The 72,089-nt window shown below is 42.2% G+C and overlaps 1 long non-coding RNA gene and 1 pseudogene across 1 annotated transcript; both read left to right on the top strand.

Moving 5' to 3' along the window:
- Positions 1-48,022: 48,022 nt before the first annotated feature.
- LOC123150316 (uncharacterized) lies at positions 48,023-49,533 on the top strand. The gene is made up of 3 exons (XR_006475050.1): positions 48,023-48,139; positions 48,940-49,100; positions 49,432-49,533. It is a non-coding gene; the product is annotated as an uncharacterized lncRNA (long non-coding RNA).
- Positions 49,534-70,214: 20,681 nt separating this feature from the next.
- LOC123152866 (probable protein phosphatase 2C 37) overlaps positions 70,215-72,089 on the top strand; it is a 5,064-nt pseudogene continuing 3,189 nt past the window's right edge.

Here is a 72,089-nt window from a genome sequence, read left to right as displayed (position 1 = left end):
AGGGTTACGTCGATGCTAGCTTCGACACAGATCTGGATGACTCTAAGTCACAAACCGGATACGTGTATATTTTGAATGGTGGGGAAGTAAGCTGCTGCAGTTGCAAGCAGAGCATCGTGGCGGGATCTACATGTGAAGCGGAATACATGGCAGCCTCGGAGGCAACGCATGAAGCAATTTGGGTGAAGGAGTTCATCACCGACCTAGTAGTCATACCCAATGCGTCGGGGCCGATCAAACTCTTCTGTGACAACACTGGAGCTATTGCACTTGCCAAGGAGCCCAGGTTTCACAAGAAGACCAGGCACATCAAGCGTCGCTTCAACTCCATTCGTGAAAATGTTCAAGATGGAGACATAGATATTTGTAAAGTACATACGGATCTGGATGTCGCAGATCTGTTGACTAAACCTCTCCCTAGGGCAAAACATGATCAACACCATAACTCTATGGGTGTTCGATTCATCACAATGTAACTAGATTATTGACTCTAGTGCAAGTGGGAGACTGTTGGAAATATGCCCTAGAGGCAATAATAAAAGGATTATTATTATATTTCCTTGTTCATGATGATTGTCTTTTATTGATGCTATAATTGTGTTATCCGGAAATCGTAATACATGTGTGAATACATAGACACCAACATGTCCCTAGTAAGCCTCTAGTTGGCTAGCTCGTTGATCAACAGATAGTCATGGTTTCTTGACTATGGACATTGGATGTCATTGATAATGAGATCACATCATTAGGAGAATGATGTGATGGACAAGACCCAATCCTAAACATAGCACAAGATCGTATAGTTTGTTTGCTAGAGTTTTTCCAATGTCAAGTATCTTTTCCTTAGACCATAAGATCGTGTAACTCCCGGATACCGTAGGAGTGCTTTGGGTGTACCAAACGTCACAACGTAACTGGGTGACTATAAAGGTACATTACAGGTGTCTCCGAAAGTGTCTGTTGGGTTGGCACGAATCGAGACTGGGATTTGTCACTCCGTATGACGGAGAGGTATCTCTGGGCCCACTCAGTAATGCATCATCATAATGAGCTCAAAGTGACCAAGTGTCTGGTCACGGGATCATGAATTACGGTACGAGTAAAGTGACTTGCCGGTAATGAGATTGAATGAGGTATTGGGATACCGACGATCGAATCTTGGGCAAGTAACGTACCGATTGACAAAGGGAATTGTATACGGGGTTGCTTGAATCCTCGACATCGTGGTTCATCCGATGAGATCATCGAGTAGCATGTGGGATCCAACATGGGTATCCAGATCCCGCTGTTGGTTACTGACCGGAGAGCCATCTCGGTCATGTCTACATGTCTCCCGAACCCGTAGGGTCTACACACTTAAGGTTCGGTGACGCTAGGGTTGTAGAGATATGAATATGCAGTAACCCGAAAGTTGTTCGGAGTCCAGGATGAGATCCCGAACGTCACGAGGAGTTCCGGAATGGTCCGGAGGTGAAGAATTATATATAGGAAGTGCAGTTTCGGCCATCGAGAGAGTTTCGGGGGTCACCGGCATTGTACCGGGACCACCGGAAGGGTCCCGGGGGTCCACCGGGTGGGGCCACCCATCCCGGAGGGCCCCATGGGCTGAAGTGGGGAGGGGAACCAGCCCATAGTGGGCTGGTGTGCCCCCCTTGGCCCACCCCCTGCGCCTAGGGTTGGAAACCCTAGGGTGGGGGGGCGCCCCACTTGCCTTGGGGGGTACTCCACCCCCCTGGCCACCGCCCCCCTTGGGAGATTCAATCTCCAAGGGCCGGCGCCCCCCCAGGGGGCTATATAAGGGGGGGAGGGGCAGCCGCACCCTTAAGCCTTGGCGCCTCCCTCTCCCCTGCTACACCTCTCCCTCTTGCAGTAGAACGGCGAAGCCCTGCTGCGGTGACTCCTGCATCCATCACCACGCCGTCGTGCTGCTGGATCTTCATCAACCTCTCCTTGCCGCTTGCTGGATCAAGAAGGAGGAGACGTCACGCTGACCGTACGTGTGTTGAACGCGGAGGTGCCGTCCATTCGGCGTTAGGATCTCCGGTGATTTGGATCATGTCGAGTACGACTCCCTCATCCCCGTTCTCTTAAATGCTCCCGCTCGCGATCTACAAAGGTATGTAGATGCAATCCGATCACTCGTTGCTAGATGAACACATAGATGGATCTAGGTGAAACCGTAGGAAAATTTTTGTTTTCTGCAACGTTCCCCAACATTCTCAAACATATTTATTAAGTAATTTATATTTTTTATTTCAAAATAGTTGACAGCTTATTTCCATTGATAGCTTATTTTCATTCTTCAAAAAATGTATGGAAGATGGTAGGCAGAACCTACTATTACAATGATGAAGCACAATTAACTTATAAGGAGAAAGATGGTCTTATCGTATTTTTTACTGATCTTGAGAATTACAATAGCTATTATCAAACTCCTCCACATTATGGTCAATACATGCCACTAGTGCACGTGTTGAACTACGGTACCATCAATGAAGATAGCATGGTAAGATTTTCTACTATTACGACATCCGTGCATCTTTTACATAAATTCTTCTAAAACTAAACTACATTGCTAACTACAAAGTTATTACTATGTTTTTTAACAGAAAATCTTGATGGATTGTGTGCCTCATCTGATGTTGCCGAGAGGTCGCGTTGATGTTATGAGCTTACGGCCACCACGACCAGGTGTCCATACCGGATTTCTAAAAGCGAGGAAGCCATGATAATAAATGATTTGAAAAAATGTTTCGACCATCGTAGAGAGCTACTTGGAAGCAACATTGTGCGTAGGCCAAGACTTGAAGACAAGATAATCTCCGTTCTTTATTATGGAGAGTCCATTTACCTTAATGGAGAGTCAATGCCTATGTTGTTTTATAATAGTTTACCTAAGAGAGGGTAGAGTAGGTCCTATAAGAGGAGTAGGTCCTAGGTAGAATATGTTATTATGTGTACAATGTGTTAGAGTTGATGATGATGAGGAGGAGTTGTGATTATGACTAGTGACCAACTTGTTATATGATGTCTCATTGACAAACATTGTTTGGTGGTGATAACTAGTGATAATGAATATGTTATTTAAACAGACTAGTTCATGATGAGTTGTTATTGTATAAAAGATATATCTATTTAAACATGTACAACGTCAAAATGAGAAAAAAAACATAAATTTTAGCAGTGGCACGGGCCAAAATATTACCAGCAACGCTCATTTACTAGTAGCACTTTCTAGTGGCGCGCTATTAGTATCTCAACATACCAGTAGCGCTGGCCTAAACAAGCGCTACTGCTACAAAATAGCTGTAGCGTCGTAGCAGTAGCGCGGGCGCCTGCGCTACTGGTAGCTCAAAAACCAGCGCTACTGGTAAGATTTTCCCTAGTAGTGGATGATGGTGGTTGTGTGGTGGGTAGCTGTCACGTGGCAGCAGTACGGATCTAGCGGGCCATCACCAACCAGCCGCACGGACCTTCTCGGGGTGCTGATCTGGGCAGTGATTGGGCGGCATGATTTTTCTGGTTTGGCGGCATTGCGACCTGTGTTGCCGGTGTGCGGGAGTGCCTCGTCAAGGCCCTGTTTGGTTCAAATAAGTCACCTGACTTATAAGTCAGGTGACTTAAAACCAGTGACTTATAAGTCACGTCTGTTTGGTTTTCACCTGACTTATAAGTCACCTGGTCACACCTTCCCACCTTGTTTTTTTATGTAAAGATGACGAGACCCATGCAAAAAGGGGTGACTTATAAATTTTAAGTTAGGGTGGAGCAACTTATGACTTATAAGTTAGGGTGACTTATAAGTTGGGTCTGTTTGGCAAAATAAGTCATTTTTTTCACTTTTCGACTTATAAGTTGGTGACTTATTTAGAACCAAACAGGCCCTTAGTTGGCTTCGGCGGGCGACAAGTATCTGTTTTGTGGTGGTGGATGGCATTTCACGATATTCAGGAATAGAGTGGGCCTACTTGGTGCACGATGGTGCAAGTTGCCACGTTGTGATCCCCTTGATTTTTGGCGTCAGCCTGAGTCGAGCTCTCTTGTCGCTTCTGCGTCACTGAACAGATTGGCACATAGGCCATGGAAAACTGGGTTAGAATGTTTACAAGTTACAAATGCAACACATATGACTAAGTTGACGTCTTATATAAAAGTACTTTCAAGAACAATAACTGATTATCCAGAAGTGTAGTGGATCACTACAGTCTTCAAGGGAAATATCACACAAGGGACCAAAAAATATTTGTAACCTTAGCAATTGAGTTATCAATTTAAGCACACTTGGAAACAAATATTTGGTCGAGAGAACGTATATAAAATAGATATAGTGGTTCTGACTGGATTGCAGTGATGTAATAGAATTCAACAGTTGCCATGTACTGCCTCCGTTCCATACTTCATGTCGTGGTTTTTGTTCAAGTTTATTTGAAAGAAAACACAACATGAATTGTGGCACGAAGGAAGTGAAAAGTAAGTAAAGAGAGCGACAATGAGCATAGGCATAGGGATCAAACATGGATGTTGCATGGTAGAATCAATTATGTAATAGCAGCAAAAAGGCCACAATAAGGTAGTTCCAGTTCAGTAATTATAAGTAGACTTGTATTCTGTATGTAGTTGTACATGCCTCAAATAAGAACATACACAACATCTCCTGTTCTACCCTCCCGTTTTAGCGGTGTTCTAATAGAGATAATGAAGGAAATATGCCCTAGAGGCAATAATATTGTTATTATTTTATTTCCTTATATCATGATAAATGTTTATTATTCATGCTAGAATTGTATTATCCAGAAACATAATACTTGTGTGAATACATAGACAAACCAAACGTCACTAGTATGCCTCTACTTGACTAGCTCGTTAATCGAAGATGGTTATGTTTCCTAACCATAGACATGTGTTGTCATTTGATTAATGAGATCACATCATTAGGAGAATGATGTGTTTGACATGACCCATTCCATTAGCTTAGCACCCGATCGTTTAGTATGTTGCTATTGCTTTCTTCATGACTTATACATGTTCCTATGACTATGAGATTATGCAACTCCCGTTTAGCGGAGGAACACTTTGTGTGCTACCAAACGTCACAACATAACTGGGTGATTATAAAGGAGCTCTATAGGTGTCTCCAAAGGTGAATGTTGGGTTGGCGTATTTCAAGATTAGGATTTGTCACTCCGATTGTCGGAGAGGTATCTCTGGGCCCTCTCGGTAATGCACATCACATTAGCCTTGCAAGCATTGCAACTAATGAGTTAGTTGTGAGATGATGTATTACGAAACGAGTAAAGAGACTTGCCAGTAATGAGATTGAACTAGGTATTGAGATACCGACGATCGAATCTCTGGCAAGTAACATACCGATGACAAAGGGAACAACGTATGTTGTTATGCGGTCTGACCGATAAAGATCTTCGTAGAATATGTAGGAGCCAATATGAGCATCCAGGTTCCGCTATTGGTTATTGTCCGGAGACGTGTCTCGGTCATGTCTACATTGTTCTCGAACCCGTAGGGTCCGCACGCTTAAGGTTTCGATGACAGTTATATTATGAGTTTATGCATTTTGATGTACCGAAGTTTGTTCGGAGTCCCGGATATGATCACGGACATGACGAGGAGTCTCGAAATGGTCGAGACATAAAGATTGATATATTGGAAGCCTATATTTGGATATCAGAAGTGTTCCGGATGAAATCGGGATTTTACCGGAGTACCGGGAGGTTACCGAAACCCCCTGGGAGGTATATGGGCCTTAGTGGGCTTTAGTGGAAGAGAGGAGAGGTGGCCAGGGCTGGGCCGCACGCCCCTCCCCCCCTAGTCCGAATAGGACAAGGATAGGGGGCGGCGCCCCCCTTCCTTCTCTCTCTCCTCTTTCCCCCCCTCCCGAATCCTATTCCAACTAGGAAAGGGGGGAATCCTACTCCCGATGGGAGTAGGACTCCTCCTGGCACGCCCTCCTCCTGGCCGGCCGCACCCCCCCCTTGATCCTTTGTATATGGGGGCAGGGGGCACCTCTAGACACACAAGTTGATCCACGTGATCATATTCTTAGCCGTGTGCGGTGCCCCCTTCCACCATAATCCTCGATAATATTGTAGCGGTGCTTAGGCGAAGCCCTGCGACGGTAGTACATCAGGATCGTCACCACGCCGTCGTGCTGACGGAACTCTTCCCCGACACTTTGCTGGATCGCAGTCCGGGGATCGTCATCGAGCTGAACGTGTGCTAGAACTCGGAGGTGCCGTAGTTTCGGTGCTTGATCGGTCGGGCCGTGAAGACGTACGACTACATCAACCGCGTTGTGCTAACGCATCCGCTGTCGGTCTACAAGGGTACGTAGATCACACTCTCCCCTCTCGTTGCTATGCATCACCATGATCTTGCGTGTGCGTAGGAAATTTTTTCAAATTACTACGTTCCCCAACAGTGGTATCAGAGCCTAGGTTTTATGTGTTGATGTTATATGCACGAGTAGAACACAAGTGAGTTGTGGGCGATATAAGTCATACTGCTTACCAACATGTCATACTTTGGTTCGGCGGTATTGTTGGACGAAGCGGCCCGGACCGACATCACGCGTACGCTTACGCGAGACTGGTTCTCCCGACGTGCTTTGCACAAAGGTGGCTAGCTGGTGACAGTTTCTCCAACTTTAGTTGAACCGAGTGTGGCTACACCCGGTCCTTGCGAAGGTTAAAAGAGCACCAACTTGACAAACTATCATTGTGGTTTTGATGCGTAGGTAAGATTGGTTCTTGCTTAAGCCCGTAGCAGCCACGTAAAATTTGCAACAACAAAGTAGAGGACGTCTAACTTGTTTTTGCAGGGCATGTTGTGATGTGATATGGTCAAGACATGATGCTAAATTTTATTGTATGAGATCATCATGTTTTGTAACCAAGTTATCGGCAACTGGCAGGAGCCATATGGTTGTCGCTTTATTGTATGTAATGCAATCGCGCTGTAATGCTTTACTTTATCACTAAGCGGTAGCGATAGTCGTGGAAGCATAAGATTGGCGAGACGACAACGATGCTACGATGGAGATCAAGGTGTCATGCCGGTGACGATGGTGATCACGACGGTGCTTCGAAGATGGAGATCATAAGCACAAGATGATGATGGCCATATCATATCACTTATATTGATTGCATGTGATGTTTATCTTTTATGCATCTTATCTTGCTTTGATTGACGGTAGCATTATAAGATGATCTCTCACTAATTATCAAGAAGTGTTCTCCCTGAGTATGCACCGTTGCGAAAGTTCTTCGTGCTGAGACACCACGTGATGATCGGGTGTGATAGGCTCTACGTTCAAATACAACGGGTGCAAAACAGTTGCACACGCGGAATACTCAGGTTATACTTGACGAGCCAAGCATATACAGATATGGCCTCGGAACACGGAGACCAAAAGGTCGAGCGTGAATCATATGGTAGATATGATCAACATAGTGATGTTCACCAATGAAACTACTCCATCTCACGTGATGATCGGACATGGTTTAGTTGATTTAGATCACGTAATCACTTAGAGGATTAGAGGGATGTCTATCTAAGTGGGAGTTCTTAAGTAATATGATTAATTGAACCTAAATTTATCATGAACTTAGTACCTGATAGAATCTTGCTTGTTTATATTTGATTGTAGATAGATGGCCCGTGCTGTTGTTCCGTTGAATTTTAATGCGTTCCTTGAGAAAGCAAAGTTGAAAGATGATGGTAGCAATTACACGGATTGGGTCCGTAACTTGAGGATTATCCTCATTGCTGCATAAAAGAATTACGTCCTGGAAGCACCGCTGGGTGCCAGGCCTGCTGCTGGAGCAACACCAGATGTTATGAACGTCTGGCAGAGCAAAGCTGATGACTACTCGATAGTTCAGTGTGCCATGCTTTACGGCTTAGAATCGGGACTTCAATGATGTTTTGAATGTCATGGAGCATATGAGATGTTCCATGAGTTGAAGTTGATATTTCAAGCAAATGCCCGGATTGAAAGATATGAAGTCTCCAATAAGTTCTATAGCTGCACGATGGAGGAGAACAGTTCTGTCAGTGAGCATATACTCAAAATGTTTGGGTATAATAATCACTTGATTCAATTGGGAGTTAATCTTCCAGATGATTGCGTCATTGACAGAATTCTCCAATCACTACCACCAAGCTATAAGAGCTTCGTGATGAACTATAATATGCAAGGGATGAATAAGACTATTCCCGAGCTCTTCGCAATGCTGAAAGCTGCGAAGGTAGAAATCAAGAAGGAGCATCAAGTGTTGATGGTCAACAAGACCACTAGTTTCAAGAAAAAGGGCAAAGGGAAGAAGAAGGGGAACTTCAAAAAGAATAGCAAGCAAGTTGCTACTCAAGAGAAGAAACCCAAACCTGGACCTAAGCCTGAAACTAAGTGCTTCTACTGCAAGCAGACTGGTCACTGGAAGCGGAACTGCCCCAAGTATTTGGCGGATAAGAAGGATGGCAAGGTGAAAAAAGGTATATGTGATATACATGTTATTGATGTGTACCTTACTAATGCTCGCAGTAGCACCTGGGTATTTGATACTGGTTCTGTTGCTAATATTTGCAACTCGAAACAGGGACTACGGATTAAGCGAAGATTGGCTAAGGACGAGGTGACGATGCGCGTGGGAAATGGTTCCAAAGTCGATGTGATCGCAGTCGGCACGCTACCTCTACATTTACCTTCAGGATTAGTATTAGACCTAAATAATTGTTATTTGGTGCGAGCGTTAAGCATGAACATTATATCTGGATCTTGTTTGATGCGAGACGGTTATTCATTTAAATCAGAGAATAATGGTTGTTCTATTTATATGAGTAATATCTTTTATGGTCATGCACCCTTAAAGAGTGGTCTATTCTTATTAAATCTCGATAGTAGTGACACACATATTCATAGTGTTGAAGCCAAAAGATGCAGAGTTGATAATGATAGTGCAACTTATTTGTGGCACTACCATTTGGGTCATATCGGTATAAAGCGCATGAAGAAACTCCATACTGATGGGCTTTTGGAACCACTTGATTATGAATCACTTGGTACGTGCGAACCGTGCCTTATGGGTAAGATGACAAAAACACCGTTCTCCGGTACTATGGAGAGAGCAACAGATTTATTGGAAATCATACATATAGATGTATGTGGTCCGATGAATGTTGAGGCTCGTGGCGGATATTGTTATTTTCTCACCTTCACAGATGACTTAAGCAGATATGGGTATATCTACTTAATGAAACATAAGTCTGAAACGTTTGAAAAGTTCAAAGAATTTCAGAGTGAAGTTTTGAAAATCATCGTAACAAGAAAATAAAATTCCTATGATCTGATCGTGGAGGAGAATATTTGAGTTACGAGTTTGGTGTACATTTGAAACAATGTGGAATAGTTTCGCAACTCACGCCACCCGGAACACCATAGCGTAATGGTGTGTCCGAATGTCGTAATCATACTTTACTAGATATGGTACGATCTATGATATCTCTTACTGATTTACCGCTATCGTTTTGGGGTTATGCTCTAGAGACGGCCGCATTCATGTTAAATAGGGCACCATCAAAATCCGTCGAAACGACGCCTTATGAACTATGGTTTGGCAAGAAACCAAAGTTGTCGTTTCTGAAAGTTTGGGGCTGCGATGCTTATGTGAAAAAAGTTCAACCTGATAAGCTCGAACCCAAATCGGAGAAATGTGTCTTCATAGGATATCCAAAGGAAACTATTGGATACACCTTCTATCACAAATCCGAAGGCAAGACTTTTGTTGCTAAATTCGGAAACTTTCTAGAGAAGGAGTTTCTCTCGAAAGAAGTGAGTGGGAGGAAAGTAGAACTTGACGAGGCAACTGTACCTGATCCCTTATTGGAAAGTAGTACATCACAGAAACCTGTTTCTGTGACACCTACACCAATTAGTGAGGAAGCTAATGATAATGATCATGAAACTTCAGAACAAGATACTACTGAACCTCGTAGATCAACCAGAGTAAGATCCGCGCCAGAGTGGTACAGTAATCCTGTTCTAGAAGTCATGCTACTAGATCATGACAAACCTATGAACTATGAAGAAGCGATGGTGAGCCCTGATTCCGCAAAATGGCTTGAAGCCATGAAATCTGAGATGGGATCCATGTATGAGAACAAAGTATGGACTTTGGTTGACTTGCCCAATGATCGGCAAGCAATTGAGAATAAATGGATTTTCAAGAAGAAGACTGACGCTGACGGTAATGTTACTGTCTACAAAGCTTGACTTGTCGCAAAAGGTTTTAGGCAAGTTCAAGGGATTGACTACGATGAGACCTTCTCACCCGTAGCGATGCTTAAGTCTGTCCGAATCATGTTAGCAATTGCCGCATTTTATGATTATGAAATTTGGCAAATGGATGTCAAAACTGCATTCCTAAATGGATTTCTGCAAGAAGACTTGTATATGATGCAGCCAGAAGGTTTTGTCGATCTAAAGGGAGCTAACAAAGTGTGCTAGCTCCAGCGATCCATTTATGGACTGGTGCAAGCCTCTCGGAGTTGGAATAAACGCTTTGATAGTGTGATCAAAGCATTTGGTTTTGTACAGACTTTTGGAGAAGCATGTATTTACAAGAAAGTGAGTGGGAGCTCTGTAGCATTTCTGATATTATATGTAGATGACATATTTCTAATCGGAAATGATATAGAATTTCTGGATAGCATAAAAGGATACTTGAATAAGAGTTTTTCAATGAAAGACCTCGGTGAAGCTGCTTACATATTAGGCATTAAGATCTATAGAGATAGATCAAGACGCTTAATTGGACTTTCACAAAGCACATACCTTGACAAAGTTTTGAAGAAGTTCAAAATGGATCAAGCAAAGAAAGGATTCTTGCCTGTGTTACAAGGTGTGAAATTGAGTAAGACTCAATCCCCGACCAATGCATAAGATAGAGAGAAAATGAAAGATGTTCCCTATGCCTCAGCCATAGGCTCTATCATGTATGCAATGCTGTGTACCAGACCTGATGTGTGTCTTGCTATAAGTCTAGCAGGGAGGTACCAAAGTAATCCAGGACTGGATCACTGGACAGCGGTCAAGAACATCCTGAAATACCTGAAAAGGACTAAGGATATGTTTCTCATATATGGAGGTGACAAAGAGTTCATCGTAAATAGTTACGTTGATGCAAGCTTTGACACTGATCCGGACGATTCTAAATCGCAAACCGGATACGTGTTTACATTAAACGGTGGAGCTGTCAGTTGGTGCAGTTCTAAACAAAGCGTTGTGGCGGGATCTACATGTGAAGCGGAGTACATAGCTGCTTCGGAAGCAACAAACGAAGGAGTCTGGATGAAGGAGTTCATATCCGATTTAGGTATCATACCTAGTGCATCGGGTCCAATGAAAATCTTTTGTGACAATACTGGTGCAATTGCCTTGGCAAAGGAATCCAGATTTCACAAGAGAACCAAGCACATCAAGAGACGCTTCAATTCCATCCGGGGTCTAGTCCAGGTGGGAGACATAGAGATTTGCAAGATACATACGGATCTGAATATAGCAGACCCGTTGACGAAGCCTCTTCCACGAGCAAAACATGATTAGCACCAAAGCTCCATGGGTGTTAGAATCATTATTGTGTAATCTAGATTATTGACTCTAGTGCAAGTGGGAGACTGAAGGAAATATGCCCTAGAGGCAATAATATTGTTATTATTTTATTTCCTTATATCATGATAAATGTTTATTATTCATGCTAGAATTGTATTATCCGGAAACATAATACTTGTGTGAATACATAGACAAACCAAATGTCACTAGTATGCCTCTACTTGACTAGCTCGTTAATCGAAGATGGTTAAGTTTCCCCCCTTTGATCCTTTATATACGGGGGAAGGGGGCACCTCTAGACACACAAGTTGATCCACGTGATCATATTCTTAGCCGTGTGCGGTTCCCCCTTCCACCATAATCCTCGATAATATTGTAGCGGTGCTTAGGCGAAGCCCTGCGACAGTAGTACATCAAGATCGTCACCACGTCGTCGTGCTGACGGAACTCTTCCCCGACACTTTGCTGCATCAGAGTCCGGGGATCGTCATCGAGCTGAACGTGTGCTAGAACTCGGAGGTGCCGTAGTTTCGGTGCTTGATCGGTCGGGCCGTGAAGACGTACGACTACATCAACCGCGTTGTGCTAATGCTTCCGCTGTCGGTCTACAAGGGTACGTAGATCACACTCTCCCCTCTCGTTGCTATGCATCACCATGATCTTGCGTGTGCGTAGGAAATTTTTTGAAATTACTACGTTCCCCAACAAATAAAGGGTATTTAAAGTACTCCTTTCACAAAGTAACAAAACGAAGCATTAATAATTAATTAATACATGTAATTCTCGTGTTACAAGCATTCCCTTGGATACCCTGATTACTATCACTCAACGTCTCCGGTTCAGTACAACAATAGGTGCATGCACCTTGCTAGAGATGATCGAAAACACGAGCATATTCATGAAAACATGGACAATTGATGTGTCAAAACATGGCACTCGGGTCCTAGTGTCAAGCATTATGTATTCTTAGGACATAATGGATATTAGGTATCAAACCCTAATAAATTTGACATTTATTACATAAGAGATCTCATCCACTTCCATCCCATGTGCCTACGGAGAAATTACTCACACAACAGAGGTGAGATCATGAAGCTGATGATGGGGAAGTGATCGGTGATGATAACGTTGAAACATCCCACTAGTAGATAAAGGGCCTTTAGTCGTTCTGGAACCGGGACTAAAGGGTTGTTACTAAGCGTCCCCCTTTAGTCCCGGTTCTTATACGAACCGGGACTAAAGGCCCTCCACGTTGCCGCTGCCTGGAGGTCCACATTTAGTCCTGGTTCGTAACACCAACCGGTACTAAAGGAAATTTTATGATTTTTTTGATTTTTTTATTTTCAAATTTCTAAATTATTTTAACCTCTAATCTCTAATCACCCCTCATCACTGCTCAATTTAACCTCTAATCTCTAATCACCCCTCATCATTCCAAATCATCTAACTTCCCGGACGGTCACCCATCCTCTCACTACTCCAGCCTGAGCACGCTCAACATCCGGGTTCTATTCTCCCTCGTTTCCAAGTCTGCATTTGTTGTTTTCCTCACAATAGTAAGATGTCAATCCTATTAACCCTCAGGAATTTAGCTTGAGCATGAAGTCACACATTTCAATGTTTGAGTTTGAAATTATTTAGTAACACTAATATTTCTTGAATAAGTAGTTTGACCACGGTTTGACCATAGTTTGACCACAGCTTGACCATAGTTTGACCAATGTTTGACCAGATTTGACCAAAATTCAAAAAAACTGAAATAATTATTTAGTAACACTAATATTTCTTGAATAAGTAGTTTGACCATTGTTTGACCACAGTTTGACCACAGTTTGACCAGATTTGACCAAAATTCAAAAAAACTGAATAACTATTTAGTAACACTAATATTCTTGAATAATTATTTAGTAACACTAATACTTCTTGAATAAGTAGTTTGACCAGATTTAACGAAAATACAAAAAAACTGAAATTTGAGCATAACTTTTTTTCCTTTTAGAATTTGAGGATTATAAAAATTTGCAAACACGCCGTAGATATATTATACATTTTTTCCGACATCGTATGCAAAAGTTATAGCCGTTTTATGTTTTCCCTGCACTTTTTGCAAAACATGTCCAAATTTAAGTTTTTTAATTTTCCTAACTAGTAGATGTAGTAATATAACTACCTCTCGAAGGATTTTATTTTGAAGTTTTTATCATTTTCTTTTGATTTTTTCAAAACAAAAAAGGCGATCCCGGGGGGGTAGAGTTTGAGAATTGGACCTTTAGTCCCGGTTTGAGACACAAACCGGGACTAAAGGGCATCGCACCCTTTTGTCCCCTTCTCAGGACTAATGTGAATATTGCCCTGTGACCAAAGCCCTGTTTTCTACTAGTGTCCCCTTCTCAGGACGCCAAATCAACTTCTAGTTAGACCTCCGGGATAAGATGAGTGATGGCGGCGGCTCTGTCCTGAACATGCTGAAAAATATGTGAAGGGTATTCGAGCGTAAGCCATATTATGCTAAACAGCATCACGAGGTGTACCCCGGGGTCCCCACGCGCCCCTAGCTCTCCGCCAAGGGGTCACGAGCTTGGGCCGCATGGTGGCCCTGGGCATCCCTAGACCCCATCTTTTGGGTCAGTGGCTCATTTTTCGTGTGAACTTCGGGCATTTTTTTTCATTTTTCTGCATAACTTTTATTCGGCACAAAAATAACACCATTACAATCTTGATGAAAACAACACTGGTCTAGTTAGTATCCATTCAAATTATGCAAGTTAGAGGGCAAAGACATTGCAAAATTGTTAGAAATGTACATACGGTGGAGATGTAAACAATAACATGCCTCACGCTACTATTCTGTGTCTAAGTGAAGGTTGCCGGGACAAGGATTTTCATCCTTTATGTCAAGATCAACCATTCAAGGCCATCACACAGCCAATACATGACGCCTTAAAAAAGGTAACAGCACAAATTCTTCATTGTTGAGCCCGACTAATAAAGGCTAGAACAAGAGTTTTGACCCCCGATACACTGGTGGAAAAAGGGCCTTTGGTCGCAGTTCGCAACTGCCATTAGTCGCGGTTGCGCAACCGCGACCAAATAGGCGCGACTAAAGGCCCCCCCCCTTTAGTCGCGGTTGCTTAAGAACCGCGACTAAAGGCCCGTCCACGTGGGCGCCAGGCGGCCGTTGGGGCGGAGGACCTTTAGTCGCGGTTCTTCTGGCCAACCGCGACTAAAGGCCGCCGCAGGTTTAGGGTTTGAGCCCCCCCCTAAACCTGTTTTCTGTTTAATTTGTATTGTTTTATTTCTTTTGTGCTTTATTTTAATTTTGAAGGAGTTTCACATATTCTACGGTACTACATACATGCATATGAATGTACAATTTCAAACAAATTTGAAATTAGAACCAAAAAGAATTCAAGAGGAATATACAATATATATTCAATATCATCGGATGACCATATACAATTTTGAACAAGTTTCCATACATAATTTAATGCATATAAAGTTCTACGTCCTCGTAATGGTGTTCTCCTTTAGGATGGAGGACTTCCCTCCTGAACCATCCAGCTAGTTCCTCTTGAAGTGGTCGGAAGAGAGCTTCTGGACTAAGCATCATCCGGAGGTTATTCCTCTGAGCATTGGTATCACTCGGAACCCGCTCAGAGGTGTATCTCCGGATCATCTCACAGACATAGTATGCACATAGATTGGTCCCCGCTGGCTGAATATCCTCACCATTCTTAGCCTTTGACCTTTTGAATTCTAGCTCTTTTTTGAATTCACCGACCTTTGTATCTACGAACCGTCTCCAAACCCTACGAGGCAAAGAAAATTAAATGAACAAGAGAGTTATTAGTTACTTGATATTAGGAAATGAACGAAATAGGCCGATCGATATAGAGCGCAAATGAATGAAAATAATTACTTCTGCAGCATTCTTCTCATGCCGCCCCAAAGCTTTGGATCCTTATTCAGAGAGTCGTGGACGAGACATTCTGCGGTGTCAACTTTAATTACTAGCAGAATCCAGTGGAACCTGCGGACACGATACATGCACAGTACGTCATGCATAACTCATCGACTAGCCGGCCACATACCATGCATGGAGTAAACAAAAGAGAATGTGCTCAAGACAGAAACACTCACCCAAAATGGTAAGGAAATAGAATATCACTTTTGAATTCCTGCTTTGTAAGAAACTGCCACAGGTCTGCCTCCATGTCGGCGGGGTGATGCTCCAACACATATCCATTAACGATGTGTGGGTCAATGAACCCAACATCATGGATGTTCCTTACTCTGCATTCCTTAATCTTCATTCTGCATGTATAATAGCGGACACAACAATATAGTTAGGACATATATATAGTGCAGGCAATATGAACGAGATGGGGTAGAAATAAATCACTTACGGAACGTAGCAACTGATGATAGAGTTGTCGAGCTCGCGCAGATTGAAAAGCTGGAACAATTCACTCAGATGAATTTGTACATAGTAATGTTTGAAGTGATGCCCATATCTAACTTCCGCATAAATATATTATTTGGCGTTTTTTATTTTTTATGTAACCCTTGTACCATTTCAGCAGACCTTTCATTTGTGGAGGTAGATCCTCTTCCTGCGCAGGCTCGACGAGAGGCCCATTCTTCACATATGTAATTACTACCTCCTTCACTGGCGCCTCATCAAGGCCTAACAGTTCACGAAGAGTAATACCTAAGTTGGCCGCTTGTTCTCTCGCACTCGTTACAGTCAATCCATGTGCTGCCGCAGCTGCTATGATATCGGGGTCATCCGGACCGGCGGCTTTCACTATAAGCAGGGCAATCGATTGTTTACTTTGTTCCCCGAGCTGGGCAACTCGTTTTTTTAAAGCGGGATCGTTGTACATTGACGCGCGGGGTCGTTGTATATATTGATTATCAAGTTTTACTTTTTTTTGTTGTTAATTATCAAGTTTTATATACATTTTTTTTGTTAATTATCAAATTTTACGGTTTTTTTTGTTAATTATCAAGTTTTAAGTTATTTTACCGTTTTTGTTAAACTAATTAACTAGTTAAAATTAAAAAGAACAAAAAAAAGAAAAAAAAGAAAAAATTCCGGTGGCCCGCGGCGCCCCGCTCTGTCTCCACGATCTCGCTCTCTGTCTGAGACAGGTGGCCCGTGCGCGCGCGGCAGTACCGAGGCCGGCCGGCGGCGTTGAGGGCGGGCGAGCGAGGCGGCGCGCGCGCTGGGCGAGGGAGGCCGGTGACGGCCGGCGGCGCCGTACGTGTGGGCGAGAGGGGGCGACGCGCGTGGGCCAGGGCGGGGCGCGGTGTGCAAACATACGGCGGGCGACGGCGGGCGGCTTCGAGGGCGAGGGCGACGGCGGGCGGCGTCGAGGGCGACGGCGGGCGGCGTCGAGGGCGAGGGCGACGGCGGGCGGCGTCGAGGGCGAGGGCGACGGCGGCAGGCCTTCGGCGCAGTGTTGAATCGGAGAAGACGAGAAAAGGTTCGGGCCCTTGTATTTATAGCCCCCCCCCTTTAGTCGCGGTTGGGGAGGCGACCCGCGACTAAAGGTTACCCTTTAGTCGCGGTTGGGGAGGCGACCCGCGACTAAAGGGTAACCTTTAGTCGCGGTTGGCCAGACCAACCGCGACTAAAGGGTTTTTTAGCGGGTTTTTGCGTTCCCGCGCGCAACGACCTTTAGTCGCGGTTGGCTAGGCCAACCGCGACTAAAGGTATTTTTAAAATACTTTTTCTTTTTCAAAATCTTAAAAATACAAATAATATATCAAAAAATTCAGAAAAAAAAAACTAATTCAATTCAATATGTTAAAAACACAAATATTATATCAAAAAATTCAGAAAAATAAAACTAATTCAATTCAAAATTCTAAAAATACAAATAATATATCAAAAAATTAAGAAAAATAAAACTAATTCAATTCAAAATGTTAAAAATACAAATAATATATCAAAAAATTCAGAAAAATAAAACTAATTCATTTCAATATGTTAAAAACACAAATATTATATCAAAAAATTCAGAAAAATAAAACTAATTCAATTCAAAATTCTAAAAATACAAATAATATATCAAAAAATTAAGAAAAATAAAACGAATTCAATTCAAAATGTTAAAAATACAAATAATATATCAAAAAATTCAGAAAAATAAAATTAATTCAATTCAAAATTTTAGGAGTACGACAGCGACGACAACAGCGACGACGACAGCGGCAACTTAGAAGGCGACGACTACCAGTACAACGGCGGCGGCTATGAAGACTACGAGTATGCATATTATATGCCTAGGCAGGAGTATGACTAAATCACTCCAAATTTCATGTATCATCAGTGGTATCTCGAATCATTCGAAAATGGACACCAAACACATCACGGGTAATATAATTCACATGATCCATTCAACAAAGTTTGGTACAATAAATTATTACACATCATTTCTTCCCTTGTGTCCCTGCTTGCTTACGATTGTGCTGTATCCATGGAGCATCCTCATCATTTAACTTAATGCTTGGGTCGGTGTTCACTTTGAAGGGCGGAATTTCAGCAAACATATTATAATCTTCTGACATGTCTGTCTTGTCCTCCACTCCCACGATGTTTCTTTTCCCTGAAAGAACAATGTGGCGCTTTGGATCATCGCATGATGTACTGATCGTTTTCTTATCTTTCCGTTTCCTCGGTTTGCTACTCATGTCCTTCACATAGAAAACCTGAGCGACATCTTTCGCTAGGACGAATGGTTCGTCAAGGTAACCAAGATTGTTGAAATCCACCATTGTCATTCCGTATTGCTGGTCCACCTTTACCCCACCTCCCGTTAGCTTGAACCATTTGCACCGGAACAAAGGGACCTTAAAGGAGGGTCCATAGTCAAGTTCCCATATCTCCTCTATGTAACCATAATATGTGACCTTTTGCTCATTCTCGGTTGCTGCATCAAAGCGGACACCACTGTTTTGGTTGGTGCTCTTTTTATCTTGGGCGATCGTGTAAAATGTATTCCCATTTATCTCGTACCCTTGGAAAGTCGTTATAGTCGAAGATGGTGTCTTGGCCAACATGTACAGCTGATCTACAACATCATTGTCATTCATTAAATGTTTTCTCAACCAACTGCCGAAAGTCTCCATGTGGGCCTTCCTAATCCAGGATTCAGGCTTCCCCGGGTTGTCCGAGCGTAAAATATTCTTGTGTTTCTCAAAGTACGGAGCCACCAAGCTGGAATTGGTCAATACAGTGTGGTGTGCTTCAGTCAGAGAATGGCCGTCCATACATGTCGTTGATTTCCTTTCGATCGTGCCTTTTCCACTTAGTCTCCCGTCGTGCCGCGATCGAGGAAGACCAATCGGCTTAAGGTCAGGAACAAAGTCAACACAAAACTCAATTACCTCCTCATTTCCATAGCCCTTGGCGATGCTTCCTTCTGGCCTAGCACGGTTACGAACATATTTCTTTAATACTCCCATGAACCTCTCGAAGGGGAACATATTGTGTAGAAATACAGGACCGAGAATGAAAATCTCTTCGACTAGGTGAACCAAGAGGTGCGTCATAATATTGAAGAAGGATGGCGGGAACACCAACTCGAAACTGACAAGACATTGGATCACATCGTTCTGTAACCGTGGTAGATCTTCTGGATTGATTACCTTCTGAGAGATTGCATTGAGGAATGCACATAGCTTCACAATGGCTACTCGAAGATTTTCCGGCAGGAGCCCCCTCAAAGCAATCGGAAGCAATTGCGTCATAATCACGTGGCAGTCGTGAGACTTCAGGTTTTGGAACTTTTTCTCCGCCATGTTTATTATTCCCTTTATATTGGACGAGAATCCAGACGGGACCTTCATACTGCTCAGGCATTCAAAAAAGATGACCTTCTCTTCTTTGGTCAGAGCGTAGCTGGCACGACCTTGAAACCATTCCGGATGCCGGTCATCAGGGTCTTTCAAACGTTGCTGGTCCTGCCGTGCTTCCTTTGTATCATTTGTCTTCCCATACACGCCCAAGAAGCTTAGGAGGTTCACACAAATATTCTTCGTAACGTGCATCACGTTGATTGCAGAGCGGACTTCTAGGACTTTCCAATATTCTAGCTCCCAGAATATAGATTTCTTCTTCCACATGGCTGCATGCCCGTCAGCTCCCTTCGGAACTGATTGTCCGCCAGGACCCTTTCCAAAGATGACTTTCAAATCCTTGACTATATCAAATACCTCAGCACCAGTGCGTTCCGCAGGCTTCGGCCGGTGATCTGCCTTGCCGTTGTAATGCTTGCCTTTCTTTCTTACTGGATGAATTTTCGGAAGAAACCGACGATGCCCAAGGTACACGTTCTTCTTACAATTTGGCAAATGTACACTTTCAGTCTCATGTAAGCAATGCGTGCAGTCATTGTATCTCTTATTTGACAGTCCCGAAAGGTTACTAAGAGCAGGCCAATCGTTGATGGTTACGAAAAGCAACGCCCGTAGGTTAAATTCCTCTTTTTTGTGCTCATCCCACACACGGACACCAGGTCTGCCCCACAGCTGTAAAAGTTCATCAACTAATGGCCTTAGGTACACATCGATGTTGTTGCCGGGTTGCTTCGGACCTTGGATGAGCACTGGCATCATAATGAACTTCCGCTTCATGCACAACCAAGGAGGAAGGTTGTAGATGCATAGAGTCACGGGCCAGGTGCTATGGCTAGAGCTCTGCTCGCCAAAAGGATTCATGCCATCTGTACTTAGACCAAATCTTATGTTCCTTGCGTCAGCTGCAAAATCTTTGAACTCTCTGTCGATCTTTCTCCATTGCGTTCCCTCTGCGGTGTGTCTCAACTCCCCGTCCGGCTTACGGTCCTCTTTGTGCCATCGCAACAACTTGGCATGCTCTTTGTTCCTGAACAGACGTTTCAACCGTGGTATTATAGGAGCATACCACATCACCTTGGCGGGAACCCTCTTCCTGGGTTTCTCGCCCTCAACATCGTCACCAGGGTCATCGCCTCTGATCTTACAACGCAATGCAGTGCATACCGGGCATTCATTCAAATTCTCGTATTCACCGCGGTAGAGGATGCAGTCGTTGATGCATGCATGTATCTTCAGAACCTCTAAACCTAGAGGGCAGACAACCTTCTTTGCTTCGTACGTACTGGCGGGCAACTCGTTATTCTTTGGAAACATATTCTTCAACATTTTCAGCAAGTTTTCAAATGCCGAGTCAGCTACACCTGCCTGTGCCTTCCATTTCAGCAAATCCAGTGTGCAGCCCAGCTTTTTCAGACCATCGTCGCATCCGGGGTACAACGACTTTCTGTGATCCTCTAACATGCGATCCAAATTCTCCCTCTACTTTTCAGTTTCGCAGCGTCTCCGTGCATCAGCAATGGTCCGACCAAGATCATCAACGGTCTCATCACGTGCCTCTTCTTCACCTTCACCTTCCCCTTCACCTTCCCCTTCACCTTCAGCATCCTCCATGAAAGTATCACCGAAATGAGCAAGATAGCTTTCATCGATGAAATCATCCCCTTCTTCATCTTCTTCCATTATAACCGCTCTTTCTCCATGCTTGGTCCAACAATTATAGCTTGGCATGAAACCGTGCCGAAGCAGGTGCAGGTGAACTTCTCTTGAGGAAGAGTAACCCTTCTGATTCTTACAGTCAACACATGGACAGATACCAAAACCCTTCTGCTTATTCGCATTAGCCACTACGAGGAAATCTTTCAAACCCGTAGTGAACTCGCGGGAGAGTCGGTTACCGTACATCCATTGCCGATTCATCTGCATTATTATAATATAAAATATATAATTAACCATCATGCATTTGTTAAACTAACTAGCTATAAACAATAGAAATTAAACAATGAACAATACACATGCATATTTTATCAATGACACACATGCATGAAAGGTTCAAGTTGCTAACCGCGATCGAGGAGGAAAAAATAAATGAGGAACCTCAAGTGTGGCTCCAACACTTCATATCATGTTTGTTTCACCCTCTTGGGGCATTTCATCAAACACCTTGTGTGCATAAGAGGAACCAAAAGCAAACCTACACCCCCTTGTGAAGCTTGTGAAGAGAAGTGGCACCAAATGGCTAAGTGAGCGTGCTGAACTGGTATATATAGGGGAGGAGCTTTAGTCGCGGTTGGCCTGGCCAACCGCGACTAAAGGCCTTTGGGCACCTTTAGTCGCGGTTGGCCTGGCCAACCGCGACTAAAGCCCCTCACGTACACCAGCTGGCCACCGAGCGCCCTGGGCCCAGGCCTTTGGTCGCGGTTCGTCTGCCGAACCGCGACTAAAGACTTCATTAGTCGCGGTTCCTACAGTTTCGCGACTAATGGGGCTGGACGGAAGCCTCTTTTTCTACCAGTGACATGAAGTTGTGTTTAAGTCACATTCTTGATCATTGATTTTCAAAATATCATGCCAACCAGTACGCCCTGCCAGGAAAAGTGGCGCTAGTAGAGGAGTGCGACACAATCCCACCTGAAAATCAATGTTACTTCCTCCCTTATTTGTGCATGGTGCTGGAGAGGAATACGTACATGATAATGACCACATGCTCCAATTTAATTATAGTATTACACATAAATCATATAAGATGAATGCATTGATGTTTTCTCTAAAAATCTATCACATCTCTTAGGAGAGCACACAAAGAGCCAGTGTAATGGGATGGGCCAGGTATGCTGTAGCAAATAAAAGCCAGTAAATAAACTCTGTGTTTTTACCTTTCTCCTACCATAATGATATCGGCAGAGAACTTGCTTTTTATTTAAAAATGATGAACGTGAAGAAAACCAAGGAATTTATGTATACGAAATGAAAAAACATAAATATTTTCTATCAAATTTCTATAAAAAAAGTCACCAATTTTTTATTAGAAATTTCTGCTATGTTGACTTCAAATTTTATGTTTTTTTTCCATGGTATTCATGACATCTGGAATTAGTTTTCCCGTTTTCTGTTTTTGTCTTTCGAAAATTTCTTATTTACTAACTTATCATCATGTATTAATTATGCGTTAATTCCTTGCTTATCTATACTAGGTGTTGGATAGAAAGACATATAGTATAATGAAAATTACAGATTACCATTATCATTTTCTAACTTATCATGATGCACTGATTACAAATTATGTCCTTCCATATTTGTATGAGTTGATGAGAAGGAAGATATATCATATAATCCATATCATTAAATATTCTTTATCTATTTACTTACGATCAAGCATTAACTAAGTATGCAAGGTTGTGGAGAGAAAAACATAGATGATGACGGCCATATCCTTCATCTTAATAGCATGTATTATATTAATCATATAAGTTACAATGCATTGGAGGGTTGTCCCTAAAAATCTACCATATCCTTAAGGAGAGCACACTAAGGGCATGTTCGGTAGTTGCCCACAGCCACAAAATCCTCAACTTCAGCGCCCAACTCCACCAGCCAGCTTCCCACGTGAACTCCTGGAGCTAGCGATCTGTTCGGTGCGGCAGCTCCTAGGAGCCAGCGATCGGCCAGGCCAAAAGGCCAGAAACTGCGTATTCAGCACGTTTTGGTTGGCCAGGCCTGGGCAGTAGTGGGCTGCTGTGTATGATTTTTTTTATTTGCATTGTCTACAGGAATGGTTGGCCTGTTCGTTGGTGATGTGTACTGTCCCTTTTCTTTGTATTGTTCCAATTTCGCTATATACAAAAGCAGTTTCAGCATGCATAGAGAGCAAGGTAACAAAAAGTAGTACTTTTTTTGCTTGTAGCGATTTTCCTAGTAACAGAGGCTAAACCGAGAGCAAGTACAGAGAGAGAAAATCCATATTTTAAACACAAAATGAATGTGCAGATTTTGAAACAATGCATACCATGGCATGAGCATCAGGTTGCACACATGTTTCATAGTACTTAAGCCTCACATTTTGCATACGTTTGCAAATCAAAAGGGGCACATAAATGTCTCTAACATCAACGCTTCACCTCGTAGTTTTGCATAAGTTTGCAAATCAAAAGGGACACGTATCAACAATGCCTCACCAACTTACAGCAATGGTTGTAGCTAGTTCTTGCCTAAACACATCCATGTCTTCACCATTTTCCGCTGTAGTTGATGTATCTGATGCATGAGAAGGAACAGCAAATCTCTTGTATCGTTCTGGAATTGTTGGCACATAGTCCGGGTCCCTGTCACATCGAACAAAGTGAATATCTTCTTCATCATGGAAGCGAACATAGTTGTGGAAAGTCATAGTAGCGGCAACAATCATCTTTGTGTTCCAATGGGGTAGCTTGGCATCTTCAGAAGAATCTGCCATTTCATCTTCCACACTCCAAAGGCTCTCTCTATGCAATTGCGTTTGGATGAGTGGAGCCTATTGAACTTCTCTTTAGGAGTATTGGGTGGAACACCTCTATGAAAGTTAGGCACATGATATCTTTCACCTTTGTACGGTGCGAGATATCCCTTTCTATTAGGATAGCCAACATCCACAAGGTAGTACTTGTCTACGGAAAATAAAGAGAAGAATGAATGTTAGAATTGGCATACATGAAATGAATTCTAGCATTCTGAGTCACGGGGGAAGGGGCCCTAGTCCACATGCTCACCCTTTGGAGGATGGGGGAAGGTGGCCTTGTCCGCATGCTTTGCATGAAATAGCACACTTGTGTCATGCATAGAACCAGGTTGTCCAATTGAAGCATAAGTGAAATGCATATCAAAGTCACATATTGCCATCACATTCTGAGTGACTGCGCCTGTCCTTCCAATATATCGGATTTGCTTGTCTTCTAGAATCGAAGCTCTAATGTGAGTCCCATCTATTGCACCAATGCAGTCTTTCATGTGTGGATATGCTCGTTTATCACCAAGGATCCTTTGATGCACAATGTGAAAATTGGGGTCTTTCGGCTTGAGGTAGTGAGAAGACATCCTGACCACACAATGCAGTACATCATGGAACTTGCGATGGATAGTGTCAGGTGAACGTTTGAAACGATTTTGGGTCCTTCTATTTGATTCACAACCCCCCAAGGTCCACAAGAACATAGCAAGAGACTCGTAGCTGCTAACAAATGGATAATAACCGAGACCATAGTCCTTCACCAACAAGTCATGAAGTTGAAAGAAAACTCTTGTCTTCATTCTGAAAATTGTAAAGGTCTCCCCTGGTGTTCCAATAGTCTCTTGCAACCATCCAAATCCCGTCAAGATAAATTTCCTAGGCTCATTCTTCATGATCCAACTACTGCAATACTTTCCAACTATTTTTGTTGCTCCTTCACAAATGACCGACATATGCTCAGAATGAAGACAAATCAATTTTTTCTTCAATTCATATTGGTTGTCATCATCACTATCATCATCACATGACATCTGCACATCCAGAATCATGCATTTGTTAGATACCAACTAGCATGCAAGTACCAATAATTCATCCTAAAAGTGCAAGTACCCAGAACAAGCAATTACCAATAATTCATCCAAATAGAAAATGGTGGTTCAACATTACATAAATATCATCCAGATAGTGCATACATAAAATGGTTCAATAGTGCATACATAAACAAAAGACATGAGAAACCATCTAGTGGAACCAACTATTTCCCATACATCATCGCAAACTTCCTATGAAGCCAATCTTTACGTGCGCCAGCACCCATGTGTAGAAACATCTCTCTTTGCTCTCTTTTGATGAACAACTCGGTAGCAATGTAGTGTTCATCACTTCCCTCTAAAATATCACAAGCAAGCACTTCATTCATGGTAGTGGCAACAGAAGTGGCATCCTCATTCTTTATGAATGATCGAACGGTTTCTTGGGACTCCTTAGCAATGTTTTTAATCTGTGTAATCTCATCCTGCATCACTGTGCAGTCCTAGGTTTCTTGTGCTTGTCATCAATGGTTTTTCTAAGCCTCTTGTTCGTTGATGACACGAAAGGAGAAGGTGGCATAGTAGGAGAAGGTGGCATAGCAGGAGAAGGTGGCACTTGGGGATCTTCTAACAAATCAACATCTTTGATCGCTTCAATATCAATGGTATCTGGTATTGCTGCACTAGAGGAGGGGAGTATGCCTGTTGAAGGACTCCAATGATCTGTGCCATCACTGGTGATGTCCTCAAACATAATGCTCAAGTTTTCTTCATTGCGTAGTCCACGCTTTTGGAACTTGCCGCAACCTGGAAGGTCCTACAATACATTGCAAACAAATATTAGCAATAACAAAAGCTATACGACTTTATTAAAAATAAATGCAATCCATAAACATGACAACTCACAATTTTTGCTTTCTTCCACCACTCCTTATCTTGTTTGACAGTGTTGATAACAAAGTCCCATCCCCCTCCGGTCTCCTTTAGCTTGAGCTTCTTGAATAAAGTGTATTCTGCTTTCAGCTTGTCCCATTTGTTTTTCATTTGGTGGCTCGTGTAGTCCAATCTGGTTCTCACTTTGAATTGCAATGCCACTTCGTCGAATGCACTAGGGGTCAAGATTTTGTTTGGCCTATTTCCAGCCCGCACTTGCGTGACCATCAAGTTGGTAACGATCCTAGTGTTCTCTTCATCCCACTCGGCAGTCATGCTCGAAGTCATGCTTTGAACTTGACTATAAAAAATATGTGAGTGCTTAACTATAAAAAAACATGTACAAGTGCTGTTGCTATCATTATGTACTAGCAGGAAAATGCAATCAAGATATATAGCAGCAGAACATGCACTCGTCAATCAACTTGTAGCAATACTGCAATAGCAATATTCATGTCTTTTCTGAACATATAGGAACAGAGCATGTACTGAACATATAGCAGCATAGAATATACTGAACATATACATCTCTTTTCTGAACATATGGCACCAGAGCATATAGCAGCAGAGCATGTACTGTAACATCTACATCTCCTTTCTGAATATAGAAGCAGAGCATATAGCAGCAAAGCATGTTCTGCATCTCTTTTCTGAACATATAGCAGTAGAGCATATAGCAACAGAGCATGAACATGTACAGGGAGAGGTGGTCGGACAGCAAAGAGGGCATCACCTTAAAAAATCGGAAGAGGTGGTCGGGGAGGCAGAGAATCGACACAGCGGCCGGGTTCTTCGGCGGAAGACAGCGAGCAGGACGGGGATGACTTGTCGGGGACGGAGAAGCCGGTCGGTGACGGAGGCAGACGAGGGCGGGGATGGGTGGTCGAGGACGGAGGAGACGGTCCGCGACGGCGGACGAGGGCGAGCAGGGCGGGGATGGCTTCAAAGCATGGACGAGCGGCGGCCGCCGGCGCTGAAGGTGCAGCCCGCCATGGCTGCTGCGTGCGGCGGCTAGGGTTGCGGGAAGGGGAAGGAGGAGTTATGCGTCTGGTGGAGTTGCCTCGAGGGAACGGTCAATCGATCACTTGGCGGTGGCACTCTTCCGTAATTCTTTACGAATCCAACTTCTCAATTTCCTTGGAGCCAGGTTTTTCTAGCTCCGCGACTCCGTCAAATTTGTACGCAGGTTCGAGCCAGCTTCTTGGTCCAATAACCATGAGTGGAACCGTTCGGCTGGAATCCGAGTCTGGATTCGAGGATTTCAGAAGCGAGAGAGCTCCCGAACACGCCCTAAGACCCAATGTATTGGGATACATGGTAGCAAATAGAAGCTAGTGAAATAAAGATGGGAAAAACCACCGGTGATCAAATTTCTATTCCCAAAAATAATGTATTTATAATCCTCGTTATCTTCTACTACTTCCAGTAATGAACAACAAACTAAGGCTAATGAATACTCCCTTTGTAACTTAATATAATATGTTTTTTGACACTCTCATGGACTCTAAAAACACCTTATAAAAAGTTAGGCCATTTTCCATGAATTATCAAGAAGAAGTGAAAATGAAGAAGCCTTGGCACCCCACGCTCATTGCATTCAAAAGAGAAGCGAGCAAGGGAAGAAAAAAGAGTAAAAGTAACGTCCTCGCTGTTTGAGTGAGAGGTTTCCGCATTATTTCCCTCCTTCCTCCTCCAGTGCTCCTCCTCTTCTGCACTCCATCGATTGTCCGTTTATATTTTCCTCCTTCAGTTTCTTTTGTTTCTTCTATAGGATTTTACTCACTCATACTAGCCAGGACGGTTGTTAGAGGTGTTGGAGATGAGGACATTCATATCATATAATCCATATCATTAACTACACCTTTTGTACTAGTTATCATGTGTTAATTCTTCCTCCCTTATTTGTGAAAGATGGTACAAAGGAAGGCATAATGATGATGACGACCAAGGGCTCCACTTCAGAAAACTAAAGATTAGTCATATAAGATACTGTGGAATGTATTTGATCTCTAAAAATCTCTCATATCTCTTGAGAGAGAACGCTAAACGCCAATGAATTGAATTGGCTTGATACAGCATATATAGCAAATAAAAGCTCCTCAAATATAGAAAGGAGATACTCTCCCGCAAGAGAGAGAGAGAGAGAGAGAGAGAGAGAAACTGATGTAGAAAATTTATATGTTTTTTATTCAAAGAAAATGTGTGTGTGTGCACTGCCGGAATCAGCAGCTATGCCTACGGCCCAAGGCCACAATGTCGTCGGCATAGGCCTATGCCTACGGCTGCCGTCGGAATACCCCCGTATCGACATAGAATGCTTCAGCGTACTCTTGTCAGACCGTCGACATACTAAAGCCGTCAGCATAGATACCTATGCCGACGGCTTCCGTACAGCCGTCGGCATACTTTCACTGTCGGCATACTTTCACTGTCGGCAAAAAATGGACGAGACGGTAGCTGATGGCGCCGTCGCTATGTCCAACCAACCAGGATCTGCCACGTGGCGAAACTATGCCTACGGCTTTGCCGTCGGCATAGTCCTGCCACATGGCAGCTCATGGTTGCTCCTGGTTGAGTCCTCGGCTAGGAGCTACCACATGACATTTATGCCGACGGCTTTGCTGTAGGCATATATGCAAACCTATATTGATGAATAAATAACACAAGTGATATTGCAAAAAGTGAATAAAAGAAACTATATTCACAATATATGGAACAATATAATTATTTGGTCTGAATAATAAACAATAGACTTTATTAATATAAATGTCAATTACAAGCATTCAGGAATTACACTTGGAGGGAAAAGAAATAAAAGAAGAAAGAAAAAGTCCTAAACTAAACCTATACCAAACTATCTAGTTCTTCAACTTTTGCTTCTTTGTTCCATATCATCAACCTGCAAAACAAGAAACAACAAACAGGAAAAACTTGATCAAGGTTCAAATGTAGCATTCCCCTTAGCAAAATGCCTTTTCTGTAGGACCTAGCACTTAGGAGTTTGGAAACATTAGTCAAACCCAATCATATTAAGTTGATCAAAGAAACAGTAGAAGAGAGCCAACACTGTGTAAATGGAGCCAATAACCCAAGACAGAAGTAGAGCCAGCAATGTATAGATCAAAGCCAAACCCAAAGATCAACTCAAACTAGCACTAACTCCATGATTAGGGGATCCCTCAATTAAGCTTGGGTTAGCTTTCAGATGAAATCCAACTAACCCACTACTTATCAACTAGCCCAGAGGTAGGGTTTGAAGTAGGGATTGTCCTCAGGCAGCCTAGCTAGTAGTGCTAGGACTATTGCATCATTGGATCAAGTAGTGCAGCATCTGTTGTTAAGTAACGATGAGAGCCTCAGGACACCATCATTGGCATGGCAAGATTAAGGAGCGCCTGTTCTTATCAGTGAGAGTAGGAAAGAATGAAAGAAAGTGAAGAGACCAGTGTAGCATATGTTCAAATCAGATTTAAGAGAGGGAATTGGCAAGGAAAGATATAGTCCATAACCTGCAAGAAGAAATAGGCCATTGATAGCACATTTACTAAACATCTGCTGTAAGAAGAACACATACACCGACTTACACATGGTTACTATTTTGTATATAGGTACACAAGCACAACACTAGCGGAGGACTCCGGTGGGCAAGGGGTGGCGGCCGCCACACCTTAATTGGGTGCAAAATATTTTTTATACATATGCCTATACTGCTCTCGACTGCTGGCTACGCTTGCTCTAGTCGAAAATCGCTAACATAGAGAAAGGAGAAAGAATCCCGTTCACTAAACAGAGAAAATGGGCCTGAGAGGCAGTTGGGCCACGAACCAGCGAGCGCTCAACACACACCAGGAGACCACCACGAGGCACACGCACAGGTTTGCCTCGAAAAAAAACGCACACACACAGACACACGACGCACATGCCCCACTCGGTCACACCCAATTCCAAACCTACAGCGCGGCGGCAACAAGCCAACACGACGCAGACCGGTCACCGGAGCACGACGGGGCGGTCGAGGACAGCTGGGGCGCTGGGCGCTGGGAGTGGCGGGTGAGGGAGTGGCCTAAGCGGACGGCAGCACCGAGCCCTCGTTCACAGCCAGCAGGGCGCAGTGTAGAGTTGCGTTGTCCCAAGAAGAAGATGGAGAGGAAAGGCAAGGGGCCAGTAAAGCCAATGGAAACTGGCAGAGGCATAGGTATGTTTCTCTGAATTTTAACAGCTCGTATTGTGGAATTGTAGTTATTTTAGTGAAAATTTTATGTTGATCTGAGAATCACATAAAAATAGGAGTAGCGTGTATATATTGACTCTTCTAGTTTTGCATCAAAAAATTCTTTCCTTAAAACTTTGCCACACCTTAATTTTCTTTCGTCCTCCGCTTCTGAGCACAACACATGCACCTGGTATAGATAGGAGTATAAGCATGCATCTAAATCATCTGAAACATATGAAATAGCTAATGCAAAGAAAGAATTATCACTACATGCAACCATCAGGACTATGTCCTATACAATATACAAAGATGATGTACTAAACCATACAAGAAATACCAATACATGGTATTTAGATAAACACTAGTATATATCAAACACAATACCAGCTTGAAAGAGAAACTATAATTTTATACCACTACGGGAGCAAATCATGAACTACAGAGTAATTGCAGTAAAGAGATGAATCAGTATATGTTGATCAATAAGAGAGTTACAGCTATATACAAATGAAGGACTATATCCTTTATAAGATAATAAAGAAACATTAGCACTTATACATATGAACAAATAGAACCAGCAGCCAACTAATAAAGAAAGTAGCATGTGCTATATGACAAGAACAATAACATCTATAAGACCAAGATCATTGCAATGATAACAGTAGGGTCATGCCATCATTCGATCCAATCATTGCAGAACTAGTTGAGCGACAAATCAAATATAACAGTAGTTCCAATGGTATAGCCAACAAGTTAACAAAAGTTTACTTCCTACTAATTTTGCAATTCGTGACAATAAAGAAAGTAGAGCTCGACATCACAGCAATAAAAGTGGTAGACTGGGAGCCTGGAGCCATGCACGTCAAATCGCAGAGCAGAAAAATATCAGTACTACCTGGAGCAATAAGAAACTCAATGGACTGGCGCAACATTTGGAAGGAGATAAGCAAGTACTACAACAGCTAGCTAGGCTGAATTGAAGATTAAAAAAAATCATATGTTGAGCATGAGTATACACGTGAAGGGGAAGGGGTTCACGGCAGGGACCTTCAGATCATGGCATGGCTTGCATCTGTCCTCCTCATGTGCATTGGTTTGCATCCAATCCTTGCAGTCCAATCCATGGACGTCCCTCCCTCCCTTCATCTATAGAACAACACGACACTTAAATTTCATCAACTTCCATGGCTACTGAATAAAAGAGGAGCAAGATGAATATGCTGCATAAGACATACATGGAGAAGCAAGCTGCTTGAAAACAGAGGAGATCCATGATGGTTGTTTTCATTCACAACAGAAGAACTCAAAAAAATGCGCAAGTGTATACTATCTATGGATACACCAACTCCACCAGTACCTAGCTCCCAAACTGGGAAAAAAATCCATTCATATGCAGCAGCCCAAACTTGACTTTGAGAGAGCGGACTGATTAACATTTTTTTGTTGCGTCGAATTTTTCACAAATAGAAGCACTCTAGCAACTATCAGAATAAATCATAGAGGCTGGCCGAACTAATTGGCACACTCAAACGATGCCTGAGAGCGGCCTGATGAACACATTGTTAGAGGCGCACATCTAGCTAGTTTCCTGTATATCAATTAAGCTACTAGCTTGGTTGCTTCTTTTAGCTAGCTAGGCGGAAGTGAAGATTGACCAAAATCACATTCATATCAAGCAATGTGAAGCATCATTATACAAGGAAAAGGGGGGAACAGAGAGGAGTGCAGAGGGGCTTACCATGGGGGTGCTTTAGCCGATGCAGTGCACCGCCGTCACGCCGTGGACAGGGCCGCCGTCTCGCCGGAGTTTAACCGCCGCGTGCGTCCGCCCTGCAGCCACAGGGTCCAGGAGCACTGACCACGAGGCGGAGCCACCCGTGGGACTTGCGGTGGGCGTCGGAGAGGGCGGAGCGCAGTCGCCAGCGACACGACAGAGTTGGAGGGGACGCCACCCTCGAAACCCTAGCCATGGGAAGGGGTCGTGGGTGAGCTCTCGGGGCCACGAGAGGCGGATCTGGCTGGAGGGAAGGGAAGAGCGGAGGCAGGGGAGCACGGATCTGTGCTGTGCGCCGGCAAGGGCCACCCGAACACGCCGGAATCGAGCGGCGTAAGCAGCAGCGCCGAGGGTTTCGTGGGTGGGGGGAGGGAGCAGGGAGAGACGAGCGAGAGAGGGAGAGGGAGAGGCGTGCGGTGGGTTTTTGTCTTGTTTTTCGTTGTTCTTTTTTGCCTCCTTTTCTTTAGATGGATGGATGTGGCATGTGATGTGGAGCCGAAATTTTATTAATAATAATTAATAATTCAATAATTACGAAAGCAATAAAGGGTAAATAGAAAATTGAAAAATAGTAAGGACGCAGTAGATAACAGCGTCCCAGCCTGGACGCAGATGCAAAGAACGTCCCAATCTGGACGCTGTTGTTGCTAGCATCCACCATTTGGTTGGGCCTGACCCCGACTCCTAGACCCAGATAGCATGCTGGCGGCCGCTGCCTCATCCCTGTCGCCAACCTTCATCTCCCCGCCTCCCCCGCCAGCCTGGCCTCCGGCTCTCTCTGCCGCCCACCTTCCTACGGACTGGCTCGGCCTCCGCCTCGTCGCCCCGACCTCCGGCTCATCTCCGTCGCCGACCTCCCCACGGCTGTCGCGAACCTCCTCACAGCAAAATGGTGGGCAGAGGATGACGCTGCTGCAGAGGTGGTCGTCCATGTCACTCCACTGCTTGTATGTACATCGTCTCAACCATTGGTAGTAGTGTGGAAACGTCGCATGATGCAATACGACACTGTCATTTGTCCTCATAATAGGTACACATTCTGCTAGTCCCCAATTAAACGGTAGATGCTTTCAAATTACATCTGATTAACGATTTACTATTTGTCTCTTATTCCGGTTAATAGATTGGTATTGTGCATTGAACCTAAATAATATAAATTTTAGAACTATTATGAAATAACCTAGTACTGAAGCAGTGAGCATAATTGATTGAGATGCTATCTTGATGTAGCTTTACTGATTTCACTAACTGCGTAGATGAAAACATTGAATTGTTTGAGCTTTATTTATTAGTGTTGTATTGTGAAGAATTCAAATGATTGCTTTGATATTTCATTTCAACATCTTACTCGTTCTGTTTATGCTGTAATAGGGTCTTCCAATGGATACAAAGGGGCATTTCAATGATTTGTTATGGATGCCTCACAGCCAACACAAAATATCCTAGCTTGGAAAAATGTGAGTATCGTTTAAATTTGCATGTTCTCCGTTAGGCTTAGTGGTTAACTAAAGACTAATTGTGGTATCGTGTTGGCATGCCATTTGATCCTCTATGTAGCTTAGCTTTAGAGAACCTTGGTTTGTATCGGATTGCTAAGACGAGGAAAATCAATGTCTATCAATATTTGATATCAGCATTGGTGGAGCGTCGGCGGACTGAGACAAATAGTTTTCACCTACTTATACTAGAATTTAAAAATTCACCGACGGATGTTTGATGCAATGATGAAATCATTGCACTTTCATACCTTTGTGATTCCCTTTCAATTGTTTGTGTGTTCCTTCCACCGCTGACTTGGCTCAACATGTCTCGATCTCGCGTGAAATAAACATCTAACTCTGTCACTTGTCATGTTGTCTGGGATTTGGTCTTCTAAAACATGTTCCATCCTGTTTCCTCATATACTGGAATTAATTGAATATAATTTGGTCTAGGAGCCCCATTATCAAAGCGAGCTTGGATATTTAGGTTGTTTTGAGCACTGGCATTATCAGTTCCAATTCCTCGACATGTCTCACTCTTGATGTCTTCAAAAGTGGTTTTCTTGGAGGAAATGTTAATTTGGGAGGAACACTATAGTCCACACCTATGGACCATGTTGCACTTCACCATCCACCTAAACCAGAATGATTACCATGTTCTTATATTCACCTACAAAAATGAACGTGCAGGAAGTGAATATCTTAATTTTAAATTGATGTAATGTAGACTCACGAGTCACGACTAAAAATTTGGCTTCTCATAAACTAGGATAATTTAATTTCAGGGAGGTTCTATCTGTCAGTAGGAAACGACCAGGTTTAGTCCAATCTGATGGTTGAGTGAATAACATAACTGGACGCTGTTTGTGATAGCGTCCACACCTGGACGCAGTCCTCGATAGCATCCAGCCCTGGACGCCATTGTTCATTGCGTCCTTCCCATTTTTAAAATTTCCACCCACCATTGACTAGTTTCAGAATCAATGGATTATTATTTACTATTAATAAAAAATTCGGGATGTGGAGAGATGGATGGATAGATGTGAGCCATGTCATCAATCCATGCCACAATTGGTTCCACCAATGAGATTTAAGCTATTGCAATTGTATTTTCTCCTCTTATTCCGAGTAATAAACACTTAACAATTTTGGAGAAGGGCATCGTTCTAAACAGCTCGCTCCTTCCCATGCTTCCCGACCAGGCCGAGCTAGCCACAGTAGGGTGTGGTAAAAGTTTGAGCATGTTTCGTAGAAGCCTGGCCGGAGGCCGCTTGTAAACTACACGATCTCCGAGGTAGTATATGGCTATCAAGAGAGAACTTGTCCGGTTTGTGTAGGAAGTGTGTGGACCATTTCTCTAGGAGGTGTGTTGCCCATTTCTCTGTTGACCTCGAAACTTCTCGTGATCTCAAAGGGGGCCATCGCATGACAGGTGGCAGGACATGGAATTTTTCGGGGCCGCCTCCAATATTTGAGACATTTATTGCATCCGTAGGGTTTCAATGCGGGAAGTTACAAATCTACATGGCGACCACCTAAAATGATGTCCAGAAGTGTTTTGTCAAATCATATATGATGTCTTTGCGGTATGTGTAGGCCTAGTGCAACCAAAGGAGGGGCAGGCCCCACCATCAAAGGGTGAATGTGCCTCAGCGACATGCCGGATCTAGCCGTTAAAATCCACGGAAAATCATACGATGCTGGAAATTCTCAAGACCTAGCACGGTGGCATCATGTGGCCCCTGTAGGTTGTGGTAAAAGTTTGAGCGCATTTCGCAGAATCCTAACCGAAGGCCTCTTGTAAACTGTACCATTTCCGAGGTAGTATCTATCTATAGAGAGAACGTGCCCGATTTTATGAAGGAAGAGCGCTGCATGTTGCTCCGTTGGCTATTTCAACCCTCCATCGCACTTGTATACATATATTTAGACACAATGCAAGTTTGGGTACCATTGCTACCCCCAAGGACCCCGACCGGCCTAATCCTAGCCCGGTTGACCCGAAGATCTAGACCTTTGACGTTCACCGGACGACCTTTGACCAACGTACTTTTCCACCTGGTTGTGACAGGTCGGCCCATAGGAACATTTCAGAACAAGGTCTGGGCCCAACCCACCAGTGGACACCCCTCGTGTCGACCCGATGCGGCCATTTCCCCCCTCCAAGTGCGGGCGGCAGCGCCTTCCGTGAAGGGGTTCACACTCTGGAGCCACATGTCGTTTGTTTGCTCCTAACAGCACACTTCCAGACATGTAAGATGACCTGGTGCAAGATTTGGTGGCATAGCTAGTCCCCAAAGGCCCCCGACCACACTCGTAGACACGGGAAGAACAATCTGTGCTGGGTTTTTTTTTCACATACTCCTGCATCTTACAAAAATATAAGAAATTGCCACGCATATTATATCATATGTGTCTGCACTGTGTAAAAATCTCATGAATTGATTACGCTCCAAGTGTTCAGGAATATTCATGCAACGCCAAAACCGCAGAAGGTTTACTTCAGTTTCATCGCCGTTCATGAGGGTTAACCTCACACCAGAGCCGGGTATTGCCTCTTTAGACATGAAACCACACCTTTCGACATGTATGAGGACTTGGCGCGTTGCCCTGGTGGCATTGCTAACCCCCCCCCCCCCCTCGAAGGCCCCCGGCCAGCCTAACACTGGATAAGTTGACCCGGAAATCTACGCTTTTGACTTTCGTCGGATGAGTTTTGACCAATGGACGTTTTCACCTGGTTGTGATAGGCCGGCCCATTGGAACACTTGAGAACAAGGTCTGGTGTCCATGGCCGTTTCCTCCCTCCAAGTGACAGCGGCATCGGTGTCCATGGAGTTTCACACTATTGAGCCAGTTGCCGACTGTTTGTACCCGCCACCATAATCCAATCCTTGAAACAATCTGATGGATGCAGATATAAAATTTGTCTCGTTTGTGCAAGGAATGACAAATATACAAAAAGTCAAAACAAGAGGGTGTTTTCTGTAAATCTGAAGCAAGCATGATTTAAGTTTGTTCAAATTTGAAACATAGTACAGCACAAAATCCTTTCAAGATTCTGGTAAAACCCATATAAATTTTGTCAAAATCGATCCAAGTATCGATTACTTATGATTTTTGCAAAGCATAAGGACCTATATGCAAAAGTACAGGAGGCCACATAACATACTCAAAAACAAAAATAAACTGGATATTCATAATCTATGGAAAATTCTATCCTAAATCGATGTAAAATTTGTGTATCTTTAAGTTTAGATTTAAGTTAAACAAATTTTAACTTAAAAAATAAAAATAATTTAAAATAAAAATAATAATATCTATGCATACGGCCTTGACGTAGGCATAGATGGAAAACTATGCCTACGACTTTGCTGTCAGCATAGCTCTGCCACGTGGCAACTCCTAGTAAAAAAATATAGATAATATCTATGCCGACGGCTGCCTTTAGGGTCGTCGGCATAATTTGAAGGCGTTAGCCCACCGTTTGTCCCTGGGCCACCAGGTCTACATCTATGCCGACGGCCTAACTATGCCTATGGCCACCGTAGGCATAGATCGATATATGCCGACGACCTAATGTTGGGGAACGCAGTAATTCAAAAAAATTCCTACGCACACGCAAGATCATGGTGATACATAGCAATAAGAGGGGAGAGTATCGTCTACGTACCCTCGTAGACCGTAAGCAGAAGTGTTATGACAACGCGGTTGATGTAGTCGTATGTCTTCACGATCGACCGATCTAGTACCGAAGATACGGCACCTCCGCGATATGCACACGTTCGGCTCGGTGACGTCCCACGAACTCACGATCCAGTAGAGCCCGAGGAAGAGCTTCGTCATCACGACGGCGTGATGACGGTGATGATGTTGCTACCGGAACAGGGCTTCGCCTAAGCACCGCTACGATATTATCGAGGTGGATTATGGTTGAGGGGGGCACGACACATGGCTAAAGATCAATGATCAACTTGTGTGTCCATGGGGTGCCCCCCTCCCCGTATATAAAGGAGTGGAGGAGGGGGAGGGGGCCGGCCTCTCTAAGTGCGCCCCAAGGAGTCCTACTCCCACCGGGAGTAGGATTGCCCCCTTCCCCATGTTGGTTCTAGGAGAGAAGGAAGGAGGAGGAAGAAGGAAGGAAAGGGGGGCCGGCCCCATTACCAATTCGGATTGGGCTTGGGGGGCGCCCCTCTATTGATTCTTTTCCCTCTCTTCCACTAAGGCCCAATAAGGCACATATACCTCCCGGGGGGTTCTAGTAACCTCTCGGTGCTCCGGTATACTCCCGATTTCACCCGGAACCATTCCGATGTCCAAACATAGGCTTCCAATATATTGATCTTTACGTCTTGACCATTTCGAGACTCCTCGTCATGTCCATGATCAAATCCGGAACTCTGAACTACCTTCGGCACATCAAAACACATAAACTCGTAATATCGATTGTCACCGAATGTTAAGCGTGCGGACCCTACGGGTTCGAGAACTATGTAGACATGACCGAGACATGTCTTCGGTCAATAACCAATAGCGGAACCTGGATGCCCATATTGGTTCCTACATATTCTACGAAGATTTATATATCGGTCAAACCGCATAACAATATACGTTGTTCCCTTTGTCATCAGTATGTTACTTGTCTGAGATTCGATCGTCGGTATCTCAATACCTAGTTCAATATCGACCGGCAAGTCTCTTTACTCGTTCCATAATGCTATATCCTGTAACTAACTCATTAGCTACATTTCTTGCAAGGCTTATAGTGATGTACATTACAGAGAGGGCCTAGAGATACCTCTTCGACAATCAGAGTGACAAATCCTAATCTTGATCCATGCCAACTCAACAAACACCATCGGAGACTGCTACCTCTTGAGCACTGCATTGGATTTCCTTGAAGAGGAATGGATGATGCAGCAAAGTAGCGTAAGTATTTCCCTTAGTTTTTGAGAACCAAGGTATCAATCTAGTAGGAGGCTACGCGCGAGTCCCTCATACCTGCACAAATCAAATAACTCCTCGCAACCAATGCGATAAGGGGTTGTCAATCCCTTCACGGTCACTTACGAGAGTGAGATCTGATAGATATGATAGGATAATTTTTTTGGTGTTTTTGTGATAAGGATGCAAAGTAAAATAAAAGCAAAGTAAAAAAGCAAAGGAAATAACTAAGTATTGGAAGACTAATATGATGAAGATAGACCCGGGGGCCATAGGTTTCACTAGTGGCTTCTCTCAAGAGCATAAGTATTTTACGGTGGGTGAACGAATTACTATTGAGCAATTGACAGAATTGAGCATAGTTATGAGAATATCTAGGTATGATAATGTATATAGGCATCACATCCGAGACAAGTAGACCGACTCCTGTCTGCATCTACTACTATTACTCCACTCATCGACCGCTATCCAGCATGCATCTAGAGTATTAAGTTCATGAAAACAGAGTAACGCCTTAGGCAAGATGACATGATGTAGAGGGATAAATTCATGCAATATGATTAAAAACATCTTGTTATCCTCGATGGCAACAATATAGTACGTGCCTTGCTGCCCCTACTGTCACTGGGAAAGGACACCGCAAGATTGAACCCAAAGCTAAGCACTTCTCCCATTGCAAGAAAGATCAATCTAGTAGGCCAAACGAAACTAATAAATCGGAGAGACTTGCAAAGATAACCAATCATACATAAAAGAATTCAGAGAAGATTCAAATATTGTTCATAGATACTCTTGATCATAAACCCACAATTCATCAGTCTCAACAAACACACCGAAAAAAGAAGATTACATCGAATAGATCTCCACAAGAGAGGGGGAGAACATTGTATTGAGATCCCAAAAGAGAGAAGAAGCCATCTAGCTAATAACTATGGACCCGAAGGTCTGAGGTAAACTACTCACACTTCATCGGAGGGGCTATGGTGTTGATGTAGAAGCCCTCCATGATGGATGCCCCCTCCGGGGGAGCTCCGGAACAGGCCCCAAGATGGGATCTTGTGGATACAGAAAGTTATGGCGGTGGAATTAGGGTTTTGGCTCCGTATCTAGTCGTTTGGGGTACGTAGGTATATATAGGAGGAAGGAGTACGTCGGTGGAGCAACAAGGGGCCCACGAGGGTGGAGGGCGCGCCTGGGGGGGGGGGGTAGACACGCCCCCCTACCTCGTGGCCTCCTCCTTTATTTCTTGACGTAGGGTCCAAGTCTCCTGGATCATGTTCGATGAGAAAATCACGTTCCCGAAGGTTTCATTCCGCTTGGACTCCGTTTGATATTCCTTTTCTTCGAAACCCTAAAATAGGCCAAAAAAACAGCAATTCTGGGTTGGGCCTCCGCTTAATAGGTTAGTCCCAAAAATAATATAAAAGTGGATAATAAAGCCCAATAATGTCCAAAACAGTAGATAATATAGCATGGAGCAATCAAAAATTATAGATACGTTGGAGACGTATCAAGCATCCCCAAGCTTAATTCCTGCTCGTCCTTGAGTAGGCAAATGATAAAAACAGAATTTTTGATGCGGAGTGCTGCTTGGCATAATTTTAATGTAATTCTTCTTAATTGTGGTATGAATATTTAGATCCGAAAGATTCAAGATACAAGTTAATATTGACATAAAAATAATAATACTTCAAGCATACTAACTAAGCAATTATGTCTTCTCAAAATAACATGGCCAAAGAAAGTTCATCCCTACAAAATCATATAGTTTAGTCATGCTCCATTTTCGTCACACAAGAATGCCCTCATCATGCACAACCCTGATGACAAGCCAAGCACTACAAGAAACCTGTTAATACATGATGGATTTCCAGTGGCAAATTCAGAAACCGTCATGTACAAACTAATACAGCCCCGCAAGCCCACCTAAGCCCGCCCGAAGCCCTAAACCATTCCCGGTGTAAAAACCTAGCCCCAAAGACACTCTCCACCCCACTCTTTCCCCTTCTCCGCCGCCGCCCCATCGTCTTAGCCCTCTATACTTCCCGACTTCCTGCCCTCCCCACGCCGCGTCACCGTCTCCTCCATCTCCGTTGCACCGCCGCCATCCTGCTCCTTCTCCCCTGCCGGAACCAACCGGAGCACGCCTAGAAGCGACGGAAATCCCCGTCCATCTCTCTACTGGATCTGGATCGGCTCCCATGAATCTTCCTCCCTCTGTTGGTAAGGATGTACTAGCTCTGCTACTACCTTTTGCAGTGAAGAATTGAACCAAATCCAGTTCAATACAGATGTATCTTTTATCTTCGCGGCCTTTTGCGCAGATCCGGCATGGAGGTCAAACTTGACATCGGCTTGTTGGGGCGGAGCGGCCGTGCGGTTGGTGGTCTACAGCGGCGGCTTGCTGGAGGAAGCAGCGACCGCGGCACAGCCGTCTCCATCACCATCCATGAGGTCTGATCTCCGGCCCGCCCCCTACACTTTATCTCTAGATCCACATGTTCTTGTTTTTCCCGTTTTCTTTGGACTAATCTCATAGCTTCTTGGTCAGTTCGTATTTTATCTTCCATAACCCCAAGATAATTTCCACGAATCAGTATCTTAGTTCATTTTGGTCTGAGCCTACGTAAGGCTAGAGCTAAAATAGAATAGAATAAGGTTGAGTGGGTCGATCTGAAACTAAGGAGGCAAGCATTTCAGTCTAGGTTAGTTCGTCGTTTTGGAGAAATGTTGAACGCCCCTGAAAGAAATGATCTGCACACTGGAGAAGAAAGAAAATGGTATTTAGAAACATCTGAATAACATTTCAATGCACTGAGAGCGCCATATCTATGCTAGAGCTGCACTTGTCGTTTTTATTTCTTGCCATCTGATTTGCTCTTACGTTCTCAATGTACATATGTGCTTCATTTAAAAAAAAATCTTGATGATTAACACTTTTACTTGAGGAGATATTTCCACAAGCAAGTTTAGTTTCTTTCTGTGCTGGGTTCTACTGTGTTTGCTTATTCTGAATCTGAACATGACATGACGAACCACTGAAACAAGATCAAATCAATTTTTTCGTGTGTGTATATAACAAGGTCCTTTGATTGATTGGCAGACATCTCACTTGCACAGGCTGGATCCCGGCGGTGTTTCCAACCTCTGCCCTCCGTGTCCTCCTCCCTGATGGCAGTGTGGAACCAATTCTGTGTTCTGCTACCCCCGACCGTGGGCTAACACGCACGGACTGAAGTGTTGGTCAGGCGCCCACACCCACTGCTCAGGTCTGCACGTCTGGGTAATCAAAGATAATCTATTCTATCACTTCTTTAAAATGAGATAGTGTGCTTCTCTGATCCAGTTGTAGCAAGTTGTACAAGGTCTTAGCTGGTTGTCAGGGAGGAACCTTCACCTCATGGCCGAAACTTGGGTAATACTGTGGGCATAAAAATACATCTTTGTTTTTGTTGCCTTACCAACATGGCTGTGAACGAACCGAATGTTGGCAAACAACTGTGTATCCGTTCTCACTTACTCTAATATTTCTGAAAGTGAAAGGGACTAAGGATAGCGTATAGAGCGAAGAACACATGGGTTATGTTGAAAAAATTGGTTGAAGTTACAGTCCATTAGCTGGCATAAATATAGCACAACGTTGATGGTTAGATATGCTTGACAACTAACTAACAAGATCAGATTATTCATTTCGTAAATGTAGAAAAAATAAGTACGGTCTCTTCACAACGTCCACCATTGAATATCTTTGCACATTTCTAGACCTTGTTTTGATATAAAAACAATCCAATATATCTTTTTGCTTATGTCGTGGATCTCACTATGACTGGACTCTCTTTCTTTGATTTCTTGATACACAACTTGTTGCAGATAGGTGTAGATGTTGAAACCTTCCTACTGTAGGTGTCCCTTTCACATGTTTGCTGAGCTGTTTGATCACATCAAAAAAAAGAAAATCTGGTCTTAGGCAATTCCATCAAAATAGCTTAGTGGTTGCTACTGCATGGTGTACATGTAAGTCCCCCAAGGTCCCACATCCTAGTTAATTAGTTGTGTGCATGAAGTATTTTAGCTTACATAAACTAAGGTGACTTCTTGCTATTATGTATATGCGTGTAGTAGTTCAGGCTTGCATACACTAATTAAGATCACAAGAAAAATAGACATGCTTTTGATTTGCATAGAAGATGTTAAATGTGAAATTATTGGAGGATATGTGCTAGGATTTTTTTAGTTAAGCAGTGCTTTTTCTAATGGTGATACCTTTTTGGTTCCCTTAGATTGAGCATATCTACCATGCAATCTGTACAATATGAACAATTGAAAAAAATAAGAACTTCAGACTTTGGCTTGTACCTTGACAAACCTTGCACTACTCCGATAAACTACTAGAGTGGCCATCACCCGCTCTTCATGTGTTCTGATTCGGCTTGTACCATAATAGCCATGAAGTAATTTTTTAAGCCATGTATAAACTACTTTTGTAGTTCTCGCGAAAGCCGATGAGGTTTGCTACACATGCGCCAGCCCTATTCCTACTGTTTTCACTTTATATAAATATATACATGTTCATTTCATTATATTTATTGTTTCCTGTTATCAATAATGGTACTATGCTGGTCAAGTGGGCAGCATGTAGAATCGTTATGCACAGAAGTAACATAGATAATTAAATCAATAGGTTTATGATAGAAAATATTTTCTATCTATCATGAATGAATATAAACGACGCATAATCATTTCAAGCTGCATTTTCCCATCTGCAGCATAAACATTGGGTTTCATGCCGCTGCTCGTCTACTCGGCTGCCGTAAACTTCAAATGTTCATGTGTCAACAAGTTTACACATCACGACGGGGTTATTGTTTGTAAGTGATGCCATTTTGTTGGCAGGTCTATATCAACTACTGCTGCTATGGTACTTGGAGTTCTGTGATGTGTGTTTTATCACTTTCTCATTTGACACACTTTTCTTTGGATTAATTTTAAGCAACCTCATGTTTACTCTTGTTTTATAGTAGTTACAATATTATTCCCATTTGTAAGCACTATTAGATATAAAAATTTTGGACAACATGTAATTCATTTTTATATTTTTTGCAATTCTCTTATTTCTACTATCTAATCATTTCCACAAATATCTAATATTCTTGTAAAAAATTTAGGTAAGATCAGGCTACTTGGTGTTGCCCATCACAATCAGCCACGACATGATAGTTGCCATCAAGAGCGCGGACCGGAAGAGCCTGAATAACAGCCTCAATAGTTTATATGTTTTGTTGATGTAAAATGGATTGTACTAGTTTCTAATCCTGTTGTGGCATATATTTTATCAATCTATATGTTGTAAGTTATAATTTCATAGAGGATTTTGTAAACTGCAATGTTGTGGATACATGTAGATGGATGCATGCTTGATAAATAAAATCGTGTAATATTTGACACTTTGCAAATACTTGTTGTTGGGCCAAAATTGCCATCAGGATTTGTGTAACGCACCAAAAATGTACTGGGACAAATTTGGGCCAAAAGAAATGGGCTCATCCAGTTTTAAATTGTCCTTCAAATTGTGCCTAAATCCATGACGCTTTTTATGACGGAAAGTAGTATCCACGTAGGCAGCCACGTCATTTGAATTGGTCAACTGAAAATCCTATGTGGCATTAGTCCATGAAGGATTACTCTGTCACAAAGCTTTGGGCTTGGGCGGGCCTGGGGTAGATCCATGACGGCCAAGAATCGTCATGCAAGGTAGGATATGAAATTATGACGCGATATACATGACAGATTTGAAATCCGTCAAGGATGGGTATCGATGACAATTTTCCACTGATCCATGACGGACATGATCCGTCACGTATTAACAGATTTCTTGTAGTGAAGCAATTGTTTCATACTTTAGTAATCTCAAACCTATAAACTTTCACGCAATATATGAGCGCGAGCCATGGACATAGCACTATGGGGGGATTAGAATATGATGATGGGGGTTATGTCCAGAAGACAAAAAGGAGAAAGTCTCACATCAACGAGGATAATCAATGGGCTATGGATATGCCCATCGATTGATGTTAATGCAAGGAGTAGGGATTGCCATGCAACGGATGCACTAGAGCTATAAATGTATGAAAGCTCAACAAAAGAAACTAAGTGGGTGTGCATCCAACTTGCTTGCTCACGGAGACCTAGGGCACTTGAGGAGGCCCATTGTTGGAATATACAAGCAAAGTTCTATAATGAAAAATTCCCACTAGTATATGAAAGTGACAAAACAAAAGAGTAGTTATCATGAAGATAATGGTGCTACTTTGAAGCACAAGTGTGGCAAAGGATAGTAACATTGCCCCTTTCTCTCTTTTTCTCTCTTTTTTTGGGGCCTTCTCTTCTTTTTTATGGCCTTCCTCTCTGTTTTTTTATTCCTCACTTGGGACAATGCTCTAGAAAATGATGATCATCACACTTCTATTTATTTACAACTCAATGATTATAACTCAATGCTAGAACAAAAGATGACTCTATATGAATGCCTCCGGCGGTGTACCGGGATATGCAATGAACCAAGAGTGACATGTATCGAACGGTGGCTTTGCCACAAATACTATGTCGACTACATGATCATGCTAAGAAATATGACAATGATGAATGTGTCGTGATAAACGGAACGGTGGAAAGTTGCATGGCAATATATCTCGGAATGGCTATGGAAATGCCATAATAGGTAGGTATGGTGGCTGTTTTGAGGAAGATATAAGGAGGTTTATGTGTGAAAGAGCGTATCATATCACGGGGTTTGGATGCACCGTCGAAGTTTGCACCAACTCTCAATGTGAGAAAGGTCAATGCACGGTACCGAAGAGGCTAGCAATGATGGAAGGGTGAGAGTGCGTATAATCCATGGACTCAACATTAGTCATAAAGAAATCACATACTTATTGCAAAAATCTACAAGTCATTAAAAACCAAGCACTACGCGCATGCTCCTAGGGGGATAGATTGGTAGGAAAAGACCATCGCTCGTCCCCGACCGCCACTCATAAGGAGGACAATCAAAGAACACCTCATGTTTCAAATTTGTTACATAACGTTTACCATACGTGCATGCTACGGGACTTGCAAACTTCAACACAAGCATTTATCAAATTCACAAATACTCAACTAGCACGACTTTGATATTATTACCTCCATATCTCAAAACAATCATCAAGCATCAAACTTCTCTTAGTATTCAAAACACTCATCAGAATTTTTTTGCTAATCTTGAATACCTAGCATATTAGGATTATTTAAGAAAATTACCATGCTATTTAAGACTCTCAAAATAATTTAAGCAAAGCATGAGAGATCAATAGTTTCTATAAAACAAATCCACCACCGTGCCCTAAAAGATATAAGTGAAGTACTAGAGCAAAACTATATAACTCAAAAGATATAAGTGGAGCACATAGAGTATTCTAACAAATTCCAAATCATGTATGGCTCTCTCAAAAGGTGTACAGCAAGGACGATTGTGGTAAACTAAAAATCAAGGACTCAAATCATACAAGACGCTCCAAGCAAAACACATATCATGTGGTGAATAAAAATATAGCTCCAAGTAAAGTTACCGATAGAAGTACACGAAAGAGGGGATGCCTTCCGGGCATCCCCAAGCTTTGGCTTTTAGGTGTCCTTAGATTATCATGGCACCCCCATGATCATACCCAAGCTTAGGCTCTTGCCACTCCTTGTTCCATAATCCGTCAAATCTTTACCCCAAACTTGAAAACGTCACAACACAAAACTTAAAGTAGAAAATCTCGTGAGCTCCGTTAGCGAAAGAAAACAAAAGACCACTTCAAGGTACTTTAATGAACTCATTCTTATTTATATTGGTGTTAAACCTACTGTATTCCAACTTCTCTATGGTTTATAAACTATTTTACTAGCCATAGATTCATCAAAATAAGCAAACAACACACGAAAAACAGAATATGTCAAAAACAGAACAGTCTGTAGTAATCTGTACCTAGCGCAAGATCTGGAACCCCAAAAATTCTAAAATAAATTTCTGGACGTGAGGAATTTATCTATTAATCATCTTCAAAAAGAATTAACTAAATAGCGCTTTCCAAATAAAAATGGCAGCAGTTCTTGTGAGCGCTAAAGTTTGTGTTTTTTACAGCAAGATATCAAGACTTTCCCCAAGTCTTCCCAACAGTTCTACTTGGCACAAACACTAATTAAACACAAAAAACACAACCAAAACAGAGGCTAGGTAAATTATTTATTACTAAACAGGAGCAAAAAGCAAGGAATAAAAATAAAATTGGGTTGCCTCCCAACAAGCGCTATCAACATAAAAAGCAAGGATAGATCTAGGTATTGCCATGTTTGGTAGGGAATCCGTAAGTGGCTCTCATAATAGATTCATAAGGTAATTTAATTTTCTTTCTAGGAAAGTGTTCCATGCCTTTTCTTAACGGAAATTGGAAGCTAATATTTCCTTCCTTCATATCAATAATTGCACCAATCGTTCTAAGGAAAGGTCTACCAAGAATAATAGGACATGAAGGATTGCAATCTATGTCAAGAATAATAAAATCTACGGGAACATAATTCCTATTTGCGACAATAAGAACATCATTGATTCTTCCCATTGGTTTCTTCATAGTGGAATCCGCAAGGTGCAAGTTTAAAGAGCAATCATCAAAATCACGGAAACCTAACAAGTCACACAAAGTCTTTGGAATCGTGGAAACACTAGCACTCAAATCACATAAGGCATAGAACTCATGATCTTTAATATTAATTTTAATAGTTGGTTCCCACTCATCATAAATTTTTCTAGGGATAGAAACTTCCAACTCAAATTTTTCTTCATAAGATTGCATCAAGGCATCAACGATATGTTTAGTAAACGCTTTATTTTGACTATAAGCATGAGGAGAATTTAGCACGGATTGCAACAAGGAAATACCATCAATTAAAGAGCAATTTTCATAATTAAATTCCTTGAAATCCAAAATAGTGGGTTTAGCAACATCTAGGGTTTTAATTTCTTCAGTCCCACTTTCATCAAATTTAGCATTAGTAACAGGAGCAATCGGAGTGCTAATAAAATCATTGTTGTTGGTATTGGTAAAGTCACACAATTTAGTATTATCTTGAGCCATCGTGACAAGCAAGCAATCCAACACACAAGCAAACAAAAAGCAAGCAGGCAAAAAGAGGCAAATAGAGAAAGAGAGGGAGGATAGAGAGAAAGGGCGAAAAAACCGGCAAGGGTGAAATGGGGGAGAGGAAAACGAAAGGCAAATGGAAAATAATGTAATGCGGGAGATAAGGGTTGTGATGGGTACTTGGTATGTTGACTTTTGCGTAGACTCCACGGCAACGGCGCTAGAAATGGCTCGTTGTCGGGAGTCAAATCTTGACTTGCGCAAACCTCCCCGGCAATGGCGCCAGAAATCTTCTTGCTACCTCTTGAGCACTGCGTTGGATTTCCTTGAGGCCTCGTTTGGTAGGAGAGAATTGAGGGGTTTTTGAAGGGAATTTCCTCGCGTGGACCAGAAACCCTGCGAAACCTCGAAGGCCCATTTGGTACATGGGGTTTCGGCGGCCCAACCCCCTCTGACCCCCTCCCACACCCTCCTTTCCACGCGGTTCAGAGCCCTCGAGGGGGGGACGCGCAGATTTGGGGAGAAACGACACCGCGCCGCCGCCCACTCACAGTGCCGCCACCTGACTCCTCCTCAACGCGCCACCGACCAACTCATCGGCACCGACGTACCTCCTCCGCCGGCTTCTCCCCGATGGTAAGCCCTCGCCTCGTCTCCCCCTCTTTCCCCTCGTCGTTCAGGTTTCTCCCATCCACCCGTCCATGGCTGCCGCCTGGTCTTCTCCGGTGAGCTCGCCAGGCACGCCGTCTCCGAGGGCACCAGGGCCGTCACCAAGTTCACCTCCTCCTAGACTGATGATATGTTGTTGGTTTCTATATCTGCACTGTTGACTATGCCTATCTATCTGCAGGTAGTGGTAGTAGTACGTGTTGTTGATTTTTTTACTTGGTGACTGAATTGATCTCTGCTATGCACATTAGGTGTATCATGGAGCTGCTATAGTAGTAGCTTCAGATTTGGTTCCAACGGTGCTCTGTAGTTAGGTGATGATGTTATCCTACTCCAAGATTTTTGCTGGAAATCATGTTCTTGGATAAATCAGAAGTGGCATATGCAACTGAATTATGTCACTCTTAAGTCTTAACTAGCAAATGTGCAGATGTTTGCCGATTACTGTGTAGCAAACTGTTAGCAATGTAGTACTATTTTGGCCATTAGTATTTTTTCCGAACCATGCATGTATGAGAGCTGATAAAGGTACAAAAGAGGTTCATCTAGAGGATACACTACACTCATGTTCTTATTTGACAGTCTGCCGCTTGGATTCTTGTTTGGGTGGATGAGTTGCCTCCATCTTTAGATTCTTACTAATGGTTGTTCATGTTCTAGAATTGTCTCGGTTCCCCAGTTCCAAGTTCCAACTGGTGGAATACATCTTTTTGAAGAAGTAATTGTGTGTTACTGATTCAATTTGGCTGTTGCGACGTAAAGAGCAGGTTGTGGTAGATATGTTGTTCACCCTGCTTCATCCAGGCTGCTGCTTGTGGAACTGTGCGAAGAATGGAATACTTGGCTGCTTGTGAGATGATGGGCTGGCTGAGTCCGAGCAGTGAACTACTAGGAAGAGGAACCCATAAGCATCTAGATGGATGGAGAGGTTAGTGGGATTAACTTAATTAGTACTCAAGTCCCAACATTTGCATGATGTGCTCATATACACCCACACATATGTTCCATCCATATAAAAGGATTCAGATATAGTTGCATGAAAGTGTAGCACATGATTTGACTAAGATCCGATTTGGGGAACTCAAAGTGTTTGTTCATATTTGTGGTCTGACATTGATATATTGTTCTCTGCAACTACTGTACTGGACTAGAGAGGAGATGTTATTCTGAAAAACATCACTCCTTTGGGTGCCTTGTTTTTGTTCAATAGTTTTTTTCCTTGTTTGAGTGTCGCTTTGCTAATTTTTCTCTATTTGCAGGCTATCATCTGAGAAGTCATCCATTACCCAGCTTAAGCCAATACAGGTTACACTCCAAACAGACCGGGCAAGTGATTGTCTCTCTGTAGATATTATATAGGCAATATTCTACCAAGCTTAGAAAATATATATTATACCAAGTTTGGTGTATATTCTGCCAAGTTTTTTTTGGAAATGGGGCATGCCTCCATTTCCAAAAAAATAATTCCCAAGTTTGGTGTATATTCATTTTTATTTGCATTCGTTTATGTTTACTAGTCGTCAACCCGTGCATTCGCACGGGCTAGTCAAAAAATATTAGAAATGTTCTATAAATGCACCTTTGAAGTATGGAGTTATAATCCTTGATTTTTAGGTTAACTAAAAGTTGCATGATTTGAGAATGTATGCTTAGTAGATGTGTTTTTGTATTCGTATCCCTGTCTTCTCTTCAGTTTTTGTTTGCAAGACTAATTGCTTCGCCTATGGGAATTGAGTTGTTAGAATCTTTTTGGGATCATTGCTTGTAACATTTGAATGCATATTTCTTCTGGTATATCTATTTGAAACATTATTTATCTTCGTCATATTATATATATGAATTTTCTTTTTAGCATTACTCTATGATGGTTCTTGCTTCCTAAATGACAGTCGAATTGTTAGAATCTACATGTAATTGCTACACATAACATTGGAATGCATTTTTTTATGGTAAAGTCATTTGATATTGTCCATCTTTATTATATAGCATAGAAGATTTTTTTTTGCGGGGGAATGCCATAGAGGAACTTAATTGTAGAAGTGATGTGAACATGTCATGTAGTAGCACACAGAACTTCCATCTAAACAGTTTGTCCTAGATCTCTCTTGCCTATATAGTTGATTTGTTCTTGGTCTTTTCCTTAAGTATTTGTAATTTTTTGGAAACTAATTCGATTTTTAGTGAAAGAAAATAGGGAGCAAAGATGGAAATTCATTTTTTTCTGTAATTTCGAAGTACCTCTATATGTCAATGTGAAGATTATGACTCTAATAGAGATGTTACCTAAAAGAATGAACACGCCAAGGAGATAATATTTTTTTACATATTGTCAATTATGCTTTCCTTGTCTTGTAGGGTTGGCCGCTGGATGCTGGATCATCAACCTTTCTTCCTCTCCCCCATCCAAATAAAACAAAGAGGACGGAGAATATGGGCAACTTACATAAAAACGGTAAAAATAATATCTTTTTCACAGGAAACGGTTCTCATAGAAGGACTTCAATGTGCTAACAAAAGGCAATAGCACGGGTGTGCCACGCACAGTGGATTAGTGACATGACTGAACAATAAACTTGGGGACTTCTATGTGTTAGATCATAATAGTGTTAGATCATAAATTTGTTCTCAATGAACACTGCTAGGACCAGCACATTAATGCCCAAGAAGAAGGAATTTGAAAGCATGACACATGAAATCCCTTCTTTTTCACATTGAATTTCATGGGTAACTTATTTGTAATGAACATAAATGAACAGTGATAAAGAAGGGAAAATACAATCACCTTTTCACCATGTTGTTTTCTAGTGTACTTTGGAACTTTAGTTAGCATGGTATGCCCCAGGATCATGCTCCACCAACTGCCCATGTGGCGTCGAGAGAAACAACTCATCCTCTTGGCTATAATGTTTATTCATGTTCCTTCTTTATCTGCACATGAGCCTTAAGAAAAGGAAGCTCCTGAAGGGAAGGCCATCTCATACTTTCATTAGATTCTAGAAAGGAGTCTCTTTCTCTGTTGACATCAAAGCAGCATATAGGTTAACAACCAAAAAACATACTGGGATGGCGGCTAGATGCTCTTACTCTGAGGCCCTCAATTTTAGTTAGTCTACCAAGATTAACACTAAGAAATTATTAATTGAGTAGTGGAACTTTTTCCTAACACGGCATGTCTGACCTCGTCACATCCGCCACTCGCGGTGACGTCACTGCCACCGCCTTGTTCAAGAAGACATGATTTATCGAGCTCATGTAGTTTTTGATCATGAACTCCCCTGTAGGCATTGGAAATTGTCCAGCAATTGCCTTGACCATGGGGTGATATTCAACTCGCGGTTGTGCAATATGACATTTGAGATGTTGAGACAACCGGCGAGGCGCAAGTCATGGTTGGACAACTCTAGACATGAAGTTGACGCTATCGTGGTAGGGTTTCTAGCTTTGAAAATCAACACGACGGCAAGTACCTCAGACTGCACGGGCTTGGTGTCCTGCTAGTCGCCGCATCCCAGGCAGTACCAGTGCAGCAAACCAAGCCTCAATAGCACATATAAGCCCTCTCATAGTAACTCAAGGTCAAGGAACCTATCAATTTGTTGCCCTAATTGTTCAATCATCACCAGTTTAATTGTTGGTCTTAATAATATCCAAACATTACTTAGTTGTAACCTCAAATAAGATTTTATATCATCAGGGATCGGGTTCTCCTACATCAATTTTTGAAAAAAAATACTGCAATAAAAGAGAGCAGAAACTAAATGTATCTAAGCTTAACATTCTCACGATTTGTGTGCGTTGTTTCAAATAACGTTGTGTAACCATTCAAGCTATTTTTCATTACCATTGATTCATGTATATGACTTATTTCACCATATATGTATATTTAGCTCAAAATTCCTCAAAAAAACTAATATTATTTTCATAATATGGTAGTACTTTCCTTGTTTATGAAGATATCAGCTAGAAAATATATGAGATTCATCGACACAAAGTATTATACATGATTGTCCAAATAATGTGTAGACAAATATTCTTTTTAAAAAGGTTATTCTTTAAAATATGAATCGGAGGGTCAAATGGTTTGTTCGCCTCTTAAGAATAACTTGTCGAGCTGACTATAACTTGTGGAACTGAGAAGGCATTTAATCATTTAATAGCAGGATCAATAACAATACGTATACCCTGGACATGCGTTATGCCAATTAGGCTATATAGCACATGTTTATTTAACATACAAATCAGGGTACCTTCATTGCACTGGAGTTGTACCTGCAACATAGAAAGCTAGAAACACTCAAACTGTAATCTTGTTGGAGGGGGGGGGGGGGGGGGGGGTTCATATATACTGAAGTGCAAATGTGCCAGATTTCAAATGGGTGATCTGATTATCAATGTACAAATTCGTCATGCTCGTAAACACATACCTGGCTTGACATAATGTGTGCCTTAAGAGGTCCGATTTAACGGCCCCGCGTATGTTCGTCTTCCTCCACTTCGACATATTATATTACTTGTGAAATCGACCCCGATGGTACGACCAACAACTTCATCGTTTAATCCTGTTCACCAGATGTGTGATATCGAATTGAAGACCCTGCTGCATGCTCCTACATAACGTATCTGACACCTCGATGGATCTATTGCAGACCCGGGCAGCGGTGTTATGGCGCACCACATCATCCTTCACAACCTGCACCCATAAGACAACAACAACCAGCAATATCCCTCCTCGATCCCTTCAATCTGGAACGATACACACAGGACGGTGCAACAACTATTGATTGGAATAGGCATCAAAAAGGGTACAATGATGGAGATGGAGACCAGAAGATAGAAGGGGATCGGGATGAGAGGGCAATGGGAGATACATACATCGTGAGGATTCTTTAGAAGGGGATCGCGAAGAGAAGGCAATGGAAGATACATACATCGTGAGGATTCTTTTTTTTTTTTGAAACTTACATCGTGAGGATTCTTTTATCGAGAGTGGAGGCAGGATATCAAGGGATTCGGGAGAAGGCACTTGGATTTTACGTACATCGAGAGGATTCTTCGAGGACAGACCGATCTTGAGGCCAGATATTTTTTTAAGGGGATCTTGAAGCCAGATTTTTTTTGAGGGAATCTTGAGTCCAGATTGGTTTACGTGAGGTGTGTGTAGGTGTATAATGGATTTTTCATAGACTTGAGGATTTCTAGGTTTGATCTACACCCTACCTCGGCCCCACCAGTTTACTTTTTTTTATAGACTTAGAAATTTCTAGGATTGATCTAGACCGTAATAACTCGGCCCCACAGGATTAACGGACACCCCACCTCGAGTCCATCAGTTTGCTTTTTTTTATAGACTTGGGAATTTCTAGGATTGATCTAGACCATAATAACTCGGCCCCACCGGATTAACGGCTCCTAATTACTGATTAATGTGAGAATTTCTTGGGAGTCGGTAATTAGTAGAAGTATAGATATAGATAGATAGATAGATAGATATAGATATAGATATAGATATAGATATAGATATAGATATAGATATAGATATAGATAGATAGATAGATAGATAGATAGATAGATATAGATATAGATAGATAGATAGATAGATAGATAGATAGATAGATATAGATAGATATAGAATAGATATAGATATAGATATAGATAGATATAGATATAGATATAGATATAGATATAGATATAGATAGATAGATATAGATATAGATATAGATATAGATGTAGATAGATATAGATAGATATAGATATAGATATAGATATAGAAGTATAGATATAGATATAGATATAGATATAGATTGACGTAGTGTTGTCTTTGCAAGAATTCAGCTTAATTAAGGCCTTTTTATGGTGTATGTGCCTGCTCTTTTGCTGAATCTTAAGAAAATACTCGCTTTTAGGATGTGCTTCTTCAGTTCTGGGCTTTATTTTGGGGGTGAGAAAAAAAAATCTTCTGATCTTATTCTTTTAAAAGTTTTGGCTGTGCTTAGGAATAATTAGATTATTTTCCAATCATGTACAAAAAAACTTCGACCACTTATTATAAAGGGCTACTCCCTCAGTCCCATAATATTAGATGTTTTTGCAAGCTTACATAGCTTATGGAAACTTCTTATATTGTGGGACGGGGCGAGTATAATGCCATTTTTTCGCTTCCTTACCTGTATTAAGAAAATGAATTTTGCAGGGCAGCACCTTTTTATTATAATGTATGTGTAGTTACGTGTGTTTTGCGATATAGTTTTTCTCCCGTTGCAAAGCACGTGCATATATGCTATGTTAGACTAACATATATACATAGGTTTAGGCACGCCATGCCTTGAAGTCCCTAAAGATGGACATGTTGGATGAGGTATGAAGGAACTTGGCAACCACTTTATACACACTTTTGGTCCAGACATTAATGCTATGGATGAACAACAATAATTGCATTCAGGTAAAATTACTTTGAAACCGCCGCATCCAGGTAAAATTACTTTGGAAGTTATTATATCCTACCACCATGATTTCAAGACATTAATAAAGCCTCGACAACGAACGAACTATACCACATTTTTATTATCTGATGTCGGTAAGTCCAATAAGCATCACATCTATGATATTTTTATTTTCAGTACGGTAATCTAAAGATAAGTGTGTTCACGCGATTAGTTGACTACGATTCTGGTCGCAAGTTTTGAACTAGCGCCCAAAGAATATTGTTGTTCATTGGTCCATCATTGTTGTCATCATCAAACTTATCCTCTACCTATACAACTTGATTAATGATAATTGGCGTTTTCTTAGCAACGAAGCATGCCAATTTTTTTCTCCCGTTGCAACGCACGGGCATGTTTGCTAGTATTCTCTATAGCATGTGATACATCTTGAGCACTGCGTTGGTTTTCCCTTGAAGAGGAAAGGGTGATGCAACAAAGTAGCGTAAGTATTTCCCTCAGCTTTTGAGAACCAAGGTATCAGTCCAGTAGGAGACTACACGCAAGTCCCTCGTACCTACACAAACAAATAAGAACCTCGCAACCAACACGATAAAGGGGTTGTCAATCCCTTCACGGTCACTTACGAGAGTGAGATCTGATAGAGATAATAAGATAAATATTTTTGGTATTTTTAGGATATAGACGAAATTAAAGAATGCAAAATAAAATAGATTGGAAACTTATATGATAAAAGATAGACCCGGGGGCCATAGGTTCCACTAGTGACTTCTCTCAACATAGCATAAGTATTACGATGGGTGAATAAATTACTGTCGAGAAATTGATAGAAAAATGCATAATTATGAGAATATCTAGGCATGATCATGTATATAGGCATCACGTCCACGACAAGTAGACCGAAACGATTCTGCATCTACTATTATTACTCCACACATCGACCGCTATCCAGCATGCATCTAGACTATTAAGTTCATAAGAACAGAGTAACGCATTAGGCAAGATGACATGATGTAGAGGGATAAACTCAAGCAATATGATACAAACCCCATGTTTTTATCCTCGACGGCAACAATACAATACGTGCCTTGCTACCCGTGATGTCACTGCGAAAGGACACCGCAAGATTGAACCCAAAGCTAAGCATTTCTCCCATTGCAAGAAAGATCAATCTAGTAGGCCAAATCAAACTGATAATTCGAAGAGACTTGCAAAGATATTTAAATCATGCATATAAGTATTCAGAGAAGAATCAAATATTGTTCATAGATAATCTTGATCATAAACCCACATTTCATCGGATCTCGACAAACACACCGCAAAAAGAATTACATCGAATAGATCTCCAAGAAGATCGAGGAGAACTTTGTATTGAGATCCAAAGAGAGAGAAGAAGCCATCTAGCTAATAACTACGGACCCGAAGGTCTGTGGTAAACTACTCACACATCATCAGAGAGGCTATGGTGTTGATGTAGAAGCCCTCCGTGATCGATTCCCCCTCCGGCGGAGCTCCGGAAAAGGCCCCAACATGGGATCTCTTGGGTACATAAGGTTGCGGCGGTGGAAATAAGGTTTCGTGGTGCTCCTTGATGATTTCGGGGTATATGGATATATATAGGAGGAAGAAGTAGGTTGGTGGAGCTACGAGCGGCCCACGAGGGTGGGGGGCGCGCCTCCCTGCCTCGTGGCCACCTCATTTCTTTTTTTGGCGTCTACTCCAAGTCCCCCGGATCACGTTTGTTCCAAAAATAACTCTCCTGAAGGTTTTATTCCATTTGGATTCCGTTTGATATTCCTTTTCTGCGAAACACTGAAATAGGCAAAAAATAGCAATATGCACTAGGCCTTGGGTTAGTATGTTAGTCCCAAAAATAATATAGAAGGGTATAGTAAAGCCCATTAAACATCCAAAATAGATAATATAATAGCATGGAACAATCAAAAATAATAGATACGTTGGAGACGTATCAAGCATCCCCAAGCTTAATTCCTGCTCGTCCTCGGGTAGGTAAATGATAAAAACAAATTTTTTTATGTGGAATGCTACCTAGCATAATTCTCAATGTAATTTTCTTTATTGTGGCATTAATATTCAGATCCGAGAGATTCAAGACAAAAGTTTAATATTGACATAAAAATAATAATACTTCAAGCAGACTAACTAAGCAATCATGTCTTCTCAAAATAACATGGCAAAAGAAAGTTCAACCCTACAAAATCATATAGTTTGGTCATGCTCCATTTTCGCCACACAAGAATGCTCTCATCATGCACAACCCCGATGACAAGCCAAGCAATTGTTTCATACTTTAGTAATCTCAAACCTTTTTCAACTTTCATGGAATACATGAGCGTGAGCCATGGATATAGCACTATGGGTGGAATAGAATATGATGATGGGGGTTATGTGGAGAAGACAAACAAGGAGAAAGTCTCATATTGACGCGGGTAATCAACGGGCTAGGGAGATGCCCATCAATTGATATCAATGCAAGTAGTAGGGATTGCCATGCAACGGATGCACTAGAGCTATAAATGTATGAAAGCTCAAGAAAATAAACTAAGTGGATGTGCTTGCTCACGATGACCTAGGGCATTTGAGGAAGCCCATTGTTGGAATATACAAGCCAAGTCCTATAATGAAAAATTCCAACTAGTATATGAAAGTGACAAAACAAGAGACTCTCTATCATAAAGACCATGGTGCTACTTCGAAGCACAAGGTGGAAAAAGAGATAGTAGCATTGCCCCTTTTTATTTCCCTTTTTTCTTTTTTTTGGGCCTTTCTTTTTTTGGCCTTTCTCTTTTTTTATTTGGGACAATGCTCTATTAAGGATGACCATCACACTTCTATTTATTTACAACTCTATGATTACAACTCGATACTAGAACAAAATATGACTCTATATGAAAGCCTCCGGCGGTGTACCGGGAAGGGCAATGAATCAAGAGTGACATGTATGATAAATTATGCATGGTGGCTTTGCCACAAATACGATGTCAACTACATGATCATGCAAAGCAATATGACAATGATGAAGCGTGTCATAAATGAAACGGTGGAAAGTTGCATGGCAATATATCTCAGAATGGCAATGGAAATGCCATAATAGGTAGGTATGGTGGCTGTTTTGAGAAACATATAAGGAGTTTTATGTGTGATAAAGCGTATCATATCACGGAGTTTGGATGCACCGGCGAAGTTTGCACCAACTCTCAAGGTGAGAAAGGGCAATGCACGGTATCGAAGAGGCTAGCAATGATGGAAAGGTGAGAGTGCGTATAATCCATGGACTCAACATTAGTCATAAAGAACTCACACACTTATTGCAAAAATCTACAAGTCATCAAAAACAAAGCATTACGCGCATGCTCCTAGGGGGATAGACTGGTAGGAAAAGACCATCTCTCGTCCCCGACCGCCACTCATAAGGAAGACAATCAAAGAACACCTCATGTTTCAAATTTTTTACACAACGGTTACCATACGTGCATGCTACGGGACTTGCAATCTTCAACACAAGTATTTCTCAAATTCACAACTACTCAACTAGCACACTCTAATATCATCATATTTATATCTCAAAACAATTATCAAGTATCAAACTTTTCATAGTATTCAATGCACTTTCTATGATAGTTTTTATTATACCCATCCTTGATGCCTATCATATTAGGGCTAATTTTATAACCAAAGAAAATTACCATGCTATTCTAAAAGACTCTCAAAATAATATAAGTGAAGCATGAGAGATCAATAATTTCTATAAAATAAAACCACCACCGTGCTCTAAAAGATATAAGTGAAGCACTAGAGTAAAATTATCTATCTCAAAAGATATAAGTGAATCACATAGAGTATTCTAATAAATTCCAATTCATGTGTGTCTCTCCAAAAAGGTGTGTACAGAAAGGATGATTGTGGTAAACTAAAAAGCAAATATTCAAATCATACACTCCAAGCAAAACACATATCATGTGGTGAATAAAAATATAGCCTCAAGTAAAGTTACCGATGTAAGAAGACGAAAGAGGGGATGCCTTCCGGGGCATCCCCAATCTTAGGCTTTTGGTTGTCCTTGAATTTTACCTTGGGGTGATTTGGGCATCCCCAAGCTTAGGCTTTTGCCACTCCTTATTCCATAATCCATCAAGTCTTTACCCAAAACTTGAAAACTTCTCAACACAAAACTCAACAGAAAAATCTCATGAGCTCCGTTAGTATAAGAAAACAAACCACCACTTAAGGTACTGTAATGAACTCATTATTTATTTATATTGGTGTTAAACCTACTGTATTCCAACTTCTCTATGGTTCATACCCTCCGATACTAGCCATAGATGCATCAAAATAAGCAAAACAACACACGAATAACAGAATCTGTCAAAAACAGAACAGTCTGTAGTAATCTGTAGGTTTCGAATACTTATGTAACCCCAAAAATTGTGAAATAAATTTTTGGACGTGACGAATTTGACAATTAATCATGTGCAAAAATAATCAACCTAATCGCACTCTCCAGTAAAACATGGCAGCAAATCTCGTGAGCGCTAAAGTTTCTGTTTTTTACAGCAAGATCGCAAAAACTTCCCCCAAGTCTTCCCAAAGGTTCTACTTGGCATAAACACTAATTAAAAGCATAAAACCACATATAAACACAGGATAGATGAATTATTTATTAATAAACAGAACCAAAAAGCAATGAACAAAAATAAAATTGGGTTGCCTCCCAAGAATAGATCTAGGCATTATCATCTTTGGTATGCAATCCATAAGTGGCTCTCATAATAGATTCATAAGGTAATTTAATTTTATTTCTAGGAAAGTGTTCCATGCCTTTCCTTAACGGAAATTGGAATATAATATTCCCTTCTTTCATATCAATAACTGCACCAATCGTTCTAAGAAAAGGTCTACCAAGAATAATGGGACATGTAGGATTGCAATCAATATCAAGAACAATGAAATCTATGGGCACATAATTCCTATTTGCAACAATAAGAACATCATTAATCCTTCCCATAGGTTTCTTAATAGTGGAATCCGCAGGATGCAAATTAAAAAACACTCATCAAATTCACGGAAACCTAACACATTACACAAAGTTTTTGGAATCGTGGAAACGCTAGCACCCAAATCACATAAAGCATAGCATTAATGATCTTTAATTTTAATTTTAATAGTAGGTTCCCACTCACCATGAAGTTTTCTAGGGATAGAAACTTCTAATTCAAGCTTTTCTTCATAAGATTGCATTAAAGCATCAACGATATGTTTGGTAAAATCTTTATTTTGACTATAAGCATGCGGAGAATTTAGCACGAATTACAATAAGGAAATACAATCTATCAAAGAGAAATTATCATAATTAAAATTCCTTGAAATCCAAAATAGTGGGTTCAATGCTATGTAAAGTTTTGACCTCTGCAATCCCACTTTTACCAATTTTTGCATCAAGATCTAAAAACTCCGAATCACTGGGACACCCTTTAACTGAAGTTGACTCATCTCCAGTCCCATCATTATCAAGATTCATATTGCAAAACAAAGATTTAATAGGATACACATCAATCACTTTTAGATCTTCATCCTTATTATCATCAATACTAGAAGAACATTCTTTTATAGAAGCAACCTTTTTTAGCACGCATCCTAGTGGTTCTTTCTTTGCACTCATTGTTACCATGCTTAGGTGGAATAGATCTAAGTTTCAAAGAATCAACATCAAGAGAAATTATATCCATGTTCCAAGCAAATTCATCAATCTTAGACAATTTTTCTTCAATCAAAGCATTGAAACTCTTTTGCGAACTAATAAATTCTTTAATACTAGATTCAAAATCAGAGAGCGTCTTATTATAATTTCCATAAGAATCTTTGTAGGAATTACCATAATTATTAGAGGAATTACTAGGAAACAACCTAGGATTAAAGTTTCCTCTATACGCGTTGTTACCAAAATTGTTCCTACCAACAAAATTCACATCCATAGAGTCATTATTATTCTCAATCAAAGTAGAGAAAGGCATATCATTAGGATCGGAAGAAACACTCTTATTAGCAAACAATTTCATAAGTCCGTCCATCTTTCCACTGAAAACATTAATTTCTTTTATAGCATGAACCTTTTTACTAGTAGATCTTTCGGTGTGCCATTGAGAATAATTAACCATAATATTATCTAGGAGTTTGGTGGCTTCTCCTAAAGTGATTTCCATAAAAGTGCCTCCCGCGACCAAATCTAAAAGAATTCTAGAAGCAAACTTCAATCCAGCATAAAAAATTTGTATGATCATCCACAAATCCAAACCATGTGTAGGGCTATTACGAATCATTAATTTCATCCTCTCCCAAGATTGTGCAACATGCTCATGATCAAGTTGCTTAAAATTCATAATATCGTTTCTAAGGGAGATGATCTTAGCGGGAGGAAAATACTTAGAGATAAAAGCATCTTTGCACTTGTTCTAAGAATCAATACTATTCTTAGGCAAAGATGAAAACCAAGTTTTAGCAAGACCTCTATGTGAAAACGGAAATAGCTTCAATTTAACAATAGCATTATCCACATCTTTCTTCTTTTGGATATCACACAAATCAATAAATTTGTTTAGATGGGTAGCGGCATCTTCACTAGGAAGGTCGGAAAACGGATCTTTCATGACAAGATTCAGCAAAGCATTATTAGTTTCACAAGATTCAGCATCGGTAAGAGGAGCAATCGGAGTGCTAACAAAATCAATATGGTTGGAATTGGAAAAATCACACAATTTAGTATTATCTTGAGCCATCGTGACAAAAAATCCAACACACAAGCAAACAAAAGGCAAGCAAAAAGAGGTGAACGAAAAAGAGGCGAGCGGAAAAGAGGGTGAATAAAACGGCAAGGGTGAAGTGGGGGAGAGGAAAGCGAGAGGCAAATGGAAAATAATGTAATGCGAGGGATAAGAGTTTGTGATGGGTACTTGGTATGTCTTGACTTGTGCGTAGATCTCCCCGGCAACGGCGCCAGAAATCCTTCTTGCTACCTCTTCAGCACTGCGTTGGTTTTCCCTTGAAGAGGAAAGGGTGATGCAGCAAAGTAGCGTAAGTATTTCCCTTAGCTTTTGAGAACCAAGGTATCAATCCAGTAGGAGACTACACGCAAGTCCCTCGTACCTACACAAACAAATAAGAACCTCGCAACCAACGCGATAAAGGGGTTGTCAATCCCTTCACGGTCACTTACGAGAGTGAGATCTGATAGAGATAATAAGATAAATATTTTTGGTATTTTTATGATATAGATAAGAAAGTAAAGATTGCAAAATAAAATAGATTGGAAACTTATATGATAAAAGATAGACCCTGGGGCCATAGGTTTCACTAGTGGCTTCTCTCAAGATAGCATAAGTATTAAGGTGGGTGAACAATTTACTGTCGAGCAATTGATAGAAAAGTGCATAATTATGAGAATATCTAGGCATGATCATGTATATAGGCATCACGTCTGCGACAAGTAGACCAAAACGATTCTATATCTACAACTATTACTCCACACATTGACCTCTATCAAGCATGCATCTAGAGTATTAAGTTCATAAGAACAGAGTGACACATTAGGCAAGATGACATGATGTAGAGGAATAAACTCAAGCAATATGATATAAAACCCATCTTTTTATCCTCGATGGCAACAATACAATACGTGTCTTGCTGCCTCTGCTGTCACTGGGAAAGGACACCGCAAGATTGAACCCAAAGGTAAGCACTTCTCCCATTGCAAGAAAGATCAATCTAGTAGGCCAAACCAAACTGATAATTCGAAGAGACTTGCAAAGATAACGAATCATCATAAAAAGATTTCAGAGAAGAATCAAATATTGTTCATAGATAAACTTGATCATAAACCCACAATTCATGGGATCTCGACAAACACACCGCAAAAACAATTACATGATATAGCTGATAACTATGGACCCGAAGGTCTGTGGTAAACTACTCACACATCATCGGAGAGGCTATGGTGTTGATGTAGAAGCCCTCCGTGATCGATTCCCCCTCCGGTGGATCTCCGAAAAAGGCCCCAAGATGAGATCTCTCTGGAACAAAAGGTTGTGGCGGTGGAAATAGGGTTTCATGGTGCTCCTAGATGTTTTCAGGGTATATGGATCTATATAGGAGGAAGAAGTTGGTCGGTGGAGCTATGAGGGGCCCACGAGGGTGGGGCGCACCTCCCTGCCTCGTGGCCACCTTGTTTCTTTCTTGACGTCTACTCCAAGTCCCCTGGATCACACGTTTGTTCAAAAAATAACTCTCCCGAAGGTTACATTCCGTTTGGATTCTGTTTGATATTCCTTTTCTGCGAAACACTGAAATAGGCAAAAAAAATAGCAATTCGCACTGGGCCTTGGGTTAGTATGTTAGTCCCAAAAATAATATAAAAGTGCATAATAATGCCCATTAAACATCCAAAACAGATAATATAATACTATGGCACAATCAAAAAAGTTAGGTACGTTGGAGACGTATCAGCCTGCCGATCATCGGGCAAGTCAACCAAAGTCCATACTTTGTTCTCATACATGGATCCCATCTCAGATTTCATGGCCTCAAGCCATTTTGCGGAATCTGGGCTCATCATCACTTCCTCATAGTTCGTAGGTTCGTCATGGTCAACTAACGTGACTTCCAGAACAGGATTAGCGTACCACTCTGGTGCGGAACTTACTCTGGTTGACCTACGAGGTTCGGTAGTAACTTGATCAGAAGGTTCATGATCATCATCATTAGCTTCCTCACTTACTGGTGTAGGAATCACTGGAACTGATTGCAGTGATTAACTGCTTTCCAATAAGGGAGAAGGTACAATTGCCTCATCAAGTTCTACTTTCCTCCCACTCACTTCTTTTAAGAGAAACTCCTTCTCTAGAAAGGATCCATTCTTAGCAACGAATATCTTACCTTCGGATCTGTGATAGAAGGTGTACCCAATAGTCTCCTTTGGGTATCCTATGAAGACACATTTCTCCGACTTGTGTTCAAGCTTATCAGGTTGAAGCTTTTCACATAAGCATCGCAGCCCCAAACTTTAAGAAACCACAACATGGGTTTATTGCCAAACCATAGTTCATAAGGTGTTGTATCGATGGATTTAGATGGTGCCCTATTTAACATGAATGCAGCCGTCTCTAAAGCATAACCCCAAAACGATAGCGTTAAATTAGTGAGAGACATCATAGATCGCACCATATCTAATAAAGTGCGGTTACGACGTTCAGACACACCATTACGTTGTGGTGTTCCAGGTGGCGTGAGTTGCGAAACTATTCCGCCTTGTTTCAAATGAAGCCCAAACTCATAACTCAAAACTCACCTCCATGATCAGATCATAGAAACTTGATTTTCTTGTTACGATGATTTTCTTGTTAAATGTTTATTATTCATGCTAGAATTGTGTTAACCGAAAACTTAGTACATCTGTGAATACATAGACAAACAGAGTGTCACTAGTATGCCTCTACTTGACTAGCTCATTGAATCAAAGATGGTTAAGTTTCCTAGCCATAGACATGAGTTATCATTTGATTAATGCGATCACATCATTAGAGAATGATATGACTGACTTGACCCATTCCGTTAGCTTAGCAGTCGATCGTTTAGTATATTGCTATTGATTTCTTCATGACCTATACATGTTCGTATGACTATGAGATCATGCAACTCCCGAATACCGGAGGAACACTTTGTGTGCTACCAAATGTCACAGCGTAAATGTGTGATTATAAAGGTGCTCTACAGGTGTCTCCGATGGTACTTGTTGAGTTGGCATAGATCAAGATTAGGATTTGTCACTCCGATTGTCGAAGAGGTATCTCTGGGCCCTCTCGGTAATGCACATCACTATAAGTCTTGCAAGCAATGCAACCAATGAGTTAGCTGCGGGATGATGGATTATGAAACGAGTAAAGAGACTTGCCGGTAACAAGATTGAACTAGGTATTGAGATACCGACCATCGAATCTCGGGCAAGTAACATACCGATGACAAAGGGAACAACGTATGTTGTTATGCGGTTTGACCGATAAAGATCTTCGTATAATATGTAGGAACCAATATGAGCATCCAGGTTACGCTATTCGTTAGTGACAGGAGACGAGTCTCGGTCATGTCTACATAGTTCTTGAACCCGTAGGGTCCGCACGCTTAACGTTCGGTGACGATCGGTATTATGAGTTTATGTGTTTTGATGTTCCGAAGGTAGTTCGCAGTCCCAGATGAGACCGGGGACATGACAAGGAGTCTCGAAATGGTCAAGACGTAAAGATCGATATATTGGATGACTATATTCGGACATCGGAAAGGTCCCGAGTGATTTGGGTATTTTTCGAAGTACCGGAGAGTTACGGGAATTCGCCGGGGAGTATATGGGCCTTTATCGGGCTTTAGGGGAAAGAGAGAGGGGAGCCTGCGCGCCCCCAAGGCCTAGTCCGAATTGGACTAGGGGGAGGGGCGGCGCCCCCTCCTTCCTTCTCTTCTCTTTTCCCTTTCCTCCTCTCCTACTCCTACTACATGGAAGGGGGGAATCCTACTCCCGGTGGGAGTAGGACTCCCCAGGGCGCGCCATAGTAGAGGGCCGGCCCTCCCCCTCCTCCACTCCTTTATATACGTGGGAGGGGCACCCCATGAATACACAAGTTGATCAGTTGATCTTTTAGCCGTGTGCGATGCCCCCTCCACCATAATCCACCTTGGTTATATCGTAGCGGTGCTTAGGCGAAGCCATGCATCGGTAGCATCATCATCACCGTCATCACGCCGTCGTGCTAACGGAACTCTCCCTCGAAGCTCCACTGGATCGTGAGTTCGTGGGACATCACCGAGCTGAACGTGTGCAGATCGCGGAGGTGACGTACTTTCGGTACTAGGATCGGTCGATCGTGAAGACGTACGACTACATCGACCGCGTTGTCATAACGCTTCCGCTTTCGGTCTACGAGGGTACGTGGATGATACTCTTCCCTCTCGTTGCTATGCATCACCATGATCTTGCGTGTGCGTAGGAATTTTTTTGAAATTACTGCGTTCCCCAACAGTGGCATCCGAGCTAGGTTTATGGGTAGATGTCATATGCACGAGTAGAACACAAAGGAGTTGTGGGCGTAGGTATATACTTATTGCTTGCCGTCACTAGTTGATTCTTGATTCAGCGGCATTGTTGGATGAACCGGCCCAGACTGACATTACACATACGCTTACGCGAGACTAGTTCTACTGACATGCTTCGCACACAGGTGGCCAGTGGGTGTCTGTTTCTCTAGGTTTAGTTGAATCGGATTCAATGAACATGGTTCTTTATGAAGATCAAAAAGCAATCACTATACCGTGTTGTGGTTTTTTTATGCATAGGTCAGAACAGTTCTTGTTCAGCCAGTAGCAGCCACGTAAAATTTGCAACAACAAAGTAGAGAACGTCTAACTTGTTTTTGCAGGGCATGTTGTGATGTGATATGGTCAAGACATGATGCTAAATTTTATTGTATGAGATGATCATGTTTTGTAACACAGTTATCGGCAACTGGCCGGAGCCATATGGTTGTCACTTTATTGTATGAAATACAATCGCCATGTAATTCCTTTACTTTATCACTAAGCGGTAGCAATAGTCGTGAAGGCAATAGTTGGCGAGACGACCACGATGCTTCGATGGAGATCAAGGTTTCAAGCAAGTGACGATGGTGATCATGACGGTGCTTTGGAGATGGAGATCACAGGCACAAGATGATGATGGCCATATCATATCACTTATATTGATTGCATGTGATGTTTATCCTTTATGCATCTTATTTTGCTCAGTTCAATGGTAGCATTATAAGATGATCTCTCGCTAAATTTCAAGTTATAAGTGTTCTCCCTCCGTATGCACCTTTGCTATAGTTCGTCGTGCCGAGACCCCATGTGATGATCGGGTGTGATAAGCTCTACGTTCACATATAATGGGTGCAAGCCAGTTTTGCACACGCAGAATACTTAGGTTAAACTTAACGAGCCTAGCATATGCAGATATGGCCTCGGAACACTGAGACCGAAAGGTCGAGCGTGAATCATATAGTAGATATGATCAACATAGTGATGTTCACTATTGAAAACTACTCCATCTCATGTGATGATCGGACATGGTTTAGTTGATGTGGATCATGTGATCACTTAGATGATTAGAGGGATGTCTGTCTAAGTGGGAGTTCTTAAGTAATATGATTAATTGAACTTTAATTTATCATGAACTTACTCCTGATATTAAGTAATATGATAAATTAAAGATCAATTAATCAAATTACTTAAGAACTCCCACTTAGATAGACATCTCTCTAATCATCTAAGTGATCACGTGATCCATATCAACTAAACCATGTCCGATCATCATGTGAGATGGAGTTGTTTTCAATGGTGAACATCACTATGTTGATCATATCTACTATTTGATTCACGCTCGACCTTTCAGTTTCCAGTGTTCCAAGGCCATATCTTCATATGCTAGGCTCGTCAAGTTTAACGGGAGTATTCCGCGTGTGCAAAACTGGCTTGCACCCATTGTATGTGAACGTAGAGCTTATCACACCCAATCATCATGCGGTGTCTCGGCACGACGAACTGTAGCAATGATGCATACTCAGGGAGAACACTTATACCTTGAAATTTAGTGAGAGATCATCTTATAATGCTACCGCCGAACTAAACAAAATAAGATGCATAAAGGATAAACATCACATGCAATCAATATAAGTGATATGATATGGCCATCATCATCTTGTGCCTTTGATCTCCATCTCCAAAGCACCGTCATGATCACCATCGTCACCGGCTTGACACCTTGATCTCCATCGAAGCATCATTGTCGTCTTGCCAACTATTGCTTCTACAACTATCGCTACCGCTTAGTGATAAAGTAAAGCAATTACATGGCGATTGCATTTCATACAATACAGCGACAACCATATGGCTCCTGCTAGTTGCCGGTAACTGTGTTAAAAAACATGATCATACCATACAATAAAATTTAGCATCATGTCTTGACCATATCACATGACAACATGCCCTGCAAAAACAAGTTAGACGTCCTCTACTTTGTTGTTGCAAGTTTTACGTGGCTGCTACAGGCTGAGCAAGAACCGTTCTTACGTACGCATCAAAAACCACAACGCGGTATAGTGATTGCTTTTTAATCTTCAGAAAGAACCCTATTCATTGAATCCGATTCAACTAAAGCTGGAGAAACAGACACTCACTAGCCACCTGTGTGTGAAGCACGTCGGTAGAATCAGTCTCACGTAAGCGTACGCGTAATGTCGGTCTGGGCCGCTTCATCCAACAATGTCGCTGAATCAAGAATCAACTAGTGATGACAAGCAATATGTATATACCCACGCCCACAACTCCTTTGTGTTCTACTCGTGCATATAACATCGATGCATAAACCTGGCTCTGATATCACTGTTGGGAACGCAGTAATTTCAAAATTTTCCCTACACACATGCAAGATCATGGTCATGCATAGCAACAAGAGGGGAGAGTATCATCTACGTACCATCGTAGACCGTAAGCGGAAGCATTATGAAAATGCGGTTGATGTAGTCGCACGCCTTCGCGATCGACCGATCTAGTACCGAATATACGGCACCTCCGTAATCTGCACACGTTCGACTTGGTGACGTCCCACGAACTCACGATCCAGTAGAGCTTCGAGCGAGAGCTTCGTCAGCACGACGGAGTGATGACGGTGATGATGTTCCTACCAGAACAGGGCTTCGCCTAAGCATCGCTACGATATTACCGAGGTGGATTATGGTGCAGGGGGGCACCGCACACGGCTAAAGATTAATGATCAACTTGTGTGTCCATGGGGTGCCCCCCTCCCCCGTATATAAAGAAGTGGAGGAGGGGGAGGGGGCGGCCTCTCTAGGCGCGCCCCAAGGAGTCCTACTCCCACCAGGAGTAGGATTCCCCCTTCCTTTGTTGGTTCTAGGAGAGAAGGAAGGAGGAGGAAGAAGGAAGGAAAGGGGGGGCCGGCCCCCCTCCCAATTCGGATTGGGCTTGGGGGGCCTCCTTTTCTTCTTTTCCCTCTCTTCCACTAAGGCCCATATACCTCCCAGGGGGTTCCGGTAACCTCCTAGTGCTCCGGTATACTCCCGATTTCACCCGGAACCATTCCGATGTTCAAACATAGGCTTCCAAAATATCGATATTTACGTCTTGACCATTTCTAGACTCCTTGTCATGTCCGTGATCAAATCCGGGACTCCAAACTACCTTCGGTACATCAAAACACATAAACTCGTAATACCGATCGTCACCGAACGTAAAGCGTGCGGACCCTACGGGTTCGAGAACTATGTAAACATTACCGAGACATGTCTCCGGTCAATAACCAATAGTGGAACCTGGATGCTCATATTGGTTCCTACATATTCTACGAAGATCTTTATCGTTATGCCTCATAACGACATACATTGTTCCCTTTGTCATCGGTATGTTACTTGTCCGAGATTCGATCATTGGTATCTCAATACCTAATTCAATCTCGTTACAGGCAAGTCTCTTTACTTGTTCCGTAATGCTACATCCCGTAACTAACACATTAGCTACATTGCTTGCAAGGCTCATAGTGATGTATATTACCGAGAGGGCCCAAAGATACCTCGTCGACAATCGGAGTGACAAATCCTAATCTAGATCCATGCCAACTCAACAAACACCATCAGAGACACCTGTAGAGCACCTTTATAATCACCCAGTTATGTTGTCATGTTTGGTAGCACACAAAGTGTTCCTCCGGTATTCGGGAGTTGCATGATCTCATAGTCATAGAAACATGTATAGTTATGGAGAAAGCAATAGCAACAAACTAAACGATCATCGTGCTAAGATGAGGGATGGGTCAAGTCAATCACATCATTCTCTAATGATGTGATCCCATTAATCAAATGATAACTCATTCCTATGGTTAGGAAACATAATCATCATTGATTCAATGAGCTAGTAAAGTAGAGGCAAACTAGTGACACTCTGTTTGTCTATGTATTCACACATGTTCTAAGTTTCTGGTTAATACAATTCTAACATGAATAATAAACATTTATCATGATATAAGGAAATATAAATAATAAATTTAGTATTGCCTCTAGGGCATATTTCCTTCAATAACCCCCTCCTTTTCTGAGCAAGAGAGCTTCCTCCTCCACCGGGTCCTGCTCCTCCTCTTCTGCACTGCTTCGGTCGTCCATTTCTGTCTTCCTCCTTCAGTTTCTTCCCTTTCTATCTCTAGGCGGGTTGCTTGTTAGGGGGATACTCTACTGCTTCGGCACCCGCGCGCGCCCTGCTCACCTGCTCCTCTTTCGTGTGACAAATCCGTTGTGATGGCCAGCAACAGCGCCAACAACTTTCCCGCGGCCGGTGAGGGGGGAGCCGACCATGCCTTGGGCTCCCAGGAACGCTTCCTACACCGACGCCGCCCCCGCTCCGCTCAGCTAGCCGAACAAAGGGAGGGTCCCGGCGTGGTACTTGCCGCCCGGTGGCGCGGGGCATACGGGGCGGTTGGGATGTTGGGGAGCTACCGGACGATCATGGAGGACAAGGTGTCGCTGCTCCCGTCCTTCTTTACTTGGGTTGACGGCTCGTGCATGCACTTCTTCGCCGTCTTTGACGGCCACGGTGGCCCCGAGGTAAGGCAACCGCAGATCCCCTATCTTACCCGTGCCAACTCCACCTTGACTATACATGTTTGAGCGTTGTGGTGCAGGTGTCTGTGCCGTGCAGGGACCATATGCACGCAATCCTGGCGGACAAGCTGGCCCGCGCGGCTGCAGCCTACCCGAAGGAGCATCTGCAAGACGAAGAGGCGGAGCATCACACCTGGAATGCCGCACTGACACGGAGCTTTGCACGGGCGGACGAGCTGGGGGCGTCGGGGGTGCCACGGGGCACCATAGGTGGGTCCACGGCCGTGGTGGCGCTCTTGGTACGCGGTTGCATCATCGTGGCCAACTGCGGCGACTCTCGCGCCGTGCTCTCCCGCGACGGCCCTCTCTCCCAGGATCACAGGGTGAGATATAGTGCATCATGTGTATGTAGGAGTATTTCTCTCCTTTGGTTGGCTGGACAAATTTTAGCTTGATGCGTGGATGCAGCTGGACCAACCGGAGGAGATGGCGCATGTCACAGCGGCGGGCGGCGTGGTGTTCAACTAAGGCGGGCAGCTGTGCGTGCAGGGGATCCTTGCCAAGACGTGCGCGCTAGGTACATTCTCACTCGATTGCCCTTCCGATCCATGCACACATCTGTCATGTGTGTTGTGTTACTACTTACTAGTAGCAAACAAGCCACCTTCCTAAATTTGTTTGCTACTGGTCAGTGTCTGTGTTGATTGTCATTAGCCTATATGTTGCTTTTCGCCATTAATTTGACCAAAGCTGCTAGTGTGTCATTTTGTTTTTAAGCATCATGTTTTGTTGTTCTCGTTAGCATTGCCTATATATCGAAGAGAGTGGACATTTTTTTATAGAAATGATATGTAGCGAATGTCAGATTTCTGGCTCCTCCCAGAGAACGACTCTAGGGCCGCTAGATTGAGTGCACCAATCTTGATGCACGTTGAGTTGCCATGTCAGAAAAAACGGTTCGCTCTTGAGTTGTCTATATGGGAATGCTCATAGATGAATTGGACGTGACCGATGTCCACTCATCTCTATTCCTCATCCATTCACAACCATGGGGAAGAGCTCCGGCCGGAGGAGCGCGCGACCATGATATTCCTGACCGACGACCATGCTGGGCTGCTTGGGTGAATAGGTGGTAGGCGCGATCCCCTCCAGCTTTAAGCTCAGGTCCGTCTTCATCATCCATATAGGTCAGGCCACTTCTCATCATGTTTCGTTGCATGAATTTCACTTTCGCATCGCTCCTGAAACATCAGTGTGCAATTAGTTCGTGTCAAAGAGATCTTGTAGTATAGTGTTGTGTGCCCTTTGATGTGCTCTAGGGATGCAGCTACATTGATGTTAATCTTCATATACTATTTGTTAGCTATAGTAATTTGATCATGTGTATGTGTTGTGGAAGATGATTCCCCTAGGATTGTTGTGTTGTTTGCACAAGTGTGTTAAGTGTTGCCATGGCACGTTTCTGTCATATTTAGGCTGTTGGCTTTGTGGTTCTGTTCTATGGCACATGACAAGTTATCGATAAAATTTGCCCCCTAAAAAATTGCAAATTGGTTTACTACATCACAACAAAAAATAGAGAAATTTGTAAAAGTGAAATGGAGAATTTATGAATTGTAACATGGCTAATTTAGAAGAGAAAAAATTAGGAATGATCATATGGAAAATTTATAAAAAGTTTATGATGTACATCATGGAAAAAATTTAGAGATGTTCTAATAGTTACAAGGCAAAATTATGAAAAAGTAATTTATAGGACAGGGTATTTTTTATGTAAAA

The sequence above is a fragment of the Triticum aestivum genome, chromosome 7A, assembly GCF_018294505.1.
Source record: "Triticum aestivum cultivar Chinese Spring chromosome 7A, IWGSC CS RefSeq v2.1, whole genome shotgun sequence".
Taxonomy (NCBI): domain Eukaryota; kingdom Viridiplantae; phylum Streptophyta; class Magnoliopsida; order Poales; family Poaceae; genus Triticum; species Triticum aestivum.
Note: the sequence above shows the minus strand (reverse complement) of the source record. Positions and strands in the feature narration are given on the sequence as shown.